The sequence below is a fragment of the Chelon labrosus genome (assembly GCF_963514085.1).
Source record: "Chelon labrosus genome assembly, chromosome: 8".
In the NCBI taxonomy this organism is placed as follows: Eukaryota; Metazoa; Chordata; class Actinopteri; order Mugiliformes; family Mugilidae; genus Chelon; species Chelon labrosus.
Window position 1 is genome coordinate 3,688,350 of NC_140358.1, and position 72,089 is coordinate 3,760,438.

General features: G+C 39.6%; 2 protein-coding genes across 2 annotated transcripts; one reads left to right on the plus strand and one right to left on the minus strand.

The window, feature by feature from the left end:
- Window positions 1-14,951: 14,951 nt before the first annotated feature.
- Window positions 14,952-21,199, minus strand: tmem144b (transmembrane protein 144b). Its single transcript, XM_084549611.1, has 12 exons — window positions 21,036-21,199; window positions 20,765-20,944; window positions 20,506-20,628; window positions 19,659-19,758; window positions 19,454-19,534; window positions 19,276-19,354; window positions 19,057-19,136; window positions 18,432-18,550; window positions 18,133-18,252; window positions 16,175-16,272; window positions 15,751-15,804; window positions 14,952-15,579 (listed from the first exon to the last, which is right to left on the minus strand). Exons 1-12 carry the CDS (start codon window positions 21,109-21,111, stop codon window positions 15,496-15,498), a joined length of 1,194 nt encoding a protein of 397 aa, XP_084405737.1. The 5' UTR covers window positions 21,112-21,199; the 3' UTR covers window positions 14,952-15,495.
- Window positions 21,200-21,899: 700 nt separating this feature from the next.
- Window positions 21,900-29,436, plus strand: gask1b (golgi associated kinase 1B). The gene is made up of 4 exons (XM_084550580.1): window positions 21,900-23,112; window positions 24,217-24,434; window positions 26,006-26,232; window positions 28,201-29,436. The coding sequence occupies exons 1-4, from the start codon at window positions 22,227-22,229 to the stop codon at window positions 28,406-28,408; spliced, it is 1,539 nt and encodes a 512-aa protein (XP_084406706.1). The 5' UTR covers window positions 21,900-22,226; the 3' UTR covers window positions 28,409-29,436.
- Window positions 29,437-72,089: the final 42,653 nt, after the last annotated feature.

Sequence of the window (72,089 nt, forward strand, 5' to 3'; positions counted from 1 at the left end):
ACACTGGTTGTGAACATCAAATGTTTGTAGCATTTATTTTCACATTCGTAGCTTCAAAGCGTAAACTGTGGCCATTGTTCAGTTATGGTATCTATACATGTGGAACACACAATGTTTATACATCTTCATAACTTCAAACGCTAGGATACAGAAAGGACAGAGCCACAAAGAAATGAATAGAGAAACAATTTCCATAACATCAAAGTCCACTACCCACAGGAAATAGAAGTGTCAACTGAGATAAAAAGTCCAGCACAGAGCTCATTTGCACACTGAATGGAAACCGATTGTTCTATATAATTTTCTTTGAGATACAAAAATGTCAATTTAAAAATCTATTCCACCATTCCCGACTGTCTTTGTCCAACCATTTGTACTGAAATTCGAATACTTCGACATACGGTTTACAAAAAGGTCAGCGTTGTCCTTAGGATGTGGGCAAAAAAAAAACAACATTTTACTCAAAGAAGAGAAGGCACAAGGTGTGAAGATAGTACGCAGATAGTGAAATACTAAGACGCCTTTGAATAACTGAGTCAGTTTAGTCAAGGTTAGGTTGGTACAGCAGCGTTTGATAGAAACCACAGATACACATGTAACTGCATATTTTGGTGGAGGCTGAAGTTCAGACTTGTCATCTAAGACTATTTTTCTGAGGGAGGTGTTATGCCTCTGTGTTTTTCACCAGATAATCATTATAATAACCAAGCAATGCATATTTATTATGAACAACTGAATCATTTGGTTGATAAAATGAAATGTAGAATGAAAAGTTTCCTACTTTCTCCCTCTCTAATTATGTCCTTCTGCAAAGGATGTGTTAAAGCCAAATAGTCTGAACACCTGTTATGACCACACTTTTTGTGTCTTTCTGCTCTTTCTCTTTCCCAGACAATGGGAGATTATGCTCAGCCGGTTTTACCCTTCTCCTGTTGGCAAATTGCAGATGTATAATTCCTGCAAATCAAACAATTTATTACCAGAAAGCATAGCGGCAGGCTGATAACAACTCCAAACACATGTTCTGGAGTGTGGTGGAAGTGAAAAGGGAACGATAAAAACAATCATTTTCTTCTTAGATATAAGATAAGATAAGATAAGAAGATAAGAAAAACCTTTATTTGTCCCACAATGGGGAAATTGCAGTTTGCAACAGCATGCAGAAATGACAGAGATATAATAAATAATGCACTTTTGTGAAATTCTTCTTCATGTAAATTTTACTCAAGTAAAAATCATACAGTAGACTGATTATGTAACTCATTCTGAGAGAACCATACAGTATAATGATTACGTAATCACAGCTTTGGGGCTTTTAGTATTGGAACCCTTATCTGATGGCATTAGTCTAGATCATTTGTTTTTTTCAATCAGAAAGATCAGAGACACACTTGGAGTTCTTGGAGTTATAAGAACGTTAAATAGGTTTATGACCTGGGTATAGGCTAGTTTTATTAATAATAACTAATAGAGTTATTAGAAAATTGAGCACTGCACAATTCATTTAATGGAGCAATTATGTCATGTAAATATCTCTTTAGGGGATGCATAGATTACCATTAACACTGAAATCCCTTATTAATGGTGAATCTGAATTAGATGTGAATTACAGCTACATTTTAAAGTCATCTGTGAATGAAGCAAGTCTATGACAGCTGTAATACTTTCAGGCCATTTTCTAGGTAAAAAAACAAACAAACAGAGACTCCTGTTCCAATATTGATTTTAATTGTCTACAGACAGTTGTCCTTGTATAGCAGCAAGTGACATTACCATCAGACAGCTTTGCCTGACTTTGTTGCGTCTTTGCCTTGATTTGTCTTCTGATCTCTGTTTCTCTTTTCCTCTCTTATCTCTCTGCCAAAGCATGCACAGGCTCTGCTGCTTCACCCTAAAGCACAATGCTGCAGGGCTTCTAGCCTCAGGTTATGGACCTATAGCCAGAGGCCACTGCATTACAACAAAATGTTCAGAATGACAGCTGACCCCTGGCAAGCATCTCCACATTACTGTGACTCAGCTGCTAAATCCCACAGTAAAATAAAACGCTGAAGACAGCAGGAAAGAGCATGTCGGGCTTTACTTTGGCTGTCCTGGTTCCTCTATGTTTTTGAATTGCTGGCGTTACATGAAAGTGCACTCTTCTGATTCCTGCATTGCAGTTGGCTAAACAACTGAACCACCCACTGCTTGCGTGCACTGCCTCTGGTTTTTGAATTTGATTGATGCATGCATTGTGAGAACAGAAACCCATTACCCTAAGCCTGACCTAAACGTAATTCAAATTGTTTTCACTTGTCCAAAACATTGTCACTACAATGGTTTAAAGCAGGTCCTCACAAAGATTACTAGACAGTGCATTTATATACACAAATGCCCACACACATGCACACACATGCACACACACACAGTACCTCAATATTATGCCTTTTTCATGCTCCATGTGCTGTATTACTCACAGAGCTGGTGCCGGGTCATGCACAATAACAAAACAGCCGGTTCACACTGACCATCAAATTATAAACTACGTACATGTGCACATACCAAATACCAAGGAGACAAGCATTAACGTCATGAATTGTATTGCCTTTCTGCACAGAACCACATCAATACATATTGCTCACTTCAAATCATGGAACACGAGAGCCAGGAAATGAGAAATAGAAGGACATACAGTATTATACAAGACATTCCCTTGTTCACTGATTGATTGTTGGTACATGTTATGTGCCAGACAGTGGCAGTGTTTTTCTGTTACTTCTCCCTCTCTCGCCCTCCCATGTTCACAGCTGATTCCACAAGTGATTCCACCTGAGAAGTCTGGTGAGGCCTGCTGATTGGTTGGTTCGGCCCCAGGTCATCCAATTACCACCCATGGCCTACATTAAAAGGGATCCAGCTAGAGGCTCCCCAGTGTCTACTCTCGCCTCTCTGCTGCTTGTTCTTGGCTGTTTCTGCTTGATCCAGTCTCTGCTCCCTGCTTCTTGCTTGCTATTCTGCTGCTTTATTGCTTCACTAAATTCTGTTGCTTACCTAGTTTGTTATCAAAACGTGTGGACCTTTGAGTACCATCTATTTGTTTGTGGTGGAAGATGCGGACTATAAGTGAGATTGGGGTACCCATTACACCTCATCATGTAGGTAACTGTTTATCTACACTAGGATTATTGGTTGGTGCCACCTGTGTAGTTTTGCTTTACATCCAGACTCGACTTCATTGGTTGTCCTGTGTTCATCCCTAAATTCCCCTAGGCCTTCTTAGGGATGTAACAGAACAGTAAATTTAAATCGGTGCCAATGTGGACTGCTTTACTTCTGTTTTTTATTTTTTTATTTTTTTAGTGACTCAGTATTTTTGTGAACATATTTTATTTCTAGTTTAACTTGAAAGAAGTATAAACTGTGAATACACTGTTTCGATGACACAAAATGTTTAATCTGGGTTAGGGTCACATTCAGCCAGCTGGGGCAAACTGGGACTGGATCGGACAGGTCAACACTTTGTTTCCAATCGAGATATTATCAATTTCAAATAAAAGGTTAAAAATAATGGTTTGAAAACATGGGAATAGGGCTGGGCGATAAAACGATAACGATATCTATCGCGATAGACACGTGATCGATATTATTAGAAAATACGTTCGATAGAATGTTCGATAATTCAATTGAACTCTGTTAGAGAAAAATAGGAAGAAAACCCCGAGCCAGAACTGCAAGTCATTCTGGGGGATGTAGGCAGAGGAAGGGCTTTAGCCTCTAGACCTATTTCGGCCCAGCTAAGCCAGGTAGGTGGGATCAACAACAACAACAACAAAAAAGAACGACGTGGAGTGAAACGAGAATATGAGAGCGACAGTGCGAGAGGAAATTGTAGATAAAAAAGGAAAGGTCACGCCACCAGTTTGGCAATATTTTGGTTATTTTAAGTCTGACAAGAGTCAGACCGATGTCTGCAGACTCGGTGGCGAGTGAGCATATTAACTGGCTCTTGTATCTTTTGATTAGTAGTGTAAGAGTCGGTTAAGTTTTGTTTCTCTGCGTATTGTGCGTGAGTGAGTGGCTGAGTGCCTTAGTTTGCTAGTGGTCAAGTCGGGTAGTACGTTTTGTTTCTCTGCCGAGTGAGATGAAAGATGTTTGAATGGTGCTGTTTATTGATTATATATCAATCAAACGTGGTAGGACTCAACTGAGCCGGTTAAATAGACTCTAGATTCATCATTCTTGAGTCGTCTTTGATGGCCGGGTCTTTTTTTCCACTGCTACTGAATATTAATTAAAAATGAATGAAAATGAAATGCTATTGAATATGTCATTGTTACCATTAAAAAAAATAATAAAGTGACGGGTAAAATGGGTTATGACGGGATTTTTATGACCCTGTCAGTCAAAATGACAGACAACGAAAAAGTCTAGCGCAACCTCTGATCAAGAGGTGCACGGCAGCAGTGCCATACGACAAAACATCAAAGCGATATAAAGAAATAACGGATGCAGTGGCGTATCATTTAGCGCAGCACAGTTGAGAAGTCTGGGTAGAATAGGTTAAAAAAACGAATCAATAATTATCGATATCAATGATATGAAACACTTATATCATGATACATTTTTCAGCCATATCGCCCAGCCCTACATGGGAATCTCCTGCATCTCCATATGTTCCTCTAACGGATTTACAGGAGTGGTAAGATATCATCTGACTGCAATATTGTGGTCACCATTTAGTTTATGGCAGCAATCAGGATGAGAAATGAATGGTAAATGGTAAATGGCCTTGCTTTTATATAGCGCTTTTCTACCTATTGGTACTCAAAGCGCTTTACAGTCATAGACACATCTAGCCATTTGCTCACACAAGCACACACACATTCACACACCAGTGCCACGCACTGGGAGCAACTGGGGGTTCAGTGTCTTGCTCAAGGACACTTCGGCATGTGGCACATTCTGGGGATGGAACCGCTAACCCTCTGGTTCGTGGACAACCCGCTGTACCTACTGAGCCACAGCCGCCCAATGAATGTCCACCTAAAACAATAAGGGATGTCAAACCAAGCTATACTTGGCTATTGAATGCATATATCAGGGATGCATATATCAGGGATGATCTCTTAGCTTTTAACTGTATGTAATACCTGGTTAAAATGACTCTGGGTTTTCTGTTCTCACATAGGCTACTGCCCTGCCAGGCGAAGTGGAATAGTGAACATTTTCAGAGGAACACAGTTTTCCTTCATGCAGAAAATCATGTACAAGTTCCCTGACATTGGTGTGATTGTCTGTATGCATGTGCACACCCACAGAGCTTCTGGAGGGAATGCACTCAGTAATTAAATATGGTAACTCTTACTTAAACAAACTAGTCTTTAGTTTCATTATTTTATTTTATCCACACACGGCAGAGTTCATACTGTCAAATTATCAATTTTTAAGCTCTACTGATTCTTGTGCAATACTTTTTTTTTCTCCTCAGGCGAACATAGTCATGCAGAGAGCTTCTCAGAGGTCCATTCCCAAATGAAAATACCACAACCCTATTGTCCTTTTTACATATTTGAAGGACAGGTCTCACAGCATTAAAGTTGTGGGTGGCTAGGGACCATTTCCATGTCCTTCCTGTGCCTGTGTGGGTTTTTTCGGTACTCCAGCTTCCTCCCTCTGTCCAAAGACATGCTTATTAGGTTAACTGGTGATTCTAAATTGGCCGTAGGTGTGCATGTGAGTGTGAATGGTTGTCTGTCTCTGTGTTAGCCTTGTGGTAGACTCTACAGGACAAGCAGTTAGAGAAAATGAATGAATAAATGAATATTTGAAGGACTGCGCTTTGATTTCAAAACACTGACCAATTACATGTTTCGCTCTGTCCTCAGGCTGCTTTTATTATGCTGTGAAATTTCAATATATGATAAATTTAATCACAGAAAAAAAAGAAGTCTCCATTCCAAACATGCACTTTGAGCCATGTGCAACCAAGTATCGACTGTGCATACACCACCTAACAAAACATTATCTGCACAAAACAACGTGATCCCTTTGTCTGATGTGGATCAACTAGTCTATAGGAAATGTAGTTGTAGTCTGGTGTGGTAATACTGTTCAAAACAAGGTGATGACACACTAATTGGACAATATATTTCACATTTCTAAACGGGATCAACCATGCAAATTCCAATAAACACGCCTTGTAGAATGGCATGACTTCATGTGGATTCACATACTTCAACTCCAGTTTTAAAAGTAATGTGCTACACACTCCAGAGACCTAATTTCAAGTGTGTCCCCAGTTAAGAATCTCTGCAGCAGCTCAGCAGAGGACTGCGTTTTGGTCTTATCTGGGGAATTAAAGAAGAGAATATGTGATGATGGTACAGAACTATAGCCACTTAATGAAACTCTGGGTGAAGTTGCTGTTTCCACTGAGACACCCCCAGTAACAGATTTAGCAGCAGCTTGAAATCCCATAGTGACTTTTAAAAGGATGGCTATGGTATCACATGGACTAAACGAACAAGAACAAAGTTGTGTCCTCTCCCTGGGTAAAATGAGCTGGTGTATATTACAGTATATGTATATACGCTGCCTGGCCAAAAAAGAAAGGTCACACACTCTAATATTTCGCCTTCAGTTTTGATTACAGCACCCATTCACTGTGGCATTGTTTCGACAAGCTTCTGCAATGTCACAAGATTTCTTTCCATCCAGTGTTGCATTCATTTTTCACCAAGATCTTGTATTGATGATGGGAGAGTCTGACCACTGCACAAAGCCTTCTCCAGCACATCCCAAAGATTCTCAGTGGGGTTAAGGTCTGGACTCTGTGGTGGCCAATCCATGTGTGAAAATGATGTCTCATGCTCCCTGAACGACTCTTTCACAATTTGAGCCCCATGAATCCTGGCATTGTCATCTTGGAATATGCCCATGCCATCAGGGAAGAAAAAAATCCATTGATGGAATAACCTGGTCATTCAGTATATTCAGGTAGTCAGCTGACCTCATTCTTTGGACACATAATGTTGCTGAACCTAGACCTGACCAACTGCAGCAACCCCAGATCATAGCACTGCCCCCACAGGCTTGTACAGTAGGCACTAGGCATGATGGGTGCATCACTTCATCTGCCTCTCTTCTTACCCTGATGCCCCCATCACTCTGGAACAGGGTAAATCTGGACTCATCAGACCACATGACCTTCTTCCATTGCTCCAGAGTCCAATCTTTATGCTCCCTAGAAAACTGAAGCCTTTTTTCTGGTTCGCCTCACTGATTAGTGGTTTTCTTAAGGCTACACTGCTGTTCAGTCCCAATCCCTTGAGTTCCCTTCACATTGTACGTGTGGAAATGCTCTTACTTTCACTATTAAACACAGCCCTGAGTTCTACTGTTGTTTTTGTTCAATCTGATTTCACCAAACCTTTAAGTGATCGCCGATCATGAGCAATCAGGATTTTTTTCTGACCACATTTCTTCCTCGAAGATGATGGTTCCCCACTATTTTTATGACTCTGTGGTGGCTTCTGCCATCCTGTATGCAGTGGTCTGCTGGAGCAGTGGGAGTTCAGAGAGGGACAGTAAGACTCTTCAAATTGGTCAGACGGGCCAGCTCTGTAGGATGTGAGTGAGACAACCCCTCTCACCCACTGCATTAGACTGTAGGGGACCTAAGCAGCTCTTCTTTCACCCTTCTCAAACAGACTAACATCTTTTCCACGACCACGGGATGTGTCTTTCAACATGGTTGTTTAAGAAATGAGAAGCTACTAATGGCATTAGTTTGGGGTTGCTGAAAGATATCAGCAAACCACAGCAGCCAACAAACATGCAGTAATTATCCAATATTATGCCTATTTGCTTCGTTAAACCCAAGTGACGACTTTTGTTTTGGCCAGGCAGTGTATAATAACATATAACTTGCTAAAAGAGCTGTGAAGTAAGTAAAGACATATTACAGTGAATATTAAAAGCTAAGAGGCAATACAGAGGCAGGACAGTTTGTCTTTATTTAGTTAAACGAAATATCAGTGGCACAGTTATGCTTTAAACTGTTACAAACAAACAAAAAGACCATTTGCTGTCCCATTTTGATGTGCTGTTTACACAGAACAGAGGAAAACTGACGTCGCATGCAGGGATAATTTGACATTTCCGGCCTCCTACCCCAGCAGAGGCCACAATAAAGCCACCAGATCAGTCACAGTTCTGAAAGTTATTTCAAAAGGACATGATGCAAAACAAAAAAAAATAGATGAAGGGAATGATGTAGCAGCAATGTCAAAAAAAAAAAAAAAGATGTGGCAGCTGAGACTGGAAACCTATGTGACAAAATACTGCAGTGCACTCTCTGTGGGTCGAAATCTTCATGCATCATGCTTTCATGGCAACAACTTCGTCTGTAAAAGTTGTCAGAGCCAGAAAACATTATTTAGTCTTAATTGTTGTGACCTATAGTGCCTGGGCTGTTTACATTCATCAGAGATGCCTGGGAGTTACAAGTGGTGAGCAGTGCAGCAGAAAGTTTGCAATCTGTTTGATTTAGGGTTACTTCACATTTTAAACACATTGCTGCCCCCCTTTCATTTTTAAGTTCAGGTTGTTTCACTTCAGATTGCTTAACATCAAGCACTGTAGCTGCATGGGTTGGCATCTCCCACTGTGTTGTTGTTTGTTATATTGGGACATAACACCTTTATTATTTTCCCTTCTTTATATAATAAAATATTCACAGTTTGGAGATGATACATGGAGAGTATTGTACTTCTGTGGCTGAAAAGCTAAAACTAGAGGCCTTCTTGGACAGAGTCAAGTCAAAGTTGTGATGTTTTATGACTTACTTATGACTGCATCTGAATTAAACCTTCGGTCTTGTGCATGAAACTGTCTTGTCAAAAGACGAGTTTAGATATAGATGTACAGTTTGTTCTGCATTAAGCCTGCTTGTCACTACTTCAGATTTCTGTCAATCTGAGCTTGATTTTAATCCAGCGCCAGGCAGCATTGTGTTTGATATGTTGACAGATGTCAAAGATTTAGTAGATTTTTTATATAAATGTTCGGCATGAAATAAGCATCAGCTTTCCGACGCTGAGTGGCAGTTTAAAATGTTCCTACACATGCTAGCTTGGGTGATCAAACTTTACATTAATTATTAATTTTGCTGTGAAACTGATCCAAGCACAAGTCTTCTTATTTATGTCATGGCAACAGCTGCTTCATCCTCCTCTACCTCCCCCTTCTACATCTGATTATCTGCCATATAGTATGTCTTACAAATCTCTTCTTGTGTCAGTATTGAATTACCTGCTCCGGCTTATTGCACGGCTGTCACTGTCCAAAGTTTCTCCACTTTTATTCCTTCTGTATATTTACCATAGTATACTGTTGCCTGTTACATTGGCTTACTCAATAGGCTGTAAGCTCCTATACTATACTAGTAAGCTCCTATACTCCACTTTAACAGCAAAACAAACTACAGTCTTCAAAATGATCCTACTGCTGAATTACCACCTTTCACCTTGAACATAAACTGAACATTTTAACAATCATGAAGGGGGATTTAGAGCAAGTATGTCACATTTTAATGGATTTGTTTTTATTAGTGTACCTAATGAACTGGCAGCTGACTCTATGGGCCAGCCCATCCCAGTTGATAGGTCAGATGAGGCATCCGTAGGCAAGTCTCATTCAGGGTACCTTATTTAAAGCAGTGTTAGTTAGTGTTCCCTTGGTGTTTCCTCAGCAGTTTGTAACCCACCACCACCTCAGTTCCTCCTTTAATGCAGCGTCTATCTATCAGAGTCATTTCTGTGCCACTGAGGCCATTCTCTGTTATGTATACAGGGGGTCTTTGGGGCTGCTCTAGGGTCTTTGGTACAGGCATGTGGAAGGGCACTGAGAGCGGCAGCAAAGCCACACCTCCAAAAACTGTTTACTGCGAATGCAAATAAAGTTTCTAAACATAGCCAGTGTTTGACACTGTCTCTACCTGGCCGGCCTTAGGCAGATGGGTCCCTCCATATGAGCTGGGTTCTGTTCAAGGTTTCTTCCTGTTATAAGCGAGTTTTTCCTTGCCACCGTTGCCTTCTTGCTTGCTCTTCATGCTTGCGTGGTGGTTAGCACTGATGCCTCACACAAGAAGGTTCCAGGCCGGCTCGTTAGGTTCATTGGCGATTCTAAATTGGCCGTAGGTGTTCATGTGAGTGTGAATGGTTGTCTGTCTCTCTGTGTTAGATCAAGATCAGTAGTAAAGGAAACAAAAATGTATCTTACTACTAACACATCTACAGCTGTGTTTAATCTGTTTCAAGACTAAAATACAAAAGGCCAGTGGTTGTCTGACAACCTCATGGTGATGACAAGAATACAGGTGTGCTGGTATAGACAAAAAAAATTACCTGGCACATTACTCCCCTGTCATATTTGTGCACATCAAATACAATATAACGCACTGAATAGGAAGATTTAGAAGTGAAGGTAAGTGATTGGCTAGCCTCCCATCCCCACCTCCACCAGTCTAAAACTGTCTGCCATCGTCATCCCTAAAATTGCCTTGCTTTCTATATCTACCTTCCCCATTCATGGCAACTGTATCGGGTATTTTTTCTGTGACAATGTATCAAGTACTAAATGTATCAAAAGGGATAGATGCTCTCTGCGTGATAATCCTGTTTGAGAGCATAACCCTTCCATGACAGATACTCTTTTCGACCCCAAGGTCTTTGCTCAAAAATCAGTGTGTGTGGAAAACAATGCTGTAGTTTCCACAAAGGGCTGTTTCAATTTCATACCTCATTTTTCATTGGAGGAGCACAGTTTTGCTCCACTTCAGTGCACCCAAGAAGCTGCCTGTGCACTGTGAGCTATCATCTGACATTCTGACCAAATAATCTCTCTTAAGGAGACAGAGCTGCATCCCTGTCTCCTAGAAAAGAAGCCCACCAAACATTGGATGTAAAGCAACATTGTGTAATTGTCCAAAGGCAGCCCTGGTTGGACAGAAAAATAACTTGGTGGTAAAGTCATATGTTGTTGTTGTTGTTAAAATAGACATATTTGCACATATTTTAAACAGAGGGTTTCTCTGAGGGTGGCTGTTTGTTTTGGGTGTGCTGGACCTGATAGACCAAACTTCCTTTCACTGGTTCGTTTGGTACATATATCTTTGCATGTTTTGTTATTTTAATTTTTATTATTTGCAACAGTTTATTTAGTATTGAGTTGGTTATGAAGTATTTAGTAGAAAAAGTGTTTAGTATTTAGTGAAAAAGTATGAGTTTGAATGTTGAGTTGAGTTGAGTTGTGTTTTTTTTTTTGTTTGTTTTGTTTTTACAAATCTTTTCACGTCCAACTGTGGGTAAAAATAAAATGATACAAGGCAAAACCTGGAGAAAGCACATCGGAGAGAGAAAAGACAAGTCACACACAAGACACGTACAAACGCTTAGTGCACATAACATCAAGACCCAAACTGTATCTATAGACTCTACACTATAATAAATGTTGATGTAACTGCATACGTACATTTTCTATATCATCATTACCCATGAGACAGTGCTTGTTTTGTATGTTTCTTAATAATGCCTAGTTCATCCTGAAATGTTGATATTGAATGTATGAGTAGGTTTATGGAAAACAAACAGTTTTTTTCTTCCACCAAAACATCTACTTTAGCAGTAGGTTGCTGCGGACAAAGTTAAACTTTTCATTTTATTTCAATGTATGGCATTAACTAACAGCTGAACAAGTTGTACTGGCACGATGAGTGGATAGTATGAAAAGTAGAGCATCAGTCATTCAAAACATTTATTCGTCTGAACATGCTCAAACCATGGTGTAATTGAATAAATTCAGAAATTAGTGTATGAATGAAATAACAGTTGAAAATTCCATTTCAATCCGAACTTTGATTTTTAAGTGCAGTGCCATTTCCAACTTGGTGTTACTTTTTCGCTTGGATTTAAACTTGGAGAGTCAAGTCAGACAGCCAATTTGGAGATTAAAATTGTTTTTAATGAATTATACAAGCTTCTCTGAAGCTCTTAATGAATGGGTTCATTTGGATTCTCAGAAATTCAGCTCTTCATGTCCTGAAACTATGAACTTGTCAACTCACATCTTTATGTGTGTCAGATTAGTTGAGTGGGCAGTTTGCCTTTGAATAGTTGTGTTTCTGGGCAGGTACGTCAGTGAGGTCGTCAAGGATTTAGCAACTTAGCTGCCAAGTTTAATATAGTTATGATAACAATTTGGGATTGAGTTACCTAATAAACATAAATGGTTTAAACCAGTACCATAGAAATGTCCATTAAATTTATAATCTCTGATCTGATCTCTCACTTCCGTTTCATATGAAACACTTCTCTATTCCCTTCAACAAACCTACTCAAATAGTGGATTTAAAATAAAAAAATAAATAAAAAATTTAAAAGCGGTTTGTTCAAACTCACAGGACAAGGACTAGCACTGACTCCTCTATGACGTGCTTCACTTTGTGGAAGACCGTACAAAATGCCGCAGAAGATGTCTACAACGTTTCCATTTTAGACCATTATCAGCAGCGGAACAGAACTGCTCTGTATGACAGGTTAAAAAATAATGAGAAAGACAAAGGCATAATGTTTGAGTAAAATGTTCCAGCCAAATGTCAGCTATTTCTGTGAAAACTCTGTCTTATCCAGGGGATCTGTGTCATCTCTCATTTCTATTGTGCCTGTCTCTTTTCACCGTGACCTCTCTAGTGAAGCGTAAATGCCAAAAACTAGTCTATAAAAAATAGCATATCCTCTGGGGGAGTCTGAGGGCAACATCTTCTTCTGGTCAAAGGTCAAAGTAAACTTTATCATTCAAGACTAGAAGGCATGTGCATATCTTCCTAATCCCCTTTTTTAATTCACATATTTGAGAAATCATAAAGCAAACATTGGATTTTAAGCTAGGCTAAGGGGAGAACTGAGCATTTGTAAGCACAAGTATGGTTTCATGCTGAGAAAGGGCACTACAGATGCAATATTGTTCCTTGAGAATGCTGATGGAGAAGTACAGAGAAGGACAGAAGGTGCTACATTGTGTCTTTGTAGATGTAGAGAAAGCGAATGACAGGGTACCAAGAAAGGAGCTATGGTATTGTTTGAGGAAGAATGGAGTGTCAGAGAAGTATGTTAGATTGGTGCAGGACATGTATGAGAGCAGTAAGACAGTGGTGAGGTGTGCTGGGGACAGAGGAGTTCACGGTGAAGGTGAGACTGCATCAAGGATTTGCTCTGAGGCTCTTCTTGTTTGCTGTGGTGATGGACAGACTGACAGATGAGGTCAGGCAGGAATCTCCATGGACTATGATGTTTGCAGACGACACTGTGATCTGTAGTGAGAGCAGGGAGCACGTGGAGGAAATTTTAGAGAGAAAAGAAGAGGAATGAAGGGCAGTCGTGAATATACGGTGGCCTGGAGGTGCAAATCAACATTACAAAACATAAAACACTTTTACAAATTCTGAAACAAATTTACATTTCAGAAAACAAAACTACAAGTCTTAAAACAAAATTACATTTCAGAAAACAAATTTACATTTTAGAAAACAAAATTACATCTCAGAAAACACATTTACAAGTTGCAAAACAAAATTACAATTCAGAAAACAAATTTACAAGATGCAAAACAAATTTACATTTCAGAAAACAAAATACAAGTTGTAAAACAAAATTACATTTCAGAAAAAAAATTACAAGTTGTAAAACAAAATTACATTTCAGAAAACAAATTTACAAATTGCAAAACAAATTTGAAATGTAAATTTGTTTCAGATATTGTAAAAGTGTTTTGGTCTTTGTAAAAGTGTTATGTTATTTGTCATTTTGTTTTCTGAAATGTAAATTTGTTTTGCAATTTGTAAATTTGTTTTCTGAAATGTAATTTTGTTTTACAACTTGTAATTTTTTTTCTGAAATGTAATTTTGTTTTACAACTTGTATTTTGTTTTCTGAAATGTAAATTTGTTTTGCATCTTGTAAATTTGTTTTCTGAATTGTAATTTTGTTTTGCAACTTGTAAATGTGTTTTCTGAGATGTAATTTTGTTTTCTAAAATGTAAATTTGTTTTCTGAAATGTAATTTTGTTTTAAGACTTGTAGTTTTGTTTTCTGAAATGTAAATTTGTTTCAGAATTTGTAAAAGTGTTTTATGTTTTGTAATGTTGATTTGCACCTCCAGGCCACCGTATGAATACGTGTGTGGAGCAGTAATGTTATAAGGAGCAGAGGTACAGAAGGTGCAGGACTTAGGGTCAACAGTCCAGAGCAACAGGGAGGGTGGAAAGAGGTGAACAGGCATGTGCAGGCAGGATAGAATGGGTGAAGAAGGGTGTGATAAATGAGTAGAATATAGAATGAAAAGAAAGGTTTAGAGGACAGTGGTGAGACCAGCAATGTTGTTTGGTTTAGAGACAGTGGCTTTGAGGAAAAGACAAAAGGAAGAGCTGGAGGTAGCAGAGCTGAAGATGCTGAGGTTTTCTCTGGGTGTGACCAGGATGGATGGGAGAGAGAGATAGAGAGGCCAGGTTGAGATGGTTTGGACATGTTCAGAGGAGGGATAGTGAATTTATTGGTCGAAGGACGCTGAGGTTAGAGCTGCTAGGCAAGAGGTCTAGAGGAAGACCAAAGAGAAGGTTCACGGAAGTAGTGAAGGAGGACATGAAGGTAGTTGGAGGATGGAAGCAGATGATTCGAACAGCCAAAAGGAAAAGAAGAAGATAGATTGTAGGAAAGGAGAAAGGAATCTAAACACAAATCCCATCTCTGGTGTCATTAACTCAAGACAAAATGTAGCCTCTGCATGTAATCAAGCTGGCAATTATGATAACCATGTGAACAAAAGGGGCAATGTTAACATTATCACAGCAGCGCCTCAGTAACATATTATCTGATTATTTTATTCACACATTTGAGGAAATGTCAAAGATGTGACTCTTACACAGCATAAGAATTTATTCAGAATGAAGCATCTGAATCAATTAGAGCAGAAAAACTATCACATGCTTTCACAACAATATGTTGTGGGAAAAAAAAAATAATTCAGAAAACATCACTTTGGGTATTCCTTTTAATGGGAAACACTGAATTACTATGTAGTGTTAAGACACAATCACCATATCTGAATAATATATACAAAAATGTGCAAAACTGAAATGACAGAAACATGTGTTAGCTTGGGATCTATGTGACATGCAGGCTGTTTGTTGGCAAGTGAACAAAGCACAAGTGACAAAACATTTCACAAATACATATTGAGCCCACTTCATTTTCAGCTAGAAAGCATAATGAGACACCGCTACCAAGTCTTAGTGAGTTACGAAACAACAATTAGTTTTCCTTTTTTTTTTTATATATATATAAATAAGGTTCAGCAATCTTTAAAAAGCAAACATTCAAATTTTCTCACTCTGTGAAAGAAAATGTGACAATCGCTACATGATCACAAGATGTTTTTACTTGACTTTGTTCTGCGATATTAGAGCTTTGAAAAGGCAGTGAGCAAGGATCCAGCCAGCACCACACATGAGGCCAAGAAGAAGATGAAGCAGTTCCCTAAACCCTGTGGAAGTAAAAATAAAATGTTTAAACATCTGTTCTGGTGAAATGTAATCACAGCATCATCCTTTCAAAATCATAAATGCCTTCTGTTGGTCTGTAATTTGAAATCTGTTTTAGCAAAGCAGCAAGACCTGCGTTATTGATCATTGATGACTAGAGCCTTGATGCTCACCTTAATCTCTCTGAACACCAAGGATCCCCACAGTGCTGCTACCAGACCGTATCCCTATCAAGAAACCAAACAATCTTTTTAAGCACAGACCACTGATTCGAATAATTCACTCTTAATTTGTTGTCACCTTGTTGAATATAAAAGTCTTGCCAAGGAGAGTTTTATGAGTTGCACATAATATTCCTGTGATACTGCTTCATTCTACAAAGAGACAAACTATTTGTTCTGACATTGAGACTTCAAGAGGAGAAACTTAAGGCAGCAGTGGGGAAGAAATTAACATATTGTTTGACAATATAAGCCCTGAACAAGTAAGAAGGACTGCAACCATTTTCTTAAGCTTTTTATGTACATCTTCATTCAGCACTTGAAGGGTAACTTCACAATTCCAGCCCACTCAGCTGTCAGGACACGTTGTACTTACTGCAGTCACAATGGGAAAGGTGATGACAGAACTCAGGTAGTTATTAGCCAGAAACCAGCAGTATGTGGCCAGTGCCCACATCAAGCCAGACAATAGTCCTAAAGAGCAAAAAATGACTGTATTTATGCTTGGCTTAAAATACACTGTGTAAAGCAGTCAAGGAATAGTTCACTATGCAGGTAAAAGTATATTTTAAGTGGAAAAAAATAAGCAGAGTTGCCAAGGCTTAAGTATGAGGGATGAATTCATTTTATATGCTTACATTTAACAAGTTACAAGGTCGTAAATGATTTAAATATGAGAGTGGCACCCAAACACCTCAATTTTCAGCAACTGTAAAGCAAATTCGCTGCTGCTACAGCAGTGAGCCATAATACATGGTTCAAACTACAAGACGCACTCCACGCCAGGTTTTGGGTGAAGATGGACATGCCTGCTAAAGGAAGCTGCTGTATTTCCTCCACAACATGGTGAGGGTCAAACTGGAAGTATTATTAGACTCTCGAGGCCTCTAGTCTAGCGCATGGCGGCTCAGTGGTTTGCAGAAATAAATCAGCCGTTGCAAAATGTTATTTTTTTTCCTGAGTACTTGACACTGGGCTATGTAGACAAATGAACTACAAATGTTTTGGCCTTTATAATGACCAGGCACCGCTTCAATATTTCATATCTATCCATTTTAACATGCACAGTAATATTCTGAATATAACAGTATTCATACTTTGATAAAGATCACGTAAAGAGTATATTCTGTTTCGATATTCCATTATATCTTATTCCAAATGGAGCATTTTCTATTTCAGACCTCTTTGGCATTTCAGTATTGTTTGGGTTTTAGGAGCATGGTTTTGACATGATTCTCAAGTGGGATTGTAAACGCAGGTTGTTAATTCTAGCCTGTTTACAAGCAGCTCAAACTAGCACTACTAACAGTTTACAAGGATGGGGTAGAGATACATGTCTAAAGCAAAAGCTTACATTTCAGTCTGGAAGGAGAAACACACCCACTTTTAAACTTTAAAGACTTGAATATGCTCAACTACTGTAACATAGCTTTTCCAGGTCGGAATAAGATAACGCAGATGACTTCTAGAAGACAGGTGAGGAGCCCAGTGGGTCATAGCTCAAACTAGCAGCAATTCATCAAATGTGTGGAAATACTTCACTAACGATGAAGCCCATACTACCGTGACATGTCAGTCCTGAAATACGACTAATGTACTACTGTAATGCACACTCATCTGAAAAGGCATCCGCTAACGCTAGCAGAGGAACGAACCAAATCTTCTGAACAATAGACAAAATATATCTGCAGCACACAGTATTGATAAGCTCATGTGTTTATGTATTGTGGTCTTTTAGCTGACACTGTTGCTGTGGTTGTAGTGTTTTTTTTTTGCCAAGTGAGACTCGTATATTACAAGTGTACTGATGATGTTTATGACAAGGAGTGGTCTACAGCCGACGGTAGTTTGAGTTCAAGCTTCAATTACCTTGCAGAAAAGCCTCCGTAGCTTCTTTTGTGTGAAACGCTACAATATGTATTCAGGTTAAGAATAGATTTCATTGTTGTTGTTAAGCATTACTTTCATCGACTAGACTTTCCCTACATATTAGTCAACTTGAAAAAAATCGTAAGTCGTTCAACCCCTACTCCGTACCAACACTAGTTGTAGCCATCGTTTTGCCTTTGGTTCGAAGGATCCTGGAAAAGTAACATTATCAAGGCAAGAAAATAAAAAGTTTGGAGACAGTATGTTTTCCTTCATCTCTTTCTGCTCATTATTGGAGAAATCTTAACCTATTTCTGTCTATAATCCTCCTGACTTTTGTTAACAAGAAATCTTGCATACGTTGAAGGAAAATGGTAACTGGGTAATTAGTTTAACTGGAATCTGAAAAGTTTGTGGTCATGCCACATGATTGAAAAGAGTATCTTTGATAACTGGCTGCGTTACCTGGTAGAATGGCCCTGGAGTAAACTCTGGGCTTGTTATTCATGGATGCACAATACACGGCAAAGTATACAGTGCTTGCAACGAAAATCCCACAGCACTGTGCGTAGACATAGTCGAGATCTGGGAAGAGACAGAAACAGGAGATGACACCAGATATTAAACCTTGTTCTTTGCAAGGATCTGAGTTACTTACAGTCCCACTGCAGGAACCGTAGTCTCATATCTCTGAGGACATTTTAACCTTTTCACATTGTTACTTCAAGTATATTAGAAGTACATTTAAAAAGAAGAAACTGTACCATAGACACTGGCTCCATAGAAGATGCTGTCATAGCACGATGAATGGCTCTTAATGTAAAGAATGGGTACAAAGGAACCACCGTAAAGAAGGCCCACTACAACAGCAAGCAGGCAGCCACTGATGAAGAGGATTCAGCAATTGGTAATGTTAATTTAAGCTGACAAACATATTTACAGTGCATGATCTATATACACAAACACCTATTCATAATGTCTTGGGGAATATAAGACTAAACAAACACTACTGATGTGTTTGCATAAGTCGTTTTTTCCCCTCTTTTCATTCCCTGAATGATCTCTACTGCTCGTTTCATTTAAACAGTATTAGAGTGCTTACATTTTTCTTACTGTATGACCTTGCTACTGCATCTCCTTCCCAGTTAGATCAGTAAAATGTTGAAACAGTTACTTCAAACTCTCTCAAAAAATAAAACTTTTGTAAGAAGCAAATCATCTTCCATTTAAAACCAGGGTAGGTGGGCTCAATGGCTTTTACTTTTTTAATAATTTTAAAATGATTATCTGTGTTCTGTTCTTCTGGAATAAAAATAATTGCATCAAAGTCAGTTTAGCTCACAAGCAATATTTGTGCACACAGCTCAGTGGCTGCCGAGATGAGCTCACATGAATCGCCTGGTCTTTTGTCCCATGGCGTCTATCCAGAATTCTGAGGACATTGGTGCATAACTGCCCGAATTTGTTCTCTGCAAAAAGGAAGAATGTCATAATTCGTAGTCACAGTATCCTTCAAGACAATGACGCCATTATCGTACATAACACAGGATGGATTACTACTCAACCAGAGTTGAGGAAATAAACTTATCAAATTAATGACATACTCACTCTGTCAATTAGTAATGGAATTGATTCTGAATTGGGATGTAGCTCCAGATCAGCTTTCACAAAGAAGAAGATCAGGCCACTGAAAAACAAACCATCCAAAATAAACTACCCGCAATTGCCGTGCTAATGGACAAAACAAGGAACAATGGAAGACATTACTACCAAATGTACAGTTTACCTGAGCAGACACAAGCCAGCTCCACAATAATTTAATATCGGCCTGGAAACATCCTGAGCAGTTATCCCAAACCAGCCAAATCTGTGACAGACGGGTACATCCAGTTATTTATTACTATTAATTGCCAAATGCTTCAAAGTAACAGTTAAACTAGTATAATGGTCAAAATACAGGGAATTGAGGTCTATACATTAATCAGACTTACCTTGAACTGGCCCAGCCCATCAACAAACTAGAGGATCCCCAAATTAAGATTCCAAGACCAAGACCGATCGTTTTAACAATTGGAACAACTGCTATATTGCCTGTGGACCACATTGATGGAGAAGAACATGCATGTGTTACTGTACTTCCAATGCAGTTTTTGTCTTTCTAGTAAAACAGTTTGCAGCTGGAGCATCCAAGTGCCTTCACCATTATGCGTTTTAATATAATGTGGGAGCAACAGACTCTTGGTTGTGTTCAGTAACATACGGAGAAGGTCAAGATGAAGCTTTTCGTATAATTTCAACACAACTAATTTAGCATTTAAGTCGAGCAACAATGGGTATGACAATCCCGGATAGCTGCAATGTCCCAGTTTCTCATTTATGCCTCAGCAACCAGGGAAATACGTGCATTTCAAACACTGTATTCCTTCAACCTTTTGTAGACTGCAGTGTACACCATCAACCTACTTTGTGTTAAGTCACAAAGACATGAGAAAGAAACTGAAAGAGCTCCACACAGCTAGGGGGAAAAAAAAGTTTGAGTGACTTTCCATGTTGCCATACATTCTGAATTATATCTGTTGCACATTAAGTGCACTTTAAAGGCGTAATATTTAGTATGAAATTGGGACGCGGTGACGGTGTCCTCAAAGTTGGCCACTTCTCTCATAGAAGAACATCATCCTTTTTAAGATGCGGTGCTGCAAAAGGACTCTTAAAGTCAAATGCTTTAAATCCATCTGCTGCACTCGAACGCCCAGCTGGAGGCTTGACAAAGACCTGATGCTGTGACACCAAACTGTCACATAAGCGACATAAAGAAGTGCTTCAGGATGTGCTTACCTGTAGCCCACATCACACCACCAAGCATTGCGAAAGGGTAGAATCGGGGTGACTTCAGGATCAGGTCTCCAATCATAGATACCACCCATATTGCTGCACAGATCACCCACTGAAAGAACATACCTGTGAAGAGGACACAAATTATTTCAAGGCCACAACATTTTAGCGCCACACATGCATTTCCCCTCAAACTTCTTTTCATTTTAAATATTTATGAGTTGTAAATATTTATATAGAAAAGAAAGTGCTGCAGGCTTACCATCTCCTGTCTCTATTTTTTTGATAGGAACAAAATTGCTTCCATACAGCAGCACAGCAACCATATTTGCGGCAATTCCATAGGCAAAATGAGTGATATTGGTTGAGTTAAAGTTGACATCAAAAGTATCCAGGCTGCCTGGTCCACCATTTTGGTCGCCCCTTGCGGAACCTGGATGAGCTTCACAGCAAAACAGCCTTTGTGGATTTCAAACAACACGCGGCACTCACACGGCCACGTATTCATCACAAACCAATTACAGTTCACGTACCTTCAGCACTATGACAGCTTGCCATCAATAACGTAGCAACAAATAAAAGCAACGGCGAACTTGCTGCTGGGAGCATGCTAAAACAGAATATTTGTTTGTGCTTTGACTAACTCGTCCACAAATTTGAAAATAACTGCTGGAGGCCGTGGGTGTCTGGCTGCAGTGGTGAGGACAGAAAGTCGGCCAGGTGCTTCCAATTATCCAATCAATCAAGCTGACACATAAGGGCTGCAGAGGCTGCAGACAAGGGCGTCAATGCCATGTCTGTTGTTTGGAATATATCTCTTCTGTTATCTCCTGGAATCCATTAGTCACTTGTAAACTGGCAGCATGCAACTGGATGACTAATATCCACTAAAATGTAAAAAAAAAAAAAAAAAAACATAAATAAAAACAAAAAAAGGGGTTTTCACATCTGATGACTCATCCCGCTGGCATGAGAAGTTATACAGCTATTATCAGCAGCTCCGTGTAATAGGCCTCAACACAATAGTTCTGTTTGAACCTGTTTTCGTTTAGATCAGGAAATCCTGTAGACAGAGCCCTGCGCTCAGCCTGCATTGCTCTATCACCACATGAAGAAGTATTAGTTTCCTGTTGTTAATGGTTTCCTTTTTGAATTGTCTCCTCACTGCTAAGTAAATCTCGCATTTGGATAACAGTTAAGATTTTGGAGGAATTGGCCACCAGGTGTCGCCTAAAACGCATGGACGTAGCATATAAACGAATATATATATATATATATATATTAATTGTTTAATTTAAATAAGGTGTCATCACTTATCGTCACCTCTGACTTCTGTATTTAAATTGAATATCTTGATAATTTCATAAATGCGTGGCTGAAATGTTTGCATGGTACGCTATACAATATATTAAAAGTACAAATTTATATCCAGTTTAATGAATTTCAGGAGTGAATTGATCCGGCAAAACATGGTGCGTTATCTACCTATATGTGTAATGGAAAGAAAGGGGGAAAAAGGTTCAAGCTGCTTCACGTTTTGGGTTGGAGGGGTTCTTCCCAGCCTGTCCATCCACCGCGCTGTTGTCTCCCTGCACTCTATGGCCACAAATCCTCCCTTCTCAAATGAGTTTAGGAAGTTGTGCGCTCCTCCCTAGTTTGAGTTTGAAAAGGAAAAAGAAAGAAAGAAAGAAAGAAACTCAACCGTGATAATGACATAAGTTCTAATGGGGAAGTCTCGCTTTCACTGGCTTTTTTTCCCTCTTCTAAAACTGGCCAGCAACTTTCGGAGGTGTCCTCTTTCAAAACGAAGTTTGATAATTTCGGTCGTGTGCTTAGTCTATTTGTTTTTCGTGGTTTCACAAGTCGGATACTCGCAGCAACACCGGGGCAGAAGGACTGATAAGGAAAAGAATGGACACACCAGTGGATTGTATGATTTGGAGATTAACGGTGCCCTGTCAGCGTCTGATGACTCACAGACCGGTGGGAGCATTGTGGTCCCGACCCGGTCCAACGTGGTGTACATAACGCTTAAGTCTAAGCGTCTCAAACCGGCACACATTCGAGGTACAATCCGACCAAAACTGAGGAGAAAAGTGAAGAGAAATAAATCATATAATCCGTCTTTTACGCAGAACAAACTTGGCTCCTTGGAGCAGGACGCAGGCCACATTAAGCGCAATTTTGCACCAAAGACGCCCAGGAAAGGAACGAGCGATATTGATTATACATTTTTGGATGTAATCCAGAAATCTAATGATGCAAAAGCCGACTCCCAGATTAGTTCAATACGAATTTACAGCCAACAGGCGCCGCCGTGGTTCAGCGCACAGGATGTGAAAACCATGCGTTTTCTTGCGGATGGCAAAGTTTTGCGCATGAAAGAAGTTTCTCACGGAGACGTCCCGTCACTTCTGATATTTGAGGGTGAGACGAACGTTCCACCGGCCAACCAAAAATATACAAAAAGGAGGAATGTGTGTGGAGGGCAGTGTGGAATCGTCCACGGACCCGTGGATAACACGGAGGTATTTGCTTTCCATTTGGACAGGGTGCTGGGGCTCAATAGGACATTGCCAGCTGTAAGCAGGAAGTTCAGATTTTTATACGGTAGGTCATCATCAGGCATGATAACAAAATTCTTGTTTTCTGACTATTTAGTCTGAGATCAGTAAACTACAGACTGGGTTGTTTGTTTTATTCGCGATGAGTACAATTTATATTTCTACTCAAAACACACAATATAGTGCAATTTATATCACATCAACCGGATCAATGATATGGAAAATTTGACTGAAAACACTAATAATATTATCCCGATTAAGTCCAGCTCAGTATCTTTGTGGGAGAGATGTGCACTGACAGAGTTTGTTGTCAGCAAGCATTTTGTGCTATTGAGACAAACATAGAAACGCTGTCTGCACTGTGTCAGCAGGAGCGCAGTCAGTAGCATTGAGGATCAGAAAGTAGACACCAGCGAGTACAGTCATATCCAAAGCCAAACAATGAACACGAAAACTATCAAACAATATCAGTGCACTGAATGTTTGTTAAAAATACTTTATCTATTCAGATGAGAAGAGAGGGCATTAGTACTCTTTCATTAATATTAATGAATATTAATAATACCATGTGAGAAATCTCAAGATAAGATTAATAAAGTTGTTTGAAATACCCTAATAACATTATGAATTAATTGCTCATTTCAGCCCATTTAAAGTTAGAAATCCACCTTTTGCTTTGATAAAACCTTCAGAATGGCAAAACATTTCCAGAGAGTATACACATGTTTTGGGGTCATAGTATACATGTATATGCCCTCTTGTATATGCCCTCTTGTACACCATCCTCACATCACAGTCTTCCATCTCACTAATATATTTTTCTGTTTTATATTTTATTACGGCCTTGGTTCCGTAGTTCTCTGTGCTTTCCTTGACCCTTTCACAGTGTGTCAGAGGAAATGTGGCAATAAATATTCAAGCAAGATAGATCAAAACATCAGCCCCAACAACCATTCCTGAATCTAACAAACCATATAAGTGGTATGTTTAGCTTTCTTTATGCTGTCTTAATCTGCTCAATTACTCGGGGTAGGATGGAGGATGAAGCTGTTCTGTGCAGCTTGTGTTAAAGTCAGTGAAAAGGTCCATGAGTGGCTCAGATCGTACTTATCAAATCTGACCATATAATCTTTCTCTCTACCTTCTTTAGATGGCCAGGCATCCCCAGTGGTGTCATGGGATCCATCTCTGTACCAAGAAGGCCTTGCTGCAGACGGGACCACCGTCAGGTTAACATGGGGCGAGTACCAGAGCTCCTTGAAACAGAGGTGTTGGTGTAAAAACATCAGCCCAAAGCCTGGCTCTGGCTGCTCTACAATTCATCACTATGAGTGGAGCAAATTAGCTATGTTTGACTTCTTGCTACAGGTAACAAAGGCAGCCTGCTAAATAAAACCTGATTAAATAATCTCTCCGATTGCAGAAAAACAGGGATGTAACTTCCATGTCCTTGTGTTTGTGTTGCTGGAGCCCCCTCAGCCTCCTATGAATTCCAAAAAATACTTCATAAGTGACCACTTTCCTTTTGTCTGGCAACAGCGGCGTACTTCAACAGCTGTTATTACAGAAAACCATGTTAAGTTCTCTCCAAGGAACCGTCCTTTGGCTGAGTAGATGTCCTGTTTCCTGTGTGGGAGGCCTCTCTCGGTCACATTTTGGCAGTGAGAGCACATGTCTTGAATATTGTTTATCTCACCCAACTCATCACAATGCAGCAAGCACAGAAGAATAGGGAGTTGGGAAATGTTGATTCACAACTAGTTTGGAAATCTTTGTAACATCAAAATTGGCTGTTGAGGTCATGGTGCCACAGCTTTGATCATTTATCAAAGATCGTTTATCTTGTGTTGTTCCAGGGTCCAGGCACAATAAGAACTAAATAAATAAGGAGGAAATCATATTGTACAAGAGAAACAATCTTTTTTTTTTTTTTAATCTGTTTAATTATTGACATGCCAATGTTATATTAAAACCATTTTTTAATAATGTCAGTTGCCTCTTTATGTTGCTTCAGCTAGATGGATATTATATTTCTAAATAAAAGAATTTGTGCTACACAGGAAAGACAATTGGGCCTCTTAGATACTCAGTCAAAGTCCAAGTTTAAAGCTGTAGATATCCATTAATGAGGCTAGCTAACAAGTACTTGAAAGCAAGTTCAGTGGATGATGATTACATTTTTTGAGACACACAGAGAGTGTCTGGCATGATTGATGGGTATGGTGGAGGCAATCCATCTTGTCACACATGCTGCCTGGTGGATGCTTATCCATCCAAGGTGCCTCAGACCCCAGGTTTATTAAAAAAAAAAAGGTGTCCATGAGTGACACCTGTCCCCTCTGCAGTCCGTGAGCGACATCTCAGATGCTGCATTCTCCCCTTCAGGTAGCACTATCTGAAACCTCCACAAAACAAACGATGCATGCATGGAAAATAATAGATGAGGGATTTAGCTGAATTTGATGTTGCCTTTCAGCGAGGAGCAAGAAGGTGTTATATAACAGCCAGCATACCTGATAAGCTTAGCAGAATCCCATGTGCAGCCATGTGACTTAGCAGTCTAGAAGTCTAATTGGTGTCAATATGATAACATCAGCTAAGATGTACCTTTACTGAGTCCCTGTAGGGTTCATTCATAATGAAATATGTGTGAAATGAAAATTTCTGAAATAATGAAGAAACACTGTAAAGATCAACCGCCTGGATGTGTTAAGTGTTTTCTTCGTCAGACTGTTTAATTTATTTAATATTGGAATAAATAAATGGTTATGTAGCATGTGCAATCATGTATAATGGAGTCAGTCAACATTATTAAATCATTTCACTCACAGCAGTTAATCCCATGTGTTTGCCGGGGGTCATCAAACATGTGAAAACGCAGAGAAAACGCGGAGAAATCCATGAATACCCATTCCATAAAATTGGAACTGTCTTTTCAGATCCACAGCCGTCTGGATCAGAGCTGCTGTGGGTTCAGGCCTCGGCAGGAGGATGTGTGTGTTGAACTGGGTCACCATGCTGAGTGTGGGGACCAGGACCACGTGCGACTGGCAAACATTGTCTACAGGGGTCACGACCCCAGACACCTGGTCTTCACTGACAATAAGGGGTTCTTTGACCGCAATGAGGACAACTTGGACTTCAGGCTTTTGGAGGGAATCAAGGAGTAAGTTTGGATCACAACACTCATTTCCGTTTTTCTGTGCTGACAACATTCAGGTGGCTGAAAAGTTCCAGCAATCAAAGCTGAAAAAGCAGATTGAATATGTTGTGTTGGATCTTTTCCAGGCAAGCTCCCAAATTATTTCCCTCAAAATAATTAGTTCAGATCAGTTATGGCAGACAATAAACTCAATAAAATCACTCTTAAACATTCAAATTCAGTTTTAACTTTGTATATTTCCACTTTAGAAACTTACTTCAGCCTTAAAGATCTCCATTTTCACCTCACAGAGTTAAGAAAATTGAAATAAATATTTTAATCTGGTTTCAACAAAGTGAATGTGTGGTAGTCTGAGGGACAGGTGTGTGCTATGATAATGTGTTCTTTGGGTCTATTCCCCACAGGTCTGTGTAGATATGTAAACCCACACAGCACAGACATTGCTTTCATTTCATCTGTCTTTTGATCAATAAATCATTGAGTCATGCCGCTGGGGAGACAGCAGAGAAACTGTGGTTTGGCAAGGACACTCATATCTCCTCCTTGAATATGGATCCTTGTGATCGTTAGCAAAGCTGGAGCTCCTATCCCGGCATTCAAATCAGATACAGGATCTAAATTTAGTTGTTATGGGATGATATGAGATCACAAGACGTCATTAAAATCTGATATTGTTTTGATCTCCAAATCCTTTTAGATCTGAAATGGATTTATTTCTTTGACTTTTATCACGGCAAAGTGAATTGGTGTTTGAGATTTTATTCCAGGCACACTCCAGAAACGCACACGAACATCATACAGTATCACAGTAGCATGGGAACAGATGCTTATAGTCCTGAGCTCAGTCAATAAATACTTAGCAGTCTCTATGTGGCTCTTCTCCAGTTGGCTTCAAAGACCACTCCATTAGGTTCCACCTTTCTCTTGTTCACTTTGCCTATAAAAACATTTCTGTGAGCAGAACAATAATAAAATCCCCCTAAAACTCAGTGAGACAGGTCACAAAACTATATTCAAAACAATGCGCTATATAACACTTGTTCATTCACATCCACCTACCAGGAAGTATATACAGGGTATTACATCTATCAGGCATCAGTCTGGGGGGCTTTCACTTATTCTTGTTGAAAACATTTGCTGTTACTTGCCCACATTTCTACTTATGCAAAAAAACAAAACAAAACAAAAAAAAAAAAACAACCTCTGGATAACTCAGCCCAGACTCCAAAATCCAACTGCTGCAACCAGCTGCTTCACAGCCTCATATGATATACTGATATCATTTTTCATCTTTGCTGATATGTCAGTGGTATAATGGGACACTTTGCCAACTCCAAAGCTATTAAAAAAAAGTACAAAAATAAAAAATACCAATAGCAGTAATTCACAGCCCGTACTTGTGCTAAAATTATGAGTAATTTTACTTCAGTTGACATTTCGGTCACAGAAACCTCCAGCTGAATGTGTGATTTAAGTAACTTTTCCTGCCAAGAAACCATGTGCCACAGGATTTCTGTTAGAGGAAAGCTGTGGTGAACACATTGTTTAAATTCAGCAATGTTATTTATTTTGTCACCCCTTTGTGATAATTATCGATTTGGCATTTCAGCAGCTATGCCTGGCAATTGGTCCGAGTGAAATATTCTGTTACTATTAGCAACACATGTTATTATTAGCAACGTATGTCCAGCCATAACAAATGTACTTTAGCTGGCTGTCCCACAGTAAACTGTGGACTCTCAGTTCATGTTGTTTTTGCTATTGCTCTACGCTTTACACTAAAGAAACGAATAAGATAAATTAGCAGTCGACACAAATTGCAACACATGTTCAGCTGATTCTACTTTTTGACTGACTAAGTTTGACCCAAGATGCTTTGACTTCATTTTCCATAATACAATCTGCATCTGAGACATCTGAGACAAGTGTCTAAACTCAAAGTGTACTTCTTCCTGATACATGTCTTTCTAGGTTTCCAGAGTACGCCATTTCTGTGCTTAGGAACAGGAAGCTGAGGGAGAAACTCCTCCAATCTCTGTTCTTGGACCACACATACTGGGAGAGCCAGGGTGGCCGGCAGGGCATCGAAAAGCTGATCGATGTTGTCGAGAGGCGAGCCAAAGTCTTACTCACCTACATCAATGCACATGGGATCAAAGTCCTCTCAATGAAGGCTTAATGATTACTGAGAAACAAGGAAGTATATTAATGGTCTGTTCTTTTGACTTCACTGTGTCCTGTCAGACTCTCCATCTACAAGATAAAGGACCTACTGTATCTGAAGCTTATCCTTTTATCACCTGCAGTAAAATGTCAATCAATGTATAAAACTTGCAATTTATGACAATTTGTTAACATATCATAAGAGCCTAAGAGCACATGCCATCAAGTATAAATATGCAAATATTGATAAATGAACCAAAAAACATAACTGGCTCTGTGAAAGCCATTCATAGAGTTAACAGGTTTAAATCTTTTTAAACCCTGATTTTGCATGTGATACTGACCTTAACTGAGACTTGAATAATTTTGACATTGACAATGGGTCTAACTTTTACCTAGGAAGCTAATTAGGATTACTTCCTGCTTCTCACTTTTCTTTTCTTTCCCAGAGGCCCATAGGCTTGTATCATTATGTAAGAATACTGCAGGCTGAGGTGTTCCTGCAGGTGCAATTTGTTTTTTGATCCAAATCCTAAATTATTTTCTTCTCCAGAGGTATTAATATAGCCTCTTTTATGTTCACAGTCCGCAACCCAGACACCCCTGGCACCTTGGTCACGCAGTCCTCACTGCACAGCGAAAAAATATTTGAATGAGTTATTTGAATTGGTGTACCCTGTGTACTGTTGTAAATCCTATAATTGTATGTTTTAATGTATGTACAACCTTACTTATTATCATTATCACTCAGAGACATGTTTGCAGTGACCTGGGAACAGTGACCGTACATTATTAAAGTGAAGAATTTTAATATGAAAAGCCACACAGTGTTATTCCGCTTTATATGCACTCTTATTCAGTGATTTTTTTGCCGTGGCCAGTTTTGCTTTATTTATTTATTTTTGTACCTTCTTTTTGTAATTCTGAATGTCAGATGGTCAATAAAAGCATTTATCTTCCAAATATTTGATATTTTCTATGGGGGAGTGGGCAGTGTCATTATACACTGATTGATGATTTTTAGGCTTCAGACAAATCCTCCATCAAAAAACAAATTCAAATCATATATAATCAATACAATGCATTAGTAAAGACAGTTTTCCCTTGTGTCATCATGGTATCAGTCATAGTCAAAAATAGTCTGCGGTTCAGAAATCTGAGCCAGGGAGTGGTTTCATGTTGTCGTAAACAGTGTGCTTCAGGCTCTCAGGAATCGAGTTGATGGGGCTTCGTGAGTTATTTTCTCCAGTCCGTGCCGTGCATTCACTGGCCTGTTGTTTTAACCCCCTTGCACCCGCATTATAGTGCGTCAATAGGGTCCATGTCTGTGTGTGTTGTGTTTGTGTTAGAAAGACCTATCCAGTCCCCAGTGTGCTCTACAGCGGAACTTACTTTCCTTTCACACATATGTGTATGAATATTCTCACACAGAAAACATACACACAGACAAAAGATTGCTTTTGGCTTATGTAAAGACACACCCAGGCACATAGACAAGTATTAGATAGTTTGCTGCTCTGCCTGCTTTTAGTCCGACTCATTGAAATTTGACCAGTGTTAAAACTCACTGGACAGTCTTGCAGGTCAAGGGCTTTACACCAAAAAGAAAAAACAAGCCTGTACTTAGACAGTCAGCTCAGACATACTCAGCCATGCATGTTTTTCACTTGGAAAAATGTATGTAATGCTATTAACTATTAGCCAGAACTGACTCCATGAACCCCACAACCCAAGTTATGTCTTGTTTGCTTAATTAAGAAGAACTTTAAAAAAGCTGAGGTGTAAGCTGGACCAGCACTGACTCCTGAATCAGCAGAGATTCCAGGAAGTTATTGACCTTTGCTGGATAGTTATAATATATGAACCAATTTATTGGTGGGATCTTATCTGTAAAAGGGTTCATATAACAAAAACCCATATTTGATCCTGAACAAATACATTAACAATCCACGATAAGAGTTTAATGACAGAACAAAGTAATCATTTTCGAGCCGTTGTGCCTTCAAAGAAATTGTTTGCAAATCTTATATCCTCAGGCAGGTTGTTCAGACTCTAAGAAGCAGTGGACTTTGTCCTTCAGTTCTCACATTTCATTAAGCAGGTTTTGGCTTGAGTGCTGAGAAAGGTTGTGCTTTTCATAAGCTGGAAAACAGGATTTTTTTTTTTTACAAGACCATTTTCAAGGCAGCTTGCAAGGTTTAGCTTCAGGATGGATTTGATGAATGTGTGAAATTACACTGACATGTTGACGCTAGTTAGGACAGATAATGGCATTTCGCTCTGTTTGTTGCAGTGGGTCTGTCTCTTCTCTTCACCTTCTTATCCCAAGTTCATTTAAAGGTTTTTGTTCTTCCTAATGTGGGTATGAAAATATAGAAGATCATGTGTTTGAGGCAGAGGATGAGAATAATTTGCAATGGTTCATCTTAGCTGTTCCCAGCTGGCTGTTTGCTGGTCAGTCTCCAGACAGAGGAAGTCTTTATTCTCCTGACCTTGGATCAAGCCTGATCCCTCTGGTTTCCCATGATGTCAGTTTTCCCACTTGCTGCAACTGACTCACGCTCAACACACTTGCAGTAACAATGAGAATTACCTAGGAAGACATTTATTCTTTAATCTTTTGAATAGGTTGTCTCTCAGTTATCAGTATGCCATCACATATAGTGGCCTACACAGTCTAGCATGTCCATAATGTGTTCTGAGCCTTGCTGTTTAAGACACATTTTGCTCTAGAGATAAAGAAATAGTTTGATATACAGGAATTATTTCTGTGGGAACAAATGCGTTTGCCTTCTTCATGATAGTGTGAAGGTGAAGGTAACAGCTAGTCTGCATTAGTTAAGCATAAAAGGGTGTAAGCTCTGTGAGTGGACTTGCTCACCAGCACATTCCCAAAAGTTAATTGATTAGCATGCAATATGTTGTGTGTTCAGTTTGTACAAAGTTGTAAAACCACAGTTTATGGACTTATCCGAGGTTATATGCAAGGCCAGTTAAGCTACTGGTTCTGACTGGCCACGTATGAATTAATTTTCTCATAAAATTCAGCAAGAAAATCAATGTACTTCTTTCCTAAAATGTCAGAACACTCATTCAGGCATCTCAGTGCAGTGGGACTCCATATCTGTTGCAGCCCTCCATTCCCTGATAAGACATGTCCTCTTTACATTTCACCCAAAGCAAATTTAATACAACTTTGAGACATGAAAGTCGTGCTGTTTTATAAAAGGCCACGGTAACTTTTCGACCATGTAGTAATGAAAGCATCTGGAAAACTGCACTGCCTTTCAGTGCCAAACGTCTCAGGGAGGGAGTGCTTGTTGCAACAACGCAGCATCTGGGTGGTCACTATCAGAGCACTCCAGATTACATGGGAAGATAGCACGAAGAATCATCAAAATGATCCCCTCCATTCCGCTTCAAAAACCAGAAGACACAACAAAACGCCCTGCCATGTTGACTCTAACGCTGTTGAAGGAAGCTCTCTTTATGCTGATAAGAACTTAAGAGGAGCAACTGAAAGAATGTCAACGTGCCTGATAAAGTCGTGTCAAAGCTTGCTCTTTCACCAAAAGTCATATAATACACCGTTTGGAGATTTATTAAATCAGAGCACACAATGAACAAGTCCTGTTTTGAGGATTGTACCTGCATGTAGAAACATCTTTTGCCAGCCTGGTATGCTGCCAAGTCCATTTAATCTCATTTCCACTTGTGAAAATATGTCTGAGGGGATTTAACTCAGCTGTCCTGACTGAAAATATCTCATCCTGCACGTCTTCTTCCTTGAGTGTCTCAGTTTCCCACCATCACTTGCAAGCTAAAACTGACTGACTCCATCTTCTCCGATATGTTCTTTAATTTCCTCACTGAAATATCCTTTTTTGTTCATCTTATGAAATGCAACTTCAGCGGACACAAAACAAATTCATTTCAAGCATATTTCTGATTCAGAATACTCACTGTCCATACCATTGTTTTGTTTTTTAAGTAGGCTGATAATTGAAGAAATAAGTGACATGAGTTAACAAGCCATGCTAATAAGTGAATTATTAATTCCCTTTATATTATACACCGATCAGACGTTGTTAGTGGGGTCCTTTGGATCCTATGGGTTGAGGGGAGGGTCCTCTGTGGATCATCCCACAGTCACTTGATCAGTTTGGGATCTAATGAATTTGGAGGCCAGGTCAACACCTTGTGCTGTTCTTCATGTTTTTTTAAGTTGTTCCTAAAGTGTTTTTGTGTGTGTGTCTGTGTCAGGCTGCATCCTGCTGGGGATGGCTGCTGCCATCAAGGAGTGTCATTGCAATGGGGTGGGGGTGCCTGGTCTGGTCTAGGTGGGTGGTACATGTCTAAGTAACATCCATGTTAATGTTATGACTGATCCGTGTAGCTGGATCTCAAACCTACTGAAGGAGAACGCCAATCGTCAGTTAAGACTGCAACATGAATGAAATAGTTAAGCAATGGCAGTGTACCGACACTGTATGTATCTCTTATCTTTTGAAACATATTTAATGAAAGCAGTGAGTTGAGAAACACCTTGACCCAAGCCCTGTACAAGCAACACGTTCAGATTCCATTTGCAGGATTTCGATTTTTGAACAGCATGAAAATCTAAGTAAGTCGCTTGGAATTAGATGTCTGTGAAGAGGTGATGGAGAAAAGCTTCAGGCTCATCTATACTGGACTTAGAAAAGGCGAGTGAGCAGCTCCCTTTAATGCAATGAGGAGCATCTCTGATAACATCCAAGATGATAAGGAATTCCCAAACAGTGTAGGGCTTCCATCTCCAGGAATAAAGTATCCACTGTGGTGTGTACATCTTCCCGCTTACTTTCTTTCTAATTCAGGAAGAGGGCTACAGGTCAGGAGCAGGGTCAAAACGAGGTGGAGTCAGTTTGAATACAGCGTGTTGCTCAAGGATTTTTGATTAGCACATCTGAGGTTATGGTGGATCAATCCAAGAGTGAGATACATGACAGCCTCTCAAGCCACTTGTTTAGCCTCATTTTTATATTGCAACTGCAAAGGGGAAAGTTTAAAAAGGTAATTTCCATGTTTACACAGAATGTTGACATCATCGGACCCCGAGAGATGCTCTTGCAGTTAAGACTCCATCTTACAAAAAAGCCTTGACCTTCAAGGACACTGCATTCCAATTCACATTCAAGATGTACACAGCAACCAAAGGAGATTTGTACTACGCTACAATCATTTGATCTGGCCTTGTCTTTCTGTGCCCTGTATTGAAACATGGCAGCAATATAAAATGATTTAGTAAAATGCACGGTATAAGCACAACTAAATGACTTCCCTCCTAACAGGTTTTGTTCCACAAGATGGGGTTTTAAGATTCTGCAATCATTACCTGTTGCCTTATAATCTGCTATAGAGGTATAGATTGTAAGCTGATTTTAAGTCTATGACATGTTAGACGGTTAATGTTAGGCGGTTAATGAGAGTTTTGGGGAAATAACACTAGCATACAACCATAAAATGTGTACTGATAGCCCACAACATGACTTGTGTGTGTTACTCATGCACTGAACCCTCAAATGTACAGTGCTGCCATGCGGCAACATTTACTTTATCTTTATTTCACAAAAAAGCAGTAATGAAGTTTTTATGGTTTAATTGTGAAAACAGATGTTTTCCTTTGAAACCACAAATATTTGATGACATTACATATCCAGCACATATATGTTCATGTAATAATTCATGCAGTAGAGGGTTAGATGACACCCGCCTGTCTTTAATTGTTCAAAATGAAACGTAACGCACAATAAAAATGGAGCTGTCAATCCCCCTGAACATCCGGGACTACAGGGGCAGCGGGGAGATTCTGTGCTGGTAATTCTACCTTGGATTATATTCATGTAAAATGTATCAAAACATAAGGTTTAAACTTGCACACTGCAGAGATAATCAGTTAATTAGATAACTGGTGTTGAAGGAAGATTTATATTTTAAAGAAACATAAATCCTGTACATCAGTAATCAGTACATCTAACAATATTTATTGCAGAAACAAGCACTAACACTCAGCGGTTTCACCCAAATATTCTTCTTAACATGGCGTGAAATCCCTGAAAATGGACCTAGGGACATTTGATCGCTCCGCTGCCAATACAAAGCTTCCTCTGTTCTGTACTCTTCATGGTCAGTCAGTCAAGCACATCAGCAGCTTGTGTCAGACTTTTAAGTGGCATATAAAAACTAAACACTTAATCATGTACTTTCATGAAGCACTCTCATCTACAATGAAGTATATTATTATATTATATTATATTATATTATATTGTAAGTATAATGTCCTTGCTGGTTATATGCATAAGTTGTGCTCTGCAGAGAAACGGTTGCAGTGCTAGCCTGAACAGAAGTTGTGGAGCTGGATTAAAGGGTTGAGTGCACATGCTTAAAAATGGGGTGAGGCATCTCCATGGACTGGCATCTCAAACATCTGCTCTCGGAGATATATGGGCCAATCAAACAGTTGTGGGCTGAATATGTCTCATTCTATATTTAGAGATCTTGTGATGAGAGAGGTGTGGCATGTAGAGCATGCAGCAGACTCTGAATGAGACCACTGAGGTTGATTACTCATACGATTCAAGAGCTGCCAGTGCATCACATGGTGAGAAATGGTTTTACATTTATTTTTACCCACGTTTCTTCTTTTTAACTTTTGTGTAACGCTGATCAAGAAGGAGACACAATGCATTACCTCCATCATAACATGCATTTAGACCTAGTCTAATTTTATCTAATTAATGAGTCACTTGTTGGTCAGCAAACCGTTTATTTTAGAGCCAAAGTAAAGGATCACAGTAAGACATGTGATGTCAGCTTTTCAAAAATATCTCCAATGGCAGAAAAAAAAACTAATTTCAAACCAAAATAACATGTTGTTGGAGCCAACTGGTCGTCTTCAATCCCACTTCTTCTGTGTGGTCATTTTCTAAGTCAGGAAGGTTTAGAGGTAGTTTTACTGTATAAGCATCTACACCCAAGACTGAAATATACTATATGGGTCATGTGCCTCTTGGTTCCTGTTCATGTGCTATAGTGCTCCTAGTTTTAATGGTGTCCCATTCTGAATCCTGGGAAGTATTTCCCAGTGACCAACAAACAATCTGCCATCTCTGGTGGAACATATCCAATCAGACAAATGAGATCCCAGAGGGAAACAAACAACTTGTTAAGTCCACGAGAAACTAATGCATTCTACTTTGTTAAAATGACAGCACACTCCTCTATTAAGCTGACACAAACATGTGCAGTCATTGGCTGAAGATGTAAACAGCCTAAAGAGAGAGGCACCAAACATTCCTCACCTTCCCCTTTTCCTGACTCGTCTATTTGGAGTCCAAACTGTCCCAGGGGCAGTACTTTGAACTTGGCCGGGCCTCCCTCATAAGCTATAGAAAGGTCTGTAGTCAGACAGGAGGTATTCACTGTATATTTTATACCATATTGTGCATTACACTTATAGCCTCTGACTGGATGTTTCGACTGGTTGGAATGGAAATCTGCTGACTGCTTACTCTAAAACTGAATACTTTTACACAACAGGGAAACACCTGTTAAGTTGCTAAAGCTTAAAGGTTTTTTTTTTTTTTCTAATTTTGAGTATAGATCTGGTGACATAAAAGTGGTGTTATACAATCAGTAGCCATCTGTTGCATCTGTTATGTGTTTGTTACAATATTCTGTTTAAAAAATAGTTTAAAAAGTTAATACTTAAATATACTAGTCTTGTTTTCACACACTAATCTCCAAAGCAAAAGTTAAAGGAGTGTGAGTCCTGCCTTCCTGGGGCTGCATAGAAGAAAGGTCATGTGTACAAAATGAGCGCTGGAAAACCTTGGCCTGTGTCACTGCAGAGGTTTATAGAACTAAAAAAGCCATAAATCTAAACTTGCCAGACAGCGTTAGCTTCTTGCAAACTGCCCTGGAAAGATGACTCAACTGTTTTCAAAGGAAATGTCAATGATAGAAGAACGTAATGACTCAATTCCCATACACAGCGTGTTTTAGGGCAGAAAAGAGGTTGGGATCAGAATGTTTTTTCCATAGTTTGGGCTATTTTCAAAAGATTAATTAAGATTAGCTCGAGAAGAAGAATAAATAATACTTTATTACTTTTTTCTTCAGGACACTGTGACTCCAAGCCCTCTAACTCAACAAGATTAAAGCTGTTATTTCTCTGTAAAATACATTCTAAACTTCCCTGAAAAAGAGCTACTTAAAGTATAAATCCAGTCTTAGGAAGAGTTCTCAGAAACTGTTAATCAGGCAAAACGTGATAATATTTGGATGCACGTATTTGGTGTTTGCAACTGTTGTATGTAAAAGAGACATTTTCTTCATAGGTCTTTGAAAAACTTGAGCTTGCATTTTCAAGTCACCAGAACACAGAGACTCTAAACTAGGAGTGCTTCACAGACCAGAATGCTTTTGAAACATGATGGAATAAATTTCCACCAGCATGTTTGTTTTCCTATCGCAGAGTCCTTTTTTTTTTCATTCATAGTCGATTCCCCAAAAAGGGAATTCACCTCTTTAGCCCGTATGAAGAAGGAAAAGGAAAGAATGTGGCACCATGGTGGCTGAGGCAACGCTCCAAACAAAATCTTCCATGGTAAATGTTACCCATTCCTGTAGGAATCCAAACAGGAACAGCCTGGGCTGGGCTGAGCCACCACACAGAAAAGACCAAAAAGGAAATGACTGAGACCAGCCTTGGGGTGCGGCAGATTCAGACAATCATGAAAAGATAGATTCTTGGTATTTTAGGAGCTGTTTTGGCACAAACAGGCTTATCGAGGTGAAATTTAAATACCCCAATGCTTAATAAGTCTTTTTTTTCTTTAGGTTGTTTCTAACATGTGGCATTATTATTGTTACAGGGCAGTCTTGCTAAGTAATTCTCCTCCCTTTTTAGCATTTAGATTGAATGATGCCGTCATGCTGTGCTGATTTGGTTTATATTATCTGAAGTTCACTTTCATTTTACAAATGGAGATTTTAATATTTACTGCCACCCCTTTCTTTTAATCGATCTAGTTTAAAAGTTTACAAGTTTACATGTTACACAGTCTTCTGAACTGAAAGAGCATGTCAGTGATGTACAGTTATTCTGCACTCTGAAGAGCTCAGATATCATGAGCACAAGAAAAGAGTGCCACCTAGAGATATTAAGACAGAACAACTATTGTACTGTTGGACTGTTTGAGACGTCAGCAGAGGTTACAGATTTCAAACGAATACATTCTATTTGCTTATTGAGACAATATCTTCCCTAAGAGTGATTCACATAGTTTATTAAGCTTAACGTACTATATCCTCCCTATGTTGTTGCATGCAACCAATTCTTAAGAAGTAATCAAAATTAGCTTTTCATTGATAATAGTGAAGTGATCCTCTCCAGTCAGTCAGTACACGAACGTCCACTTTACTAGAAGTTGGTGTTCATGAATGACTGAATTCAGAAGCAGTGCTGTGCCTTTCACTTGAAGGCTAGGCCATTTTATAAGAGCAACTCTGCTTCCCTCTAGTGGCGACATCACTTTAATGCGGGTTAATCAACGAGCACATTTCACAGTTCTCATTCAGCTCTCAGTAGTGCAGATGCATGTGGAAGTAAAAAATAAATAAATTAAAAACAAATAAATTAAAAAATAACAAAAAAAATCAACAAAACTAAACAAAAAAATGTTCACATACATCTCCAATATTTTATTAATGTATGCACATTCCATTTGTAAAAATAGAAACAGAATCTGGGTCCCTTGATTGACCAGCAAACCTACTGTACAATGAGAAGATGACAGCATTGTCGATTGTTCAAATATTTAAAACAAACTTTGTTAAACTGTGGTCTCTCAGAAGCAAGGGTGGAAGTATCTCTTTAAAGTCTTTTGAATAGAGGTTGTGAGGTTAACGCACAAATTGACTCTTGTTGTCTCCACTGGTGATTTTAATTTTATCCTAGTCCAAGGAGATGTCATTGTCTCTCTGCAGCACGTAGCTTACACAATGGTTGGAATTAATATGTAACAGGAACAACAGCAACAACATCTAACAGGAGTTCTGAATCTGAATCATATGAATCCAGATGTGTAAATTAGCCTTGCATGGAAATGACATTTCCCTGTGGGGAAATTATAGCTTCACTTCTTTGTATGTTCAGTCTGCACCGATAAACTGTAATAACTGCAATAAATGACGTATGTTTTTCAGCAGCAGTTCCTATCTCTACTTAATACTACTTGCACCTGTGGGTCTGTTTCCATGGCAACTGCTGAGATGTGGGAAGCTGTGTCTAAGCCGTGTATGCTGGCACGTGCTTTGCTGTCTGCACATGCGCCCTCAGTCTCATCCGCTTACATGTCACGTTAAAAGGAGCTATATTAATATGTCAAGAAAAAACACTAACTGCATTTGTAGGTGTGCAGATGATTGCTTCAGCTCCTCTGGGCATCTCATCTCATCTTGTATTTGTCAGAGGTATCTCTCAGTTCAGTATCTTATATGCATGTATGCTCTTCTCCAAGCCTCTGGTGTGATGTCCTATCAGGATATCTGCAAGAATCTGAAATACACACTACCACTGCCATTACATTTAGGTTTCAGGTTCAATAATCATTAAACTTAATCTCAGATTTCATTCATAGAACTTACAAAAGTACATGATATTAGTATTCAAAGAGACCAAGTGATGTAATGTGACACAATGTTTCAAGGCTTACTCTGTATTTTGTTATCAAAAATTATGTCAAGGTGTTTACTCAATAACAAAATGCAAAATATATAATTAAATAACTTTTATACCGACAATAATGAATGCATCTTTATATCTAGAAAGTACATAATCAGGTTATATATATAAATATTATTCATTCTTGCATTGAGGTCTTCCATTGTCAGTGTATTACCTACAGTAGGGGGTGTTCTGCGTGCCCCCACTTTGAGGAAGCAGACGGGACTACCAGCAGGGAAACCGAGCAATGAACTGCTGTGGGCGGGGTCAGCAGCAAAACATAGCCATCAAAAACAAGGTCCACCTAGTATCACTGCTAGCTCTCACTGCTTCATACAGCCTGTATCAACAAGGAACCGACTGCCACCTAGTGTAGTTAATCTTCTGACAATGGATGAGTTCCCCAATAAAACCCTACTTCAAAGAAAGCAAACTATTGCTTTTCAATAAATCATAAACATGCCAATAATCACTTTCATCCAAAATGCCTGAATGGTTCCAAAGAACTGTACAGCTTGTACCGTGTCTAGCGGCTAAACTGTGCAGAGTTCCGTGTTGTGGCTACAGAGCAGCACAGGATCACTGTGAACAGCCTGTGATGAAAAATGCATCGTTTGCACCCACTGTGTCTCCTCTCTTGTCTCTCTTGCTCATGCAGTTTTCTGACATGATGCCTTCTCTTTTGGGAGATAAGAAACTAGAAACACCTCGACCTCCTTGTGTCAAACCCCTCCCGCCTCACAGGGTGAAGCTCTCTGGTGGCCTAGATGACAGTGACAAACTGTCAATGGCTGAATGCTCCACTTCACATCTCTAACCTTTTTTCTGAAAATGCATCTTTTTTTTCCCCTCTTCTCTATTGAGCCGGAGAGAGAAAGGACAGTGGTTGACTGTGAAAAATTACTTTTATCCCTCCAAAGACTTCTTACACAAAGACACACGCGATAATATGATGGACATGTCACAGGTAAGTCTACAGCATATTGTTCAAGGACACATGGTCAATCATCTGGATATTTGCTGGCCTCACGAATCCCCTGTTGTTTACTGTAACAAAACAAAAACTAACTTTGAAACGAGAATTCATTTTTAACCTTGATGCTTAACGACCAGGTTGTTGTTGGCCTATTCAATGATTTCTCGACTCTGTCAACAAATTTTTAGCCATGCTCGCAACTTGGCTTAATGAAAGTTCGTGTTGGTCAGTCCACCACCTTTATACCAAATTGAAAAATCATCTGCTCGACTGAATGACATGAACGTTTGGACAGACATTCATGGAGGATCTCCTCACTTTTTAGTAGCACCACCAGCTGGTCAAATATCGTAACATTAAGTTTTAGACTACATCAGCTTTGGTTTAATATCTTATAACTAATAACAATCCAATCAACCTCAGACTTGCATTTTGCGCTAATAAGCAAATGTCAGCTTGCTAATGTGCTAACCTAATATATAAGCATTAACCATAATGATATAAGCATTAACTCTCCTATTATGTTTGGGGTATAACTTGACCACATTCAATGTTTAACATTTCTAAATATATGATAAATATCTTTTTTTTTAATTTAATGACTTTTCCTAATTTAATGGGGACAACTGAGTAAACATAAAATTAAAACAATGATATGTTTTCTATGTCCTGTATACATGTTGTATGCATCTGTGTTGTTCAGGGTCAGTTTGACCCCAGGCTCTTTTAGCTGTATAAAATATTTAAGAAATATCAACATTTAACACACATTTGTTGTGGTTGTTTTGGATCATATTGAGATCACATAAGATGACGAGTCTTTGAAGAGTAACACACAATTTTATAATCTTCAGAAATCTTTAGGGCCCTAACCTATCATGCTGTGGGGGCAGGACGATATTGATAGTTCACACAATAGGGGTGAAGCAACATATGAAAGGTTGCACAGCAGCCTTCTAAATGTTCTGAATTTCTCTTGGTGCTCTGTGTGCTCTATCTTTCTGCTCTCTCTCAATGTGAGAATATCTCTGAGACAGAGGACGTTGCTGAGGAAGACCCTGATAATGAGACATCCTTCTCTGATGAGAATGAGACCTTCCTGTTGTCTCTCAACCAGTAAACACACTACCTTCCAAAAATGGAAAGATATTATGGTCCAGCTCCCTACTTGAGCAATGGGCTAGACTTAGTGCTGCTAATGTCATCAAAATAGTTCCAAGCCCCAACAGATGTACTGTCAGCCATGTTCAAGACATCAAATCAGCATTTGAGCTCTTCATAACACTATCAATGAGAAAGGATATACTTGAGATGACACGTTTAGACGGGTGGGTGGGTTGGTTGAGGTGGGGAGTATATGGGGACAGTTGGATGGACTTGGATGTGACCCAATTGCAGTCTACATTAGGTAGCTCATTTTGTCAGGAGTGTATAAGTCAAAAGGCAAAGATACAGCAAGGCTTTGGACTGCTGACACTGACATGGACACTGGCCCTGGACAAAATATATGTAATTATTCTTGATAACAGAAATTGTTTTTCATACCAAATGTTATAGATAACAAGAATATGTACTTAGAAATAATATGAAGTCAATTAAACGTATCTCTTTCCAATTCAAGGTCAATCAGTAAGATTTTATGGTGATCTGCATATTTCTCCATAGTCACATAACAGGTATTCTGGATGTATAAGGGGGCGTGGGGTGGGGTGTTGTTTTATTTAAAGTGCTATTTAGGTAGTCAACACACAAACATAAAGTACCTGACACATAAACGTGGGTAACAATTTGAATTATAGGATAGGATAAAAGGTGTTACTAAATTTGAAGGTAACAGGAGGGTTAATGTAATGCGGCCTCGTGGAGCACCTGGCATTGGTCTAAACCGAAATTAAACTCCCCATAATGTAAACACTGTTTCACTTGTCTGTCTTTTTTAAAATGATGATGGAACTATTCTGTGTGGTTGCCAAATGTATCTTGTGTCAGTTATCGCTAAAGGCTTGCACTGGAAATACATTTGTTGAATATGTGTTAGTGAAAAGGGAAAGGCAGCATGCATCATGATTTCATCACTCTGGACCATCACCATTTGCATATGACTTTCGGAAATTTAGGAGTAATCTCAAATTACCCACGCTACCCAATACCAGCTCATTGGTGTAGCTCTAACTTGCAGTTACATTTGGATCCTTGACACAGAGCTGTTCTAGGCATTGTGTAAAGTATATCCAACTTTATGCTGAACACAGATCTGTAAGTTTTGCATTTTTTGAAGAAGCTGAATGCCTGAATATGGCTATCCTAGGAAACAAAACCAATATTTAAAAGTTTCCAGGAACAGAAACTGTTCTATCCTTAATAGTATATTAAAGAAATGCAAGCTTAAAAATGTGTTTAAGTTCTACCTAATCTAAAGGTTAGCAGTGGTACCTCACAGCAAGAAGATTCTGGGTTTGAACAAACTGGTCGGCTGGAGGCTTGTTCTCCCTGTGCCTGCGTGGGTTTTCTCCAGGTTCTTTGGCTTCCTCTCGCAGTCCAAAGACATGCTTGAGAGGTTAACTGGGGATTCCAAATTGGCTGTAAGTGTATATGTGAACATAAATGGTTGTCTATCTCTCCGTGTTAACCCTGTGATAGATTGGTGACCTGTCCAGGGGGTATCTCACCTCTCGGCCAATGGATAGACTCCAGCCAACCCTCCAGAGTCTAGAGGACAAGTGGTTATGGAAAATGTTGTACATCTGTACGTCTGTGTACATGCTGAGTTAGAGCTGCCACAATAAAAACATTGATATCTTCCTGCTTGCAAATCCTAGAGGACTTTTTAAACTCTGACTCTAATATAATTGACAGGAAAGTTCCTTCATCTGACTTTGGGGATGTCAGGTAGTTTTCCTTCGCACTGGGTGCTCAAAATATTTGTGAAATAATGAGACAAGACACCAGTTAGCAGGCTGCTGTCACCACTTTGCGCAAACAGTTTGACATGAATGCCACATTCCTGGAAGTGCAGCAAAATGCATAATATGAGTCCATGAATAGCAGTTTTGATCTTGAGAAATTAATTGCTCCATGTCAGTCTTAAGTTGTGTTAAAACGCCCTGCTTGCTGATTTCAACAGCACATGTGAAGGTTTTTGTGTGGGTCCAAGGAGAAATTTAAATTCTTGTGGGCAGATGCTGCAGAAAATGATGATAAAGGTGGAATTAGTTCCAGCAGAAATACAGCAGCTGTAAAAGTACTGCGACATATTTAGTTTTTTTCATGCTCTGATCTTTGGAGTATAGCAGCTGGAATAACGTGTCTAATTTCAAACGCACATGATGTCCCATTCTGGCATGTACTTCAGAATAAGATTTTTAGGCACACATTGTACAGCTGGATCGGTATTGAATGCTCAGATTTGTCAGAGTTGTCATGACAACACATGAATCTTGTGTTGTTTCCTTGAGAATATTCTAGGTGTCTTGGCACAGCAGATGGGCTGAGTCATTTGTGTCATTTTGGGAGACACTGATACAAAATGAAACAAAGCAGGAGTGGTGTCTGAGATGTTTTGCTCCAAATGCACACGCTGAACACAGGAGCAGATGAGAAGGAAATCAGATGTGAATGCAATATGGACTGCTGCTCAGCTTGCAATGTAAACACGTTGCCTAATTCCTAGACAACAGAACCCTAATCATATCAAACAGGGCAGTGACCTCCGTTTAAGTGAAAAAAATAAATATGCTGTATTATGCCATGAATAAACACAATTTTTCCTTTCAAGTGTTGCCATATTTCAAGTGACGCCTCAGAAAGACTTAACTAATGCTGGAATTAAGACACTACAGATTTCGCGGTAACCAACAGCAGGTCCAGGCGGAATTGGGACTGCCGGTAATTTAGCTTGTTGATCAAAGCGCTTTCATCACCTCCCTCTCACCAGCATCCTGCCTCTACACCAAGGGTAAAAGCTGGCGTTGATGAATGAGATGAAATAACATTTGGACAGTACAAAGTCGGCAGAGGGGCCTTCCTCCTCCTCTCTCCTCCTCTGGGGATTGAGGAGAATAATAACAGAACGGCAGCTAGAGAGTAAGGAGAGAACAGAAGAAGTGCCATACTATGTTAATCTGTCAGAGGATATTACAAAGGGAAAACAGAACCCTTCTTGGGAAATACTCTTGTGAATGTGAAAGCCACTCTTATATCTGTCTGCTGAATGTAAGGCTATAGCCAGTGCCCAATTACTTTGGCTTAGCATAAAAACAGGCAACAAGGGGAAACATCTCTTCTGTTAAATCTAAGCATGCACCAAATGTAAAAGAATAAGCGGTCTGTTTTACAGAGATTTAGGCTATAAGCAAGAATGTTCCATGGCTAGAATTTTTACTCTTTCGTTTTGGCATGGATTAAGCAAATAAGATAAAGCGCGTTAATTAGTGAGATGTTTCCAGTGTTGATGCTAAACTAAATGGCTGCTGGCGCTGGCCATGAAAGATAGTATTTGTTTGAAATGAGAGGACACAATTTTATTGCTGAAATTCACTCATGTCCTCAAATCAACTACAGGAGACAAAAACAACTCAGCAAAAGATTCAAAATGATTGAACAATGATGTGGCTGCTAGGAGACACACAAAATGACTACAAAGAGACAAAAAAATTGTTCTGTCTTCTCTAAATCCCTTATTGCCACAAAATCTGCAGAGGAACACACAAGTATGGTGGATGCATTGCATTTTGTTTGTGTATTCGATACAAATCTGAACTGTGCCACCTAAAATGTGGGGTTTCATGTGGAGTTCAGAACAAGACTAGCTCTCGTTAAAATATGGTAAGCTCACTGGCAGCAAGTTCCAGTTTCCTGTGAGAGAGTGGCATCAGAGTAAAGCTTGGTTTATACTCCACAAGGGATCTATGCAGAGCGGGCCATAGCGGGCCCTACTTGTACTTACTTACACTAATTACACTAAAACACTAGTCAGCAGCTTGTAAGATGTGTTGAGTTTCCTTGTGGACTCCAAACAATGGCTAGAACTGCCATACAGTGTACCTACAAATCTGAAAAGAAAAAAAAAAAAAAGTTGACAAGGAACAGATGAATTTAACGGAAAAGAACAGAAGGGGAATACAGATACATTTTCATGACACAAAAACAGTAGACAAAAGAGAGAAAGAAAGAGAGATGTCACTGCTGCGGGGACTAAACATGACATAGGGCAGGGCTGAATCCTTGGATTTGCGCTGGGGAACATCCATCATACCAGTCAGAATAAGATTGCTTCGTCCCACCTGCAGCCCCAGCTAACATGATGGCATGTTCCATTTACATGCCTCAGATCTTCAGACATGCTGAGCTTCTCCCTCACATATAATATCATGTTTATGCTCCTGTGATATCTATTTGGTTAACAGGAAACAGGAACATTATGTCATTAGGAATGATTAATCACCTACCACATTATATCCCCATGTTAAAATCCAATTCAAGACCGTGTATTTAAAATACTGATGGACCAACTAACACCTCTTAAAATAGTCATTTGGACATATTGTGAATATATAGAATAAAAAATTGCCTACTTAATGATGTCTGTTTTCATACATTATTCAGTTAATGTATGAAACTAACATAAATTGAATATTTAATGTGTGTATTTTAACTTTTTTCTACTTTTTCTATTGTGAGGCCTGTTGTATGACTCTATGTTGAGTCACTGCTATGTTTAGTTTTGGCACTGATTCATTATTTTTTGTCCATATATATATATATTTAAATGTTTTCTTTCAAAACTCCTAAATAGTAATAAATGCAAACATAATTTTCAGTTAACAGGTGCCATCCGTATCACCATTGTCATTGATTTTAATCCTTCATAGTTTATACAAATTAATTCATGCATTCATTTTACTGTGATCATATTAACATAGCCTATATCTTCCTTTTCATGTCATTGTTCTTGCAGCTGCACTTTTGTTGACGCCCCCATTGCAGCATGTATCACATCTTCAGTTAGATATTGGAGGGAGATGATTAAAAAAAAAAAAGATCCTGATGTAATGAGTCATCTGTCAAATATGTACTGCTGAGGAACAGTTTGTGCTGATGAAAGCACACTGTGCCAGCCACTAGCTGTTAATGCATTTAATATCACCCACTCAAGAAGCCTCTATAACGTGTGTGAAAGGAGATGAGAGAAAAAAAAAAGAATGGATTGAGGAACAAGGAGATGCAGGACAGGAGGATTAGAGGTAAAAAAGAAATAGGATTGCAGACATAAGGTGACGAAATGGAGGGGAAATGGACTGACAAATGAGAGGAAAAGAATATAGAAAAAGCAACGCAACAGGAAGTCACAAATAAACAGATTTTGTGTTACTCTTTCTTCTGAACTGGTAAACTTGAGACCACCAGGTTGTGCTGTTGCACTTCAAAACCAGAACAAAGTGGGTTGACCTTATGTGAGAGGGAAGACTAATTCACCCAGCAATTTCCAAAGATTTACAGAGGCAATGAATCTGAAAAATACATGTTAGAAGGGAGGTTACAGGACATGACTGCAATTAAAAACCAACAGCAGCCAGCAGAAGACTGCAATAGATCTGAATCAACAGGTCATACAGACAATTCATCAGCACGGGTAAAATGCTGACAAAGCAGGGAATGCATGAAGACAACTGGCTGCAGAGTGATTGCATTCGTGGATGGTGTTATAATTAAATGCAGTATCTCTAAGTCTGATAATAGTGAGCCCCCAGCACAGTTCAGCTTTGATAAACTGGAATAGGTGTTTAAAACCACATACTACTCTCAGATATGATCATAGGGGAAATATTCAGCTATACTCGCCACTTGCCAAAGAAGAAAATTCACTGGGTCGAGTCTATTCGTTCTCTGTTACTACTGACAAGTATAAAATAGTAAATTCATCAGCAATGTAATGATCAAAAAGGACTCATTGAAGTTAAATTGACAAAGAGAGATACCCTATGTTAAACATCTCTTTCGTGGTCCAAACCTGAGGATCAACTCCAGCTTGTTAATTACATCTTGTGATGTCACATCAAACCTTCTCTGTCTCCTTTACTCTCTGCACCCACACCCAACTTGTATAATGTGGCATGGCATAAGTAGTACTTCTCACTGAATTTAATTTTCACTGGCAATTGATAAAACACAGGCCTTAAAATGCAAAATACTGAGGTATTGACTTTAAGGTGTCATTTGTATTCAACATACAAAACTTCTGTAAAATCATCAGCAGAATGTGAAATACAGCACTGATGCTATCTCAATGATGTATATGTACAGTAGTGTGCTGGACAGATATTTGCTTAAGTTAGCATGCCATCCAGTTAGCACTGGCCCTTTCACCTCATATAATACCACCAGACAGTATAACGGGTCAGTGTAGCTTCTACTCTGTTCTCAGTCCAAGCAGAATAAATAGCACTTCATCATATTTTACTTTTATACAGACTAAGATTCTAATCTTTTGTTAATCATATGAACGACAAGTTAAAACCAACAATGGTTGGAGCTATCAGCAAAAGACTTCTGAAGAGCAGAATGGATGGAAGAGTGGCTTAAGTTTGTTTTCAGTATAGCGCCACTCCCTCTGCTGTGCCACCACCTCCTCACACCCCATCCCACTTATGACATGCCTTCCCACTACCACTGACATCAGACGACCCCAAGGTGTCCAGTAGTGCAGCTTCTTCAGTGCTCTAGGTACCCTTTGAGTCAGTATTTAAATATGTGCACATCATAGCACAGTACATCATGATTAAAGTGGCTATTTAACAGAAGAGACAGCACACCATCTGCAGGATTTCCATAAGTGAATGTGTTTTTCCTGCTTTGAAGATCATAAATGCAGATATTGTTTTATGTTTTTTGCCAGCCCATCAAAAATACTAAGCTTCTGTCCACATGACTCATTATCATTTGACAGTCATACAGGAAATAATCACTCAGTTGCCTTGTACACTCTGCTTGATTCTCAAGCTGGAACTCCCAAGCTCTCATTCCCGTTCTCTGTCCACATGATTTCTACAGTAGCTCAGTATAAGTGTAACATGTTCCCTGTTGTGGTGTTTCAAGAGCATCGTGGGAGATGTAGGAAATCAGTAGGTTTAAGAAATGTAAGGAAATGCTGCTACAGACAAATCGGGCTGTGGGTGGAGGCAGAAAAGCTCCATTCCTGTGGTGTCAGCTCACTAGTAACCATGCATAGCATACTGTACAAGAATATCATTGTTTGGATGTTTCCATAAACATGTCCAGGTTAAAATCATTTACCACTGGAATAAAAGTTCATTCATCCATTTATCTTCTGTAACCACTTGTCCTGTGAAGGGCCGTTGTAGGTCTGGAGCCTATCCCAGCTGTCACTTGGCGAGAGGTGGGGTACACCCTGGACAGGTCTCCAGTCTATCGCAGGCCAATTTAGAATCACCAATGAACCTAACCAGCACGTCTTTGGACAGTGGGAGTACCCGAAAAGACAATCGGCCCATGGATTTGAACCCGGAACCTTCTTGATGTGAGGCATCAGTGCTAACCACCACGTCACTGTGCCGCCCTGGAATAAAAGTTGTTATCGGAATGCAATGCACATTTTTCAACAAAATCTAGAGCTAAACATACATCAGATACCATTTCTGTTTTGATGTCTTATCAACTGCTTCTGCAGGACACTAACTTTGGAAATTACAAAGTAATTGGCATTCTAAGATTTGTGTTTACCAAGGATTGCAAAAGACGGAGCTACAGATGGCCTCCTTCCTGCATATATTTTGCTAGCCTATTCGGGTTTAATGGGCCAATTCCACTTATACTTTTTCAGTTTTACACAATCACTACTCCACACAATGCTTGATCTAGATTGTGGAAGTTTGGTGTTCCCAAAGCCAATGTCTGAACCAATTTGAGATTAGTGCTCTTTGGCTGAATAGCCTCCACTCTCACACCGACGACCTTCAGCTGTCAGAGCACAGCTGACCATGATTAACCTAAACATCTCTGCTTGCACCATCGGGGTAAATGTGCTCACTTCTGCTCTGCCACCTCGGCAGTAACGGCAGCAGCGCTTGTCAACTCAACTCATAAATCAAGCACTGGATTTATCTATGTTTTAATTAAAACAAAACAATTAACCACAACCTCCTGGGATCCACATCCATCCTGAGTGGATTTGTCTTTATATTTGAGTTCATGCCGTAGATTTTGCTTTGGTGCTGACACTGTTTGTGAAATTGGTTAAAGTCCTAATCATATGCTGGGATTTCTGTCTCCCAGCCCACTCTGTCCTTACAGCACCACAAGTGTGAATTTCAGCAGCTGGGAAATGAGAGGAAAACGGTGAGCAATGTTCACATTGCCACTTTTTTTTATATACGTCTTACAGAAATCCCTTATGCCACATGCATATAATGATTTTGTACCTGTGGGGTTCTGTCTGTTATCACTGCTGCGGAGACTGTATTTGTGTATATGAGTAAATATATGACAACTAGGATGAAGGCTTTAAGGCTCAAGAAAACTGATCATTTGACATGTTTTATCAGATATCACTTGGGACACATACTATCTTTTCCCATGTTTATGTTTATACTCATTTTACACCTAGCATTATATTTTTATATGATAACATGAATTAAAATATGAATATGGTATCAGCAACGAGAGAAATGATTTGCTGTTGGCAAATGCTTGAATAGTGTGCATCCCTAATTTATATGATTGTGTACTGTGCTTTAACTTAATGGTAAATGGCCTTGCTTTTATATAGCGCTTTTCTACCTATTGGTACTCAAAGCACTTTACAGTCACAGACACATCTACCCATTCGCTCACACAAGCACTCACACATTCACACACCAGTGCCACACACTGGGAGCAACTGGGGGTTCAGTGTCTTGCTCAAGGACACTTCAACATGTGGCACATTCCGGGAATCAAACCGCTAACCCTCTGGTTCGTGGATAACCCGCTCTATACTGAGCCACAGCCGCCCAAAGTTAATGTTAGTTATAAGGGGTAATGCTGTGCTACTCAATTTTCAGCCATCCAGCAGTCAGTTTAAAGGTAAACCTTTCCCTGGAGTATGTCACAGATGAACCCGGAAAGTAATCAACTGGCTAACTTCAGACTCACACAGAGAGGCTGAGTGGCTGCTTCACAACAGGGCTACCATGCAGTGCACTCCTGTGATGTGCACACACACAAATGCAGAAAAAGCCTAGGCAGACAAAAAAAAAAAAAAAACAAGACTGAACACACACTATTCACCCAGAGTTCAGACAGCTATACTTGCAACCATCCTATAAAAACCCAAACCACACAGCTCCAACAACCTGGGCTAAAGATAAGGGGAGGTGAAACAAAGTGTGCAGAGAGTAGCAAGTTGCAGTCTCCAGGGGCAGTGAGTTGATGCAACTCCTCATGTCAATCTTCTGCTTCTGCGCACACACACACACACACACACACACACACTACTACTACTGGAGGTCAGTGAGTGGACTGGCTTAGAAACGATTGCCTTACCCAAGCATGATGCTGATTAAATTTACTCCCACTGTTACACACTCCCTCCCACAAGACATGTCACTCCCACTGCAGAGGAAATTAGAAAAAGACTGAGAAAGGCAGATATTCAGAACTGAAAGTGACGAGAGACAAAGAGGGAGACAAAGAGAAGCTTAATCATTTAAAGGATAAACTGTTTAAGCTTGTCAGCCGCATTCTCTGCAGCTGAAGCTCCATCACACACGTCCCATCAGACAGTCCGCAGAGCAAGCCAATCGGTGCAGCATAATTTAGCATTTCTAAAAGATGTTTAAAGACCACCAAGACACAGTTTTTCCCCTCAGTGATTTAATTGTCAGTGGCACTATGTACAGAAGTAAAAACAATGCTGAAACAAAAAAACTACAAGTGGCAGCTCTGGGGATATGAAAAACTGAAACTGGAGAAGTTGAAAAACACATATATTAACAAAATGTGGCAAAAGATCTTACAGCGTTGAGCTTGTTCTGATCACTACTGTGTGAGGACAGATTTTTAGGGTTTGATCTGTCCTTCATTGAAGGGAAATCGCAGTCTGTACCAACTGAACTGACATTTTACTAGAAGGAATGGGCGATATTTCTTTATTGCAGAACAGCAGAATTGTTACCGTACAGATAACTTATACACAACTGCAAAACTTCTAAAACATGGGGAATCTCTTTGATCGTTAGTGTCAAAACATGAAACCATTCAGGCCTCTGATCGCACATCCAAGTTTCATCAAAGCAAAGGCAAATCAAATTTACTGTATTTCCCAAATCAAATATATCATGCGGATATATTCTAATTTATTTATTTTCAATACAGATTATTCAATTCCTTCAAAGAACAAGAACAAGATAAACACATGCCATTGTCTTTATGCGCCCAAATTGTAAATTCATGCATGTAAGTTTATTTTACTTTGACATGATATACTGTACATAGACCAATTGGGCATAACATTATGACCACTGATAGGTGAAGTAAACAACATTGACCATCTTGTGACAATTCAATGCTCTGCTGGGAAACTTTTGGACCTGGCATTCATGTGGATGTTACTTAGACATGTAGCACCCACCTAGACCAGACCAGACACCCCCACCCCATAGCAATGACACTCCTTGATGGCAGCAGCCATCCCCAGCAGGATGCAGCCTGACACAGACACACACACACAAAAATATTGTCAGTTCCATCTCCATTAATTTTTTTTCTACACTTTCCACTGTGCACCAACATAACTGTCTTGACTTCTACAATGGCACTGTTCTCTCGCCAACTATTTTGCCAAGCGTGTATTTCACAGGTGCAGCAGTAGGGACACATGATAATGATGAGACTTATTGCAGGCTAGGTCTGTTTGCTTGTCTTCGAGATTTTCCACCATTCACATATCTCCCCTATCACTAATGTGTGTCTTGCATCTTGTTGACACGTAGTTTTAATTTCTGAGGACAGACACAACTAACACTCTAAATGCAAAGAGAGCCACCGTGTGCATATGAGCAAGTAATTAAAAGCAAATATATCACAGACCACACACAAAATACACAATGTCAGTCAGTCACATGACACACTGATCCTAAGAATATCAAGCAATAAGTTTGCATCAGCGTTATAAGTGCAGCTTCCTCCTACTTCCGAAGATCACGGACCAAATCTGTCTTGGGGTGGCATTTCTCTTTAAAAGACTAAATACATGATTCATTTTCTTTTCAAATGTTCAATGGAGTGGGTGCCAGCGAAATCAGTTAAAGTCCTAATTATATGCTGGGATTTCTGTCTCCCAGCCCACTCTGTTCTTACAACACCAGCAGTGTGAAATTCAGCAGCTGGGAAATGAGAAGAAAACGGTGAGCAATGTTTAGATTGCCACGTTTTTTATACATCTTTCAGAAACCCCTTATGCCACATGCATATAATGATTTTGAACCTGTAGGGTTCGGTCCTGCCCCTTTTTCTTCATTTCTTCCTTTGCATGTCTGTCATTTTTACTTAAATTTTCTCACAAAAAGCTATGAAGAATCTCATTCTGATGTATGTTCCTCCTTGACCATCAAAAGAAAATACAAGATAACAGCTTCCTTTCAATAGTGGGTTTGTTGAGAACCTGTTGGAGTGATGATACTACCCTGCCAAAGCTTTCAGAGTGAGCCATCTATAATTAAAAGCGAGGCAATTAATTTAGCAAGCCCCTTTTTTACAAGAGGCCTTTAATGCAATGCCATTAGGCTCCACCACCCACTCTGTAACATGGTAAATACTGAATGTCCCTGCTCGCTCGCTAGTCATTGTGAACCCTGGTTTCATCATCTTTCAAAATCTCCTCTGTCTTCTGTCTTATGACAAAAGCCACTTTCAATCTCATGATCTACATCTTCAGCTTTCTGCATTTCTTCATTTTTTTCCCCTTACTTCAGATAAAGCCGACTTGGATATTTCTAGATCACAAGCACTTTAAAAAAAATATATTTCTATAAAAATATATTTCAGATGCCTTTGCCTCACTTTATCTTTCTGTGCATCATCCATTGGCCACCATTCTTCACTGGAATGTTTACTAACATTCTATAAGTTAGTAAAAGATCATGGCAAGAGTTGGAGAGTTATAGGAACAGCTTAACGCTAATGTTAAAGTCCCAGGGCTGACTTTATGACAGCTGGTGTGCCAGCAGCTCTTTTGCATTCCACCTGTCATGGAGTGGTGCCAAATCAAAGATAAAAACTCCACTGTTGGCCCAGTCTTTTAAGGGAGAATAAGATTCAATTAAAACTCAATATCGGCTCTCTGAGGAACACATAGCAGGTGCACACAACAGGTGAATGCTTGAGCCAGTTAATGTGACCTTTCATATACACACACCTAGGCATCAAGTGCTTCATCACTGTCACAGTTGAAATAAAAAATTGCATATTTAAATGTTAGAATTTGTGCAAAGCGAGCCTCTTCTTATATAACTGAGTTAAAAAAGAAACAGTCAAGCAGTTCTTGACGTAGAAAAAACGGCACGGAAAAACCAATCACTGCTCCCTCAGACACTGCCAAGCCTCTTTGGGTAACAATTGAACCAAAGCGAGTTGCAGACAAAGTTGAGTGTTGCTGACAGTCAAGCGTGTTCCTGGGAGTTGTTCAGTGTCACAAAGGTCTTATTTTATTCTCTTGTTCAAATGCAACAGCAGCAGACATTGACAGATTATGAGTGAATGCATGGGTGCATATTTTGCCCGGGACGATACAACTTTAAATGTCAGTTTGGATCACCACCTTTGTGCCCTCTTTATTGAGTTGCACCAGTACACACTGTAGGGCACTGTGCTGTGTGTAAAGACACAGATGTTATGTTTCTGTTTTGTGTTCTGACATAGGTATGTGTTATGAGAAAATGATCATAAAATGGTAAATGGCCTTGTTTTTATATAGCGCTTTTCTAAGGATAATCAGTTTGGCAGATCTGACAAATTTCTAAGAACTAATCACTGTTTCTCCAGTTTATAGATAATAATAGCGACTTCACTCAAGCTTCTTTCAATACACTTTCAATACTGTCAGCACTCATTGAAATACTTGGACATTCTAAATTTCAATCCTACAGTGTTATTGTAGGGTATAAGAAGACTTTTTTTATTTTTATTTTTTTTATTTTCATGTAGAAAATCAAGGTCACCGACATATACAGTTCCTTGCCCTTAAGTGATAAACAAATGTAAACATGTATTTTGACCATTACAACCTAAGTGCTGATTCAGGCACTCGTCAACAAACACATTATCACATTAGACAACAATAGGCCACTTCTTCTTGGTACCTAATAAAGCAGTTATGCTCAGCGTTCATGTGGAGGTGGACCTTGCAGACCGCATCTGATTTGATCTGAGAATGTGGCTATGATCTTCTGGGTGATCTGCTGGGTGAAAACCACATGCTTCTAAACCTCACTGAGAGGCACAGGGACGCAATTTAAAATGTGTGTGAAATTTACCAAATGTGGTTCCTCGCCCTACGAAGGGTTAACTACTTTTTATTCCTGAGCTTGTCCTTCAAAATGCATGTGAAATACCAAAAATCACATCACCAATCTGTTTTTGTTTCTATTATCTCTGGTAACAGTCAAATTAAAAGTCATCCAATCTAAAATGCTGGTGCTATAAAAAAAATGTTAGTGGAAAAACAGCACTGACTGACAAAAGAAGGCATGATCCTTTTTACAAAGTTTTCCTGCCTACTGTTTCCTTCTAAATGTAACCGATATTTTTGTGTGTTAACTTGTTGACAGGAGGAAAATGCATTATGGCCATTAGAAAAAATGACAGTTTTGCGAGCTGCTTTGAAGAGTAAAAATGCCACTTGATGTTGGTTGTGATAAAAGTAGACAACAGTGACAGTCAGGAGAAAACAGTATTCAAACAGTTGCCTCCTGTGTGAATAACAAATTTGTGGTGAGTCAAAATGACAAAATGAATGCTGTGAGAACCTCTTGAGGTTCCTCACAGCATGTCATTTTGACTTATCCAAATTATTGGTAAAAATCCATTGGATGCTGGAAATGCTAGACAAACAACTGGCTGAAATGTATGGATTGTGTCAGTGTCCAAATCATAGACTGTATATAAATATAGACAACACATTCCCACTTCCTTGCTTTAGCCAAACTGATGCTATTTTCCCGGGGATACAGGCAGTATCATCTTGTAAGTTTGGAGCCAGAATGAGAATCAGTATGATATCGATGACCCAACCACACTTTCACAAGACTCACTTATGTCTTGTTGTAATTAATGCTGCACTCTGCTCTACCTCCACCAGTTACAAAGAAATGTTGGATTATACACTGTACTCTATTCTTTCCAACTCTCACAGTCCTACGGGACTGCTTCACGGAGCGGTTGGCATGGTAACTGGTACTCATCATGATGTCACATCCTGTTTCTATAGCATTAAATAACTAAAATCAGAAAAATGGGCACTTGAATATGCATCAGTATTATATTAACTACCTAAAATGCCGGAAACTATCCTTGAAAAAAATTATTTGATGTACGTATTTTTAGTGTTTTAGTTTGGCCCAAGTCCCATCCACTAACATGGACAGAGTGGAGATTATGACCTATACTGCAGCCAGTCACTAGGGGGAGCTCTACTTGTGTTGGCTTCACTTTTGAGCAGCTGTTCCGTCCCCCATCTTTATACAGTCTATTGTCCAAGCATATGTTAACCTAACCCAATCATAGGCTTGTGCTGTTGTTGGTCTATTAGCAGCCAAAGAAAAGACTGGGCAAAGGAATTCTTACCAGTGGAATGAAATCATGTTTTAATAAGTAGCCATCATCTGTGCTTCTCTCTTGTCTATGCTTATTTGTTGTTTGTTTTGTGTTGTTCATTTTAATTTTATACACTGTATCATCACCCAGTGGCGACATGCTGTTTACTCTCTGCAAGCAAGTACGTCTCCGTAGCTTCCGCATTGGTTGAATTTCCACAATCCGCTATCAGACGCCAACGCGGTACCATAAATAAGCCTTTGGACAACGTTCAGTGAAGACCCCCATTATTAACTCAACCGTCTCTTCACTACAGTATTCTAGACATCTCAGCATAGGAGATGACAGAGCTCACTGGCTGAAGCTGCTGCTATTTATGGTTTAGTACTGTGTGGATTACATGTTAAGGAGACACTTTTGCTCTGAGCATCCAAGGCAGACATTGCTTTTTCTAAGGCTGTGTACAAAACATGCCATCTTGAACTGGATAACTGGAACCTGAACTATAGCAATAGAGAAATGCCTGAGCACCAACAGAAGCCATTAAAACATACAAAACAAAACATGACCAGCATGTCACATGGTTCATTTGTAAAGTAGTTAACATTCTGTTGGACACTGAATGATTAATTATTTTTATGACAGCACACAGGTGTCAATAAAGTCACAGAATGGTTTTATATTTAGAGGGTGAGAATGACACTTTATGCATGGTGTCTATCATGAGCCTTGAGCGTGCGTCCCAGACACCCACCAGCCTCAAAAAGCAATTGTCTGACTGAATAGACACTTTTTTTGGCCTCCTAAAAAAAATTAAATAAATAAATAAATCCACACACTTCTGAAATAAATCTCTCTATTCTTTCATTGCTTCCAGCTGAGCGCACACAATGAGCTTGCGCTGAAACCACACAGGAAGATCAGCAAGGGCTAATTCTGCCTCTGAATTGGACAACTCCATTAACCATAATCCCCTTTGGTGAACTAGAGGTGAATCCAACACATGACTGCTATTGAGGAGGAATTATACTTCCCCCTGAGGGTTTGCAGCCTGGTGTCAGGAGAGGGGACAGTCAAGTTGTTGGCATAGAGAGAAGTGGAAGAAATTAGATAAATGTTAGCTTGAGTGAAATTATTCATGAATTAAAAAAAAAATAAAAAACACTACTGCCTTGAAATTAAGACCCTGCAGGATACATTCTTAATGCCCATATACAGGACTTGCCTAGTCATACACATGTAGGCACAGCCATCCAGATGTGTCAAGATGAAAAACTATGCACGGAAGCATAATGTGGGCTTAACATACCAAATGTTACTTTGAAAGATATTTGAAGCGAAGAAGTTTTGAACATTAATGGTAAATGGCCTTGCTTTTATATAGCGCTTTTCTACCTATTGGTACTCAAAGCGCTTTTACAGTCACAGACACATCTACCCATTCGTTCACACAAGCACACACACATTCATACACCAGTGCCACACATTGGGAGCAACTGGGGGTTCAGTGTCTTGCTCAAGGGCACTTCGGCATGTGGCACATTCCGGGGATCGAACCGCTAACCCTCCGGTTTGTGGACAACCCGCTCTACCTATGGAGCCACAGCCGCCCCATTAAGAGAAAACCATACTTCTATTTCTGCTTTTTTCATCTCTATCCCACATGATTCTCCCCATAAATTAACATGCTTAAATCTACAATCAACAAAAGCGAGCATGTGTGAAGGGGCGTTAATGTCTTTCAGTCATGTTGTGTCAGAAATGCTTTGAACAAAAGCATCAGCGGGGGCGGCACAGTGGCGAGGTGGTTAGCACTGATGCCTCACAGAGAGAAGGTCCCGAATCCATGGGCCGACTGGGCCTTTCTGTGTGGAGTTTGCATGTTCTCCCCGTGTCTGCATGGGTTCTCTCCAGGTACTCCATCTTCCTCCCACTGTCCAAAGACATGCTCATTAGGTTCACTGGTGATTCTAAATTGGCCGTAGGTGTGCGTGTGAGTGTGAATGGGTGTCTGTCTCTCTGTGTTGGCCCTGCGATGGACTGGCGACCTGTCCAGGGTGTATCCCGCCTCTCACCCGATGACAGCTGGGATAAGCTCCAGCAGACCCCCGCGACCCTTAACAGGAATAAGCGGGTACAGAAGATGAATGAATGAATGAAAAGCATCAGCAAGCTATCCTTTGGTTTTCTTTTGAAACTCTCAAGCAGGTAAAGAGCTAGGAGTTTCTGCTGCATCTTGTTTTTACAGCCTTTCATTAAATGCACCACAGGTTGCAGGCATCTGTTCCTCAGTCTCTCTGAACCCATTTTGACAGCAAAAAGGCACTTCATCTGCTGGTGATTCATCAGTATGCTTCTGTAACAACAGTATTTATGTAATGCTGTAATGGTCTAATGTTCACTATAAGCAGGCATGCAAAATTTACATCATTACTAATATTATCTTTTCCCATATTTAACTTTTATTTTTCCATAGAAATGTCTTCTTCTGCTGAACCCCTGCTATATATCACAGCATTCTGTATAAACATACTGTTGTAGTGACATTTTAAATGACTGACTTCAATAATTAATTAAAAATCTGTTTTCTAAGTTTTGCAAATGTTGCAATCATATGCACATTCTGTGACCATTTCAAATACATAAATGCGCTGAGAGACTTTGTAGCGCAGTGTGAAAAGCCAGCATCTCCAAGTCCAAGCTCATGATGCTCTTCTGTTAAACAGTGGACTGCTCTTCTGCCCAAAGTAAAGGAATTTTAGTATCTCAGGGTGTTGTTCACAAATGATGGTGATATGGAGTGACAGATGGACTGTCAGCTCCCTTGTGAAGAGGCAAAGTTTTTGGTTTACCAGTCTTTGTATGTTCCAGCCCTCACCATGGTCAGTGATCAAAACAACAGCACTGTAGGCTTGGCTCAGCCTTAGAGACAGGATGAGGAGTTGAAAGGGACGTCTGGTAAGGGTGCCTCTAGGGCACCTCCAAGATCCAGGAGGAGACCCCGGGTTAACTCTTAACTGACTGAGTTTTATGTATCTCATACCTGGGAATGTCTGGGGATGCCACATGAGAACCTACAAAAATTGCTAGAGAGAGGGTTGTCTGGAAAACCTTGCTTGGCCAGTTGAAACAATGACCCAGCTTGCTGGCTGGCTGGTGACACTGCTATATAATGTCTTCAACAATGTGACATCTTCATACTAGGGCGTAAATAAGAATTGCTGCAATGTTGTTTTTTTATTTGACCTCACACAAGCATGAGCTGGCTTGGTCTCCAACATTTCACTCGAACACATATTTTAAGTCAGGGTTCCTACTGCCATTCATGAATGACAGATTCAAGAAAATATAGAGGTTTTAAAGGTTACGGCACCTGTAATCCATCTACGTATGTGCTATGGAGAGCATCCTAACCAGCTGTATCACAGTCTAGTATGGGAACTGCTCAGTCACCTTTGCACTGCAGAGGGTGGTGAAAACTGTCCGACGCATAATCAGGTCTCCGCTTCCTTTCATCAAAGACATCCCCAGGAAAAACTGTCTGCGAAGCGCACGCAGCATTGTCAAGGATGCTTCCATCCCAGCACAAAACCTGTTTGCACTCCTGCCCTCAGGTAGGTGTTACAGGTCCCTGCAGTCCAAAACCAGCAGGGACCGGAACAGCTTTTTCCCCACAGGTGCGTCATTAATGAACTCTACAATGCTCTAACCCTCACTACGCTGCTGAAACCCTCCATAACTTCAGCCCTCCTACTACCCTTGCACTACTGACACTTTACTGCCACCCATATAGTTGTTAACCATAGTTTGTACATATTGTGCTGTAACTGCATAGTTTCTACAATCCAAAGTTCTATACTGTAAATATCCCTCCGCAATATCTATAATAAGCTAATAATCTGTCTCACTATCTAATCATATAAATCTGTAAAAACTGGGAAATTATGGCAGCATTGTGTTCTGTTTTATTTAGGCCACTGTTATGAGACAGTGACAGATGCCTCGGTTTTTGTTGAATGCTGGAACAAAGTCTGAAGACTAAAATAAACCCTTCTTTGTGTTTAAGAAACACCTGCTGATAAACTCATCTGTAGAGACTGTGAAAATGAGCGATGAGTCATTTTCTCTCTATTATAAACTTCTGCTTTGTTCCACAGTTTCTGACACACTTTTCCCACTTTAACAGAGTCAGACATATCAGTATATCAGTGTAAACACACAGAGTACCAGCTTACTGTACAGTAAAGACTCCAATGAGATTCCAATTGTGCAGTGGCAGTGTTACAGAACACAGTGAGTGAGATGAGGGGAAACCCTCGGCTGCTTGATAACATCGGCCTGCAGAAAAGCCTTATTGTTGGCTCCAGCAGAAAGGCTGCGTTGATTTGTAGTAACAACCACACACAGAACCACTCCACCCCTGCGAACACTGCGCTCCACAAACGACTTTATCTCATTGCGAGGGCGAAAGCTGATTAAACATTTTCACCAGCGGCTCAACCCTCTTCTCATCCATAAAAGAAAAAAAAAAAGAGAAAAGTCTCATCTCAGCAGACAGGAGGGTAATTGAAGTTTCACCTTAGTTTCTTCCGCAGCGGAGATTCACAGAATAATATACTGGCAATGGAAGGTCATTGTTTCTGATAGCTTGCATTCACTTTTTTTTAAGGACTCAAACTGATGAAACATCTCTTCACCACAGTGGTATTACAGTAACTCCAGGAAATCAACGAAACAACAAACTTGACCCCCCCCCCCCCCCCCCCCCCCCCGCTCCCCTGAATATTGTTAGTGTAGGATGATGAAGTAAATCGGGGGTTTTAGAAAAAAAAGATACAATAATATTCTTATCAAATTACTGCATCAACCAACCATGATTAAAAACAAAAAGTAAAACCGTCTGAATTCCACACTCTGAAGTAGAAGATAGTGGTCATTATGCTTTTTCCAGGTATTGTGAAATAGAATCAAACTGGAACTGCTGCTGCTGCGGGTCTGAATTTTGATGCACGTGGTGACAAAAATACCCACACAAAAGCTGAACTAATCCTAAGCTTCTTCATTTATCTGCCAGTATATGCCGGGGTGACACAATGGCTTCCGCAGCACGGTGACAAATCCAGCATGACCTGTTCCATCGGAGAGGTAACACCGTTCACAATATGAACCCGTCTATTGTACTGAAAAAATTGAGTAAAACAAAATCTCAGCAGGATTCTTATTGTGTTATTTTTTTTCTTCTATTATGAAGAACGCACAATTTTCTGCCAAATTAAGGCCAGTTTTTATTATTTCAAATGTGCCATTTGTGCTTTCATGCCATGAAAACTCACTTCTAATTAACAGTTAGTCAAAACATAATGAGAGCTGGTTGTTTGCGTAATCCAGACTGTTCTATTGAAGCAAATTATCTGATTATTTAGTCATGAATATTCATTAGTGTTTAGTTAATTTAGTTAATTGAGAAACTTTGGAGTGACAGTCAAAAGATTTTGTTTTATTTGTGGTCTGATTCTTGTCTGCAGCGACCATTCAGCATAAATATAATCTGTCATTTTTTAGTTCCACAGTCTGCTGTTCAGTAATTGTCTCCATATGCACAGTAACAATGCATTTAATTTAACCCACTGTTTTAAATTATTTTTTTTAAAAAAGGCTTCAGCTTCACATTCAGAGATCAGTGGAACATGTTTTTATGTCAAACTGCTTCTTTTTAACAGCAGATGTTTCTGAATATTGCAGTGTGCAACAGAAAAAATAGGAGAGCTAGCCACTGTAGACTGTTTTAGACGCAGTCAGAAAGTGTGTTTTTATTCGATCAGACTTTCTGTTGGCGCAACTAACCACAGGTGTCACCATATTAGCCATGACTGGAAATTTCAAGATTCAGTGAGAACACTTCTTGAAACACTTCTTCAGTTACACTTCATAATTCTTCCAGAATGCGTTTGCTCGGTAGTCGGGAGGATCAAGAGACCTGACTGGAAAATAACCCCTGACACCTATATCCTTTCCATAAAAAGGCCTTTACAGAAGTTGGTGAGTTCAGTGCGTTTCCCAGGTGCTGATGCCATTTTAAATGTGTGATGCTAAACCTGAGGCGTGGTCAAAGCAATGTTTCGGACGTGTTATTGTTGTTTTGGGATATGAGAAAATATATATCCAAATCTACAACTGATACATTTTCTTCATGACTTGAGCGAGATGCTAATAAACTCTACTACTCTACTACTTCTACTTCACCTCTGCTCCCATTTCTGTCAATGTCAACCCCCTCCTCTGGCACATCTGCTCCAGGACCTCTCATCTCATGCTGTAATATGTGCACGACTGGAGCAGATGGCGTGTATACACTCGCAAACACACACAAATAGACATGGATGAACACACAATTACATGCACACACACAAAGACCCTTGTTATTTTTCTCCTTTAAAGTGGTTTAACTTGGAGATGGAGCTGGAGGATGGTGAACTGGACAAACAGTGTTACAGGGTGAGATTAATCTGTACACAGAGTTAAGCAGCAGGTCACACAGGGGGCTCGGACCATTTTGAATGCCTGATTAGGTTTGATATGCTCAGTGACGGCTCTGCTTGCCCATCCTGTTCCATTAGAAGAGATGCTTCGAAGGCAGCACCACTAGTTCAAGGTCAGAGATAAAATAAGTGTTTGCAATATGGGGCTCTTTGGAGATGGATGGACTTGTGTTACATGCAGGTCATGAACAAGGGTGTATCATGTGAGACGCAATATGCAGGAATATTGGTCTTGTGCAGCTTACATACTAATAAGGGACGAGCTAGAACTTTCCTACTGTGCTCATTTGACCAGCATTGTGGCACGTAATACATTTTGACAGAAAATAGATCCAGAATGTAGAATAGATGAAGACGATGCGTCACAGTGTTTGAATCTTCGTAGGTAATTATGTTCAAAGATTTTATAATATAAAAGAAATATCACAAAAAACACACATAAAAAAATTTCATTTGAAAACTAAATTTAATTTATTACAAATAACACATTTGCAAAATGCGCAGGGATGTCAAACACTTTTATGTTCGGTCCTCAGAGGTTGCACGATGATCTGCAACGTGAAACATTAAAAGCCAAATGTGTGTTTGGCTATTGATTTCAAAATGCTAGCAGGTCAAATATACTGTAGATGGCAACCAAGTCCAAACCAAACAGTCATACTGCAAACACTTACTTCCCAGAAGCATGGATGCTTAAAGCCAAAACGTGTGTAATGAAAGGAGGATCCTTAATGGCCAAAGAGGCAAGTGAGTGAATGGGACTGCCGCTGACGTTGAGACATGCAGATGGAGAGAGGGTGGAAAGTGATTTATTGTGGAGGGAACGGAGTGGCTGAGCTGGAGAGGAGGGGGCTGTGGCAGAAAGCGCAAACCTACAAGTTTGCTGCTGCCACGGGAGCAGGTGTGCAGCTTTCATTAGCAATGCATAATGTTAAATGAAAAGTCTGATGAAATATACATCACAGTGTGATTGCTTCCCATTCAGTCTGTTTGTGCGTGTGCATGTATGTGTGTGTGTACTTACTCGAGCTATGGGGAGATAAATCTGTTTACACAGTCACATTGTGGGGGACCACCTCCATTATGGGCCAAAGAGCAAGAGCCATGATGTAAATCATTAAATTTTAGGGTTAAGCTTATGGTCAGTTTTACATAAAAGATTAAGTCTAGAGGGTTAAGCAAGTAGTAATTATAGTTACTTCAGGAAATGAAAATGGAAACATGACCGTGTGTGTTTTGCTACACTATACAATACTTGCATTTGTGAGACAGGGCATATCCACAGATGTACACAGAAAGGGTGATTAATAAGTTCTTGGTTAAGATGAGACGCATACACATCCAGTTGGTGTCCTGTCCTCCCATCTTTCTGCAAACTCCTTCACCATGCTGTAATGTTGCCAGCATGTCCCTGGGCCTCCTTAGATGATAAACCCTATAGCCTGAGGTGGCCAGTGATGGCCACCACAGGCTGTTGTTGTCCATTTTCCTAAGAAGTGCTGACATGCAGTTTTCAATTATCTATAATGCTTTGTTGTTGTTTTTTCTTAGCTGTGACTTCACTAAGCTGTCATATGCACTTACATTATATCTTGTCATTTATATTAACTGTCCTTCACTTCCTTGGAGTGAAGATAAATGACCATACTCATTACCAGGATTGGATGTTGCTACATAGGTGAATCTTGACATCTGAATTAAACAATATTTGCCTCAATATGAGTCTGGAAAAAAATTAAAAATAACAGATTGTGTTAAGTGCCATTCCTCTATGTGTAACACTCTCCACCACCTCAACCTCTTACTTAATACATAGGTGTCACTGCTTTCTGCACGGGCATTTGGAAGTAAATGAAAGCATTAAATGATAAACATTACCGCTACATAAATATAAATCAGATAACATTCTATAATATTCATGTATGATACGCTTCTGTCTTTGTTTATAAATGATAAATTCATTTGACCAAAGATTGATTTTAAAATATTGAAATCCTCATTTCTCAAGGTGAATAGTGCTCTCGCTCACATTGTGCAGCAGACTCTTTTTTTTTCAACCAAGGTTTCTGCTCTGTGAATACACAGAGCGAAGGAATCCCAAACAGCTGGAAGCATCTTGAAACATACTTTAACGTTTTAAAGAAAATCTCAACTAACAGCACTACAAACAGCTAAGACATCTGGCTTCTCTTTTCTCTCAATCTGTGACTCTCTGTTGCTGCCAGTGTTGCAGCTTTTACCCTAAGAGTTATCTGCCCCTTCCTCACAGTACCAACAGTGCATTTTTTTTTTTTTTTTTGCTCACATTGAAAATCTTTTACATATTAGCCTCTGTTGACAAAATGAAATTGTGATACTAAGTGTGACCTGAAGACATAACCTTGCTTCTATACTGCAGCAGGTACGCTCTCCATCCAAAGCCTTTAACCTTTAACTATCTCCACCTTGACCTGGCACTACGGAGGAGACATTAACGTCCAAGAAGTACGCAGTTTGCTGGTGTAATGCATGACCTTTGGATAATAAAGATTTAGAGACTCGTGTCAGCCTGTCACGCTGTTTCCCTTTCATCACCTCGGCCTCCCCTTCTTTCACCACCCTTTTTCCTCTCTGCTTGTTACTTTTTTTTTTCATTTAGCGTGTATTCCCAGTACTTCTCACCTTTTTTTTTATTTTTTTCAAGAGTCAAGGCGCCTGAATGGACCCAAAACCTCAGGCAGGCAAAGCAGCTCGACCGTGGAGCTGCTCGGCGGAGGAAAGAAACTGCAAAGCTGCACTAATAACGTCCCCCTGAATATTTTAGACACAATTTATTTTTAATCCGCCGGCTGGAAATCAGAGTGATTCAGTTCCATATTGTGGCCCCTGGGGGTGTTTCGTTGCTCATACTTTTTTAATGACCACACTTCTGTCCATCCAGAGGGAGGGAGGGAGGGAGCTGGGACTAGGGATACTGTTATGCCTATAACATGAGAAGTTAGCTGGGAGTTTTATTCCAAGATAATGTGAGGTCATTTCACCTGTAACTCTATGTCGATTAAGAGCCCCATTTCAAATACAATCATACTGAAACAATGGTACCTTTTGCAGTAATGGTGCTAGAGATAAAATGTTACAAAATAGTAATTTACAATTAGAAAAGCAACATATTTATTTTATGACATGTATTCGGTAGCTGAAGATGCAAAAGCAATAAATGTGGGTTTATCTTAGTGAGTTTAAGGGTCTTACACGGATCTCATGTACTGTACAATAATATCAGCCTGGGTCCGAGTCCAGCCAGAGATAAGTTGTCTCTTCTTTCCCATATAAGACATGTAAAGCCACAAAAAATGCAAATGAGACCTTATGTAACATGTAGAACAAACAAAAGAAAGTCTGTATGCATGAGGATAAATCAGTTCTGATGAGAAAGCATGTTGCTGTTCTCTCTTGCTTTAAGTGCAACACTCACTTCTGAGCAACACAAAGCACTTTCATTGTATTTGTTAAAATTTAATTGAGTAAACACAGGAAATGCTGTTTGGTGCCACACGTGGCTCACGCCTCATTTAAGACTTATTTTGATTGACAGATGAAGTCATAGTTTTTATTATACTTCCTGTGTGGAGCAGGCTCAAAGTTCCATATGGGCCATTATCTGAGATTGTACTAAATTAGGGCCACTGGGACTTACCTCCTCAACCAATGCAGCTCTGATGTTGTCTCAGGGGAAATGAAGGCAATAGACAAATCGACAAAGGACGCCACTGAACCACAACATGAAGACCGACTTAAATATTCCTCTGTGACAATCTCGATGTATGTGTTCATATTCCAGTATAAAACAGCTTACAACACACTGCACACACTGTCAGTTGAAATCCATACAAAAAATACAACAGTCTGTGTCATATGTAAAAAAGACTTAAGTCAGTGAGGTCAATGAAACCAATTTACCAATTTTATAACATAAATCTGTGACATACGTCGAAAGGCATTCCTTTGAGAGGACATCAGCAGACATATCAAGGACGGCTGGGTAGTTGGCCCTCAGGAATAAATGTCACATGATGCACTTTGAATGCAATTATTCCAATCGACCCTGGGAATAGAGAGGGGACTCCTTACTGGCATGAATGTCATACTTAGTCCAAGAAAAAAAAGAAAAATAAATGGCTACTAATAATTATATTAATTTATCCTGGGCATGGAAGAGGAAGGATTAGTAATCATAGTATTTTCTATGCATCCATAAAATATCTTTGCTACAGATCAGGCTTCCTGTGTATTTAAATGTAACAGCCACAACAATCATGTATCAATCAATCAATCATTATTTTTGTTTTACTTGCTGCATTGTTTTTCCCTTTGGTCTAGTTTGAGCCATAATTCAGTCCCACACCTTCAATTTCAAGTTCTGTCAGTCAGTAGTTTTAATAATGAAGATGCAAGTTTCTATATGGGAAATATTCCAGAGGTCCACGCAGGCCAAATGTAATACTTGTACATGCATTTGAAATGAAAGTTACTGTCAAAGATCACTTCCAATTTTGAAAATGAATACATTCATCCTTTAATGTAGGAAAACCACAATGTATGTTTAATTAAGAGGCAGTGGCCTCTTCCCTGTCCAAAGACACTTGAAGATGGAGGTCCACTTATTGGCTGGCTGTCAATAGAGGCCCTTCTTCTGCTGTGGAGTAAAAGGGCTGACAGCAATATTCTTCAAAGCAGGATCAAATATTAGCTAATGATAAATCTCATGCGTTTGATATAATGGGGTTTGAATCAATGAATTCATCAACGATATTCAACCCAGTTGATAACCCTTTGTCCTGGCGTTCAAAGTCCTCATATCAGCCCCTTGGGAACAACTGTGAATTTTTAACAGCGTAATACTTATGTAATATCATGTCTATTGAGTACGTTAAGTTCCCTAATGTTAGCCTTGTAAGTAGCTGTTAAGTGTAAGATGTTGATGACAAACAAAGGTCCGGATGCAGAAAAGCATCACCAAAGGATGGTACTCCCACTGCCCTGCTTTTTGCCCTGTTGGAGCTGTTGCGGATGTTGGAGCAGATGTGGTTGTTGCCATTGGAACAGTTGTTGTTGAGCATTGGGATTGTACTTTCTTGTTGATGGACTTAAAGTCAGAACTAATATAGATCCACTTGAGTAGAGGACCATGAAATGAACCCAGAGGGACACCAGAGTGAATACTGTAGGTGAGGTTTGATTGATGGTTGTGTTACTGAGGTCTGAACCACAATATTCAATCAAATTATATTGTGTATTGTTCTTGTCACTGTTAGCATGTTGGAGCCTCCTCGGAACTCGGACTAAAAGGGAGTTCTGTTTTGCATGCCAATGCCGTGGGAAGCAAATTTTCAGCAGGAGAAAGATTCTGTTCTTGTTGGCTAAATTATTAATGCACAACTACAATGGGTATTTTTAGCTTAGGACCACCATTTACAATATTAATACCATTAACCATACCTGCCCATCATTTGAAAAACAAAGAAACTTTAATTGAACACAGGGACATGGGAGCATTAAGAAAATTTGCCAACATAGCAACAATGACTCCCACTGTGCTGGGCGGATGACAAAAGCAGTTAACGTTTAAACAGGGTTAACTCCAGAAAGAGGCAACATTTTTATTTTATGTCCTCGCAGCAAAATAGTCCGAAATGTACTGCAATGTTTTCTTTCACCCCAGATTTAAATTAATTTTTTCTTTGTTATCGCAGACAGAGATAAACAATCGCAGGGAAGGGGATTTACAACTGTTATTTAATTATTGATGCTTCTCTCCAGTGGCATAATCTTTGTTTGAGACAACAACACTAATCATTTTTAATATCCTATTACCAAACACCAAAACTATTGAATTAAATAAATTGCCCCACACAGTGCCTCCCTTGAGATACTTGTTCTTCACCAAAAAAATTAAAGACAAACATGTCTTACACTTCAACAGTTTCTGGGATTAAATAATCGATTAGGGCGATTCCCATCTGAAATTTGGTCTGGGACATGTCCTAGACTCCAAGTCACTAATGTGCATCTATCTGGCTCTAAACCACACAGCTGGAATTAGACATGAGGGCGCTTCTTTCCAAACTGCTGTGGGCGGTATTTGTTCATTCAGCTGTGTAATAACTGCGCCATGCTTCTATGGCAAAGAGGGAAAGAACACAAATTTCAATAATGTAGAAGGAGATACTTACCGAATTTGGAATTTGTGTTTTTGAGCGAACTATTCTGTTTGAAGTGAAGAGAAAATGTCTATGTTGTTGCTGATGATGTGCATTGTCCTCAGAAGGTTAGATCCCAAAGACTTGCAAGATTTTACTGTATGTTTTGTACACACCACTTTGGTAAGCTGGTGGGGACATTGTACTTTAGTTTGTGTGTTAGATGTGGAATTGTTAGTAAGACACTTTTGTCACCACTAAATATGGTTTGTTGTTGTCAGTATGAATTTGAAATCAGTCTGTTTTTCTGGAAATGTAGCGATTGTATTGTGTGATAATATAACTAGGAATAGTCACCACGTAATAGTTTTACTGAGTACATGCCATAGACTGTATATAAATACACTTCCTTGCATTGGCCAAACTGATGCTATTTTCCCGGGGATACGGGCACCACTGTCTTGTGAGCTTAGAGCCAGAGTCTACACATCCGAGAGTGGCCGTGTTATGTTAACTACCGACCTAAAATGACAGAATACATCATTGAAAAATAATTATTTGATGTGTACTTAGTTTGGCCTAAGTCCCATCTTCTACACAGAAGGAGGTGTAGAGCTTATGACCTATGCTGCAGCCAGACACCAGGGGGAGCTCTACTTGCTTTGGCTTCACTTTAGAGGAGCTGTTCCATCTCCATCTTTATACAGTCTATGGTGCATACAGAGTTTACCTGAGTGCATACATAACTAATGTAACTAAAATCACTAAAGTAATGAGTCTTTCCGCAACAGTCATGCTGCTTGATATAATATTGTTATGAATCCACATATACAGCTGATCTGAACAGTTCACTTGGTCGGACTGCAGCTATTGTCACCCTATATCACAAAGTGAATGAAAGAATGTGCAAAGAGTATTTTGGGTTCTATATCTGAGCACAATGCTAAAAGTCTTGGTAATGCAACATATATAATAAACAAATACATGTGTTTAATATGTTTACTTCTGTACAATAAGGGCCAAAGTTTCCTCCATTTGTTTAGAAGACTAAGGTCCCTTGGGATGTACAGGATACTACTGAGAACATTTTATGACACAGTAGCTGTGTTGCGTTCTATTCTGTGGTCTCCTGGAGTGGGGATGACCCCCCCCCCCCCCCCCCCGTATGAGACTGTTGGGAAGCTCCTTCAGACATAGACAGAGACACAGTGCAAGAGGGAGCGATACCAGAGGTCCTTTGTCACAATTGCAGTCAGTATATCTTAGCAGTGCTGCTGGGCACCCTCTGAACAATGTATCTGTCTGTATTTCAGGAAATTTTGCTATTTATCATTGTTGTATTCATGAGTTCATAATCCTTATCTTATTTTATCTTATCTTATCTTATCGCTGCTTGTGGATTATCTGTTGAGGGTGGGTGAGGGGGGCAGTTTTTGTTGACCAGACGAGCAAGATCAGTAATGTTTGTTCGCGGCAGAGCATAAAGAGATGTGGATAGACACTGAAAGATGCGAGGATTCCATGGCTGTGAGGCGCTGAGCTAGATCAGGAATAAAGCCGTGGGTGGGGGGTTGGCGTGGGTTTCCATTTAGAAACAGAAAACTGCTGAGGAGCACCTGTCGTCACAATCTGTCCACCTCCACAGCGTAGCTCTGTAAGTCTGCACAGACAGCGGCCGCTTCAGAGATGTGGTTGTTGTATCCGGTTGAAATGCTCGATGTTGATTTGTATCTTAGCGTCTCTGTGTTCCATAAAAGCCACATTTATCTCACAGAAACACAGCATCTCATTCTCCTCTGTCCCCTTGAATTATCTATACACACTTTTTTTTTTTTGCCCAACATGAATATGTTTATGTCTTGCTTTATCTAATCAGTGGGATGGCAATCCACCATAAGACTCTACCCATGTGTGCTATTTTCACTGACAAGGCTGAACACATTTAACCAGGTTATCCATCCCTCCATCATTTTTCTATAACCTCTGTTATCCTGAGTGTGCAGGGTGTGCTCCTGTGTCTTCATCACTGTCTTTGAAAACAGTAGATGGATGAAGTCTATCTGGAGCAATGAGCATAAACATAATATTGATGCGAGTGGCCCCTGGGTCTCCTGGTTAATAGGTTCTGACACCTGGCATGGGCTTGATAGATCAGGGGCCAAATAGACGAAGGCTGCAGGCATGGAAAGCCTTATTACAGCCTGACAGAGGAGAGTAGCAGCTGAGATCCATCACCCTCTGGGGAACTATGTGCATGTGTGTGTTTGTAGATTTAGAGAGGCTGGTGTGTGAGGGAGGATATCTCTGGCAAATGAAAATCTAAAGAGTGCCAAGCTTCACACAATGTGAGGCTGCTTTGCCTTCTGGACTACCCTGAATACGCAATGTGGGTGTTTGTATGTCTGTCACTAAGCTTCAAAGCTGGACCCTGAGGGAGCACAGCTCATAGGTATTTCACTAGTATCTGTATGGGCTGGAAATGGATGGACATGTGTTGCAACTCAGTGTGTGAAAAAAGATGTTAAATGATTTGACAGCATTTCTGACTGGGCTGAAGTGGCATCTAACCTGGCAAGGAATCTCCTCTGCCACATTTGATTCATTTGACCCAGCTCAAGTACAAAATAAATCAAGTGGCAGCTTTTTAGCTATGGTCGGTTTCTTGTCCATAGTCACTTATTGCGAATAAACATTATTAATATGAACTTAATAGGACAAATAAGTCAATCACTTTGCTGTTATTCTATCAATCTATCATCATCATATCTTTAATCTGACACTGATATCAAACATTCTTTTTTAAATTAAATGTATCTCACATTTATTACTAGACATATGCCAAAAAACATTCCTAAAACATAAAATAAACATATTTAGCCCCGAAAAAATCCTCCAGTCTAATACAGCACACATGCATTCACAGTACACTGCCATTAGCATCAAGCCTTCAGCATGCAGAATTATAATGTCCCTATCAATAAATTATGAGAGCTCATCTATAGAGCACAGTATGTGGAGCAAACTGTGAGTGGAGCTCTGTCCGCGTAGACTATTCTAAGGATACAGCTGAAAATTATGTTAGTCAACAGGGCTGCCTGTGCATAAATCCCTCATGTTGACTAAAAGGTCATATGTCTTGTTTCTGCAACGGCCAAGTTTTGGTGACCATCTTACATTCACCAGCCTTATGTTACCAACTATGCTGTTTTTCAGAAGTGGTGCAGACATTTAAAAAAAGAAATTTTCCAATAAAAGCTTCCCCTTAATATTTATAAAAGAGCCAAGATAGCTCAGGCTTCTTTAATCAAAACTCTATGTTTGTAATGAAATAACAGTATAAAACAGTATAAAGTTGACATTGTCAGACCACCCAAAAAACTACCCCAAAAAAAGCAAACAAGATATTAAATGACAAAACTGGTTTGTGG

What these genes read in the sequence shown, in the direction of transcription:
- tmem144b (XM_084549611.1), bottom strand. Translation starts at nt 21,111, where the DNA reads ATGCTCCCAGCAGCAAGTTCGCCGTTGCTTTTATTTGTTGCTACGTTA. An exon ending in AAAAATAGAGACAGGAGATG is followed by an intron (nt 20,629 to 20,764) that starts GTAAGCCTGCAG and finishes TCCTCTTCACAG; the next exon opens with GTATGTTCTTTCAGTGGGTG. An exon ending in CTCCAGGGCCATTCTACCAG is followed by an intron (nt 16,273 to 18,132) that starts GTAACGCAGCCA and finishes TTTGCTCTTTAG; the next exon opens with GACTATTGTCTGGCTTGATG.
- gask1b (XM_084550580.1), top strand. Translation starts at nt 22,227, where the DNA reads ATGGGGAAGTCTCGCTTTCACTGGCTTTTTTTCCCTCTTCTAAAACTG. An exon ending in GAAGTTCAGATTTTTATACG is followed by an intron (nt 23,113 to 24,216) that starts GTAGGTCATCAT and finishes TACCTTCTTTAG; the next exon opens with ATGGCCAGGCATCCCCAGTG. An exon ending in TGTTTGACTTCTTGCTACAG is followed by an intron (nt 24,435 to 26,005) that starts GTAACAAAGGCA and finishes CTGTCTTTTCAG; the next exon opens with ATCCACAGCCGTCTGGATCA.